The following is a 65,727-nucleotide window of genomic DNA, read 5'->3' on the forward strand; positions in this document are numbered from 1 at the left end:
CTGTAAACATATCTAAACAAGAGAAAGATAAATTAGATGATGGCAGGAATGGTCCACGTGAAAGACCAAGACTGATGGAACTTTAGAAAGAAAGGGACAGGGAGAGAGACTTTTTATACTTTGATACTTTAATGTCACTTGCCATGAGGTCCTTATGACATGGGTGAATGCATCAACATGTTTTTGTTGCATAACAAAGCATTATAATAATGGAATGAATATGGTGAGAGCAAACATTGAAACAAAACAATATTTTTAAAAAGTTCTTTCATTAAAGGAAAAAGGAAATGTAATCAGCCAACAGGCCTCCCAAAACATAATGACTCCGTTCTTTCATCCATCAGTAACTCCATTCCATCAGATCTATCAGAGTAGTGATTTTTGCCTAATCTGCAAAGCTTCTGATATACAGTCTGTCATCAAGTTTATCACCTCAATATCGTTCAGTGCTAACATGCTATAGAGATCTTTTCTTTTTGCAGCATTATATTCATAAATCACACATTTATTTCTCAACTCATGGTAAGATTTACATTCAAACAAGAAATAAATTTCATCAGTCGGAATTACACAAAGGGCTTGGAGAATCTGTTGACGTACTTGGCCAAAACCTTTTCCCCTTCACTGTTGCCGAGTGTGTGTGTGTGTGTGTGTGTGTGTGTGTGTTTGTGTGTGTGTGTGTGTGTGTGTGTGTGTGTGTGTGTGTGTGTTTGTGTGTGTGTGTGAAGTAGTCGGATAAGACAAGGTAGCTTTCTCCAATAATTGTTACATCATCATGTAATGACCTGGCCACTATCGTTAACCACACTTCCATAATGCTTCCAATGATCGGTCCTTTCCTTTCTTTATTGCAGCGTTGTATCCTTCAGTCATTTATTCATTCTTTAAGTTTTCCCGTCTTTGTTTCTCACTGTTTCCAGAGTTGTTTCCTTTAATCTTCTGTTCATTCTTTGTTTTCATTCTTTGTTCATGTCTGTCTTACATCGTTGTTCCTTTATTCTTCTATCCATTCTTTCTGTTTTCCTGTCTTTGTTCACCACTGTCTTGCAGAGTTTTTTTCCTTTTTTCTTCTATTCATTCTTCATGTTTTCCCGTCTTTATCTGTCACTGTTTTGCAGTGTTGTTTTCTTTATTCGTCCATTTATTCTTTCTGTTTTCCTGTCTTTGTTCAACATTGTCTTGCAGTGTTGTTTTCTTTATTCGTCCATTCATTTTTTCTGTTTTCCTGTCTTCGTTCAACACTGTCTTGCAGTGTTGTTTTCTTTATTCGTTCATTCATTCTTTCTGTTTTCCTGTCTTTGTTCACCACTGTCTTGCAGTGTTGTTTCATTTATTTCTCTATTCATTCTCCATGTGTGGTTTCCCGCCTTTATTCATTACTGGCAGCGTTGTTTCCTTTATTCGTCCATTCATTCTTCATGTTTTCCTGTCTTTTATCATTGTGTTGCAGCGATAGACGTGGGGCACTCCTGCTCTGGAGAAAGAAGCGGGAACTGCAGGGTTGGTAGTGCCTGTGACACAGATAAAATATGCCGTGAGTATACAGCAACAACAACAGCAGTATACTACTCAAAAGAGTGAAAGTGACACACATTAAACCGCAGACACTCACAAACATCATAAATATATAAATATATTCACAATTTGATTCCATTCAGACCTCGATTGACTGAACAATTCCATTAACACAGACGGATCTATTGAGTCATCTGGTATGGCAGAGAGCCACATTATCCGGATGTGCCTTTTCAGTGGACTTGGCGTCGCACTGCTCGTTCCGATTCCCAAATGCACAGCAACACCCGGCTTCGGTAGATTTTGACCTTGTAGAAAAAAAGGGACAAGATCAAGCTTGGGAGTTTTCTTGGCCGTTTTCACGGAGCTCTCTCTCTTACAAAATGAAGAATAATGACGTTTTAAACAATAAACAAAAAAGAAAGAAAAGCGGGCTGGGGGTGTTGTTTTTATCCTTTCCCCGTTATTCTTTCTTTTACACCCCTCTCCCCTGCCTCCTCCCTCCCACAAGCACCCTCCCCCGCCCCATCTCCTTTCCCTTACAATCACTGTGGAAGTCAGACGAAATGACCCTTCCCTCTATCTCATATCTACTTCCTCTCACCCCAGTTATGTGCAGTATAGGGGAGCACTGGTTCTGGAAAACCTACAAAAGTATGATGACGATGATCATGATCATGTTGATGGAATCATACTTTCCTTCTTTCCTTCAGGTCTGGATACCGGTCAGAACTGTGCGAATAATACGGAAAATTGTAGAAATGGCACCGTCTGTGACCTTCTCAACAGATGCAGTGAGTACCCACACTCTCTCTCTCTCTAACAATTTTGTAACGACACTCGGACATGTATATACTGAAGTCCAAGAGTTAGAAGGCGGTGGAGAGCCATTGTTCGTGTGCACTGATGAAACATTTGAAGATAATTGTAAACCAGATTTAATTCCGGGATTTTCAATGTATTATAAACTTGCTCTAAAATTTACCGGACAACGGAAGAAATCAGGTGGTATTGTACTTGCATGTTTGTTTAGGAATGAGGGTTGTCCCTTCGTACGGAAATTAAAAAAAAAGAACATGAAAACTTATGTGCATTCTTTGTTGATAAGCAGTTGTTTGCATGCTTGAAAGGTGTTCTCTTTGTATCTACTTATATACCACCGGAAAGTGCTTATTTTGATAATGATTACATGTCTATACTTGTAGATTGACTAATCTGCTTTTAGAAGTTGGTGATGTCTATATAACCCTGTCGTGGTGGTGGATGTTGCTTGGGCCAATGCAGTTGATGTTGCTGCCACAACAGCACCCAGTCACTAGTGTCCCACATATGGGCGAGCCTTCAGAGCCTGGATTGGCCTCATAAGTACCTCCGGACCCACAGCCACTGATCTTCCATCTGATTTTTTTAAGCCATGGCCATCATCGAATCCGTAGGACGAACATCATCATCAACATATAACCCTGTGTGGCGATCTTAACAGCAGAACTCCTGATGTCAATCCTTCACAGTCATCAAATTACAGTATTGAATCTTATATAAAAGTGGCACAATGAATTGTTATCGTAATTCACAGGTTATACACATATACTCATATGGTAAGCGTGTGCACTGCCTTGGGTCTGACAAAATTAAATGGAATATGTATGGCGACCTAAAAGGACATTAAACTTACACAAGTGAAAATGGAAGCAATGTCAATGATTGTTTTGTCAAATCACTTTCATGAACTTGTTCGTGATGTATTGGTGATCGAACTGAATCTGATGCTTGTAGTCCCTTTTTTTTTTTTTTTTTTTTTTTTTTTTTGAACAACGTATAATAGACTGTTATAAACAAGACTGGTCAAGTAAACATTCTGAAAGTGATAGATATTCCATATATCGCTGTTTTAAGTCTTTGTTGCAACCAGAAAAAATACATCTCAGACATTACTATGAATAAGTTTTCGTACTGTCTTTGCTAAATTTAGACTAGGCATAAGTGATATAAACTTCCACAAGCGCTAAACAGAAAAACTCCTGCCATTTCTGTAAGATTGTAGAAGACGAACGCCTTTTTTTCTTTTTCTTTTTCTTTTTTATTAGTATGCCCAATGTATCAGTTATTCAGGGAAAAATACATAGTGAACATTTTCAGAAATATGAATGAACACACAGACTTAGCGTTACTTTTACAAAACGAAAACAGGCTCATTACTCGCTCTGTGGCAATGTTTATATATTGCACCTTAAAGAAGAGAGAAGAAGAAATGACATGATAATACAACTGTTTACACAAGAAAAAAAACGTAATTGCAGGAACTGTTACGAAAATCTTTATTTGTCTACTTTTCAGTTAAGTAATGTTGTGTCCCTTCCCCTTTTTATTTTTGGTATTTTGTATGTCTTAAATGTATGTATGTATCTCCTTTGCAAACAGGCCGGTGGCCTTGCAGTAAAACATTTCTGAGTTCTGAGTTCTCTCCCTTCCCCCTCTCTCTTTGCCTTTCATTAACTCTTTCTTTCTTCCTTTTGTTGTTGTTGTTGTTTTTGTTGTTGTTGTTGTTTTGTGCTTGATTTTGTTTTGTTTTCATATTTCTGTTTATTAACATATAGAAAAGAAAAACAAACAAACAAGCAAACCAACAAATCAGCAACAAGCAAATAAGTGAATAGAAAAAAAGACACATAGCCATATAATCAATGAATGCTCCTCAAAGACTGTGGAACCGTTCGAAAGGATCTGCATAATAAAAAAGTCAACAATTAGATTGATAAATAATCAATACCTCCGGGGTATACTTCCAAAGAATATGTTTGATTTTCAATCAGGGATCATCATTACTTTCAAAATAGATTACCATCTTAATATCTAATGAAATAACTGCTTATTCCGAACCCTCCTACAGGATTGCATTCCATCCTTATAAATATTAATGAGATTCATGTTTCAAAGATACCGGTGTATGGGAACCATTTCCTCGGGAATTCGAGGTTATTCCTTTGAAGATATTTCTTATATTTTTCGACCTTGTACTGTTCATTTATTTTTTTCTGAAACATTTGTATATTTAGTTTTCTTTTGTTTAGTCTGCACTTATATAGAAAACACTTCCCAAGCAGAATAATTAAGTCCAATACTTCATCGTTTGTAACGATTCTGTTTGTACCAAATAGAATCAGATCAATTTCAAACAATAATCTCCTAATATGTGTACATTTTTTTACTTAGAATATATTCTAGTTCTTCCCAGAAGGATCGAGCATAATGACAACTATATAGGTAGTGTCCAATTGCATCTTTCTCATTGTCACAGAAATTGCACCTGTCCTCTGCAATACCCATTTTTTCTTAATATGCTGTTATTCACTAATATTCTGTAACATATTTTTGTTTGAAACCATTTTAATTTTACTTCTTTTATTCTTTCGATTTTTTAAGTACTACTTCTGAGTCCGTCTGTATACCTATTTTTCGATCCCAGTTTACGAACGGTTTTATTTCAAATAGTTTATGCAATCCAAAAAAAAAAAATAAATAAATAAATAAAAATAAATAAATAATAATGTGCATTCATCTTGAATTTGTCGAACAATTCTCCATAAGTTGCTGTCCAACAGATTTTTTTTACTAAAACAATATTGTTGTGCACCCATGGTCTTTGATTGACAACATTCAGATTAATCTTGAATTTATCATTATGAAATATCGGTTCTGCTAATAATTCGTTCATCTCATCTCATCTATCCCTTGACCCGTGGGTGGGTCGTTGGGGCACCATGGATGACTGCCTGGTCAGCTCGCGCCACCTGCCTCGGTCCTCAGCGGCCCTTTGAGTTGTGGCAAATGGCAGGCCCGTCCACTCTTTGGTGTTGTCCTCCCACCGCTTTCTCTGTCTGCCTCTCTTCCTCCTTCCTTGTACGGTACCCTGCAGGATGGTCTTGGCTAGGCCGTCTGATCGTGTGACGTGTCCATACCAGCGGAGCTTGCGTTCCTTCACTGTGGTTAGCAGGTCTTTGAATGGGCCAATGGCGTTTTGGACTCTTCTTTTCACTTCCTCATTTGTGATGTGGTCTTTTTATATAATGTTCAGGATCTTGCGGAAGCATCTCATTTCCAGGGCCTGGATTCTTCTCTGGAGTTCTGCAGTGAGGGTCCAGGATTCGCAAGCGTATAGAAATATTGAGAAGATGAGGGAGCGCATTAGTCTGATTTTGGACGAGAGGGAGATCTTTTTGTCCTTCCATATAGTCTTCAATCGACTCAGTGCGGCAGTAGTCTGCGCGATTCTGGACAGGACCTCTGGTTTCGAACCCTCGTCTGACACAATGGCGCCCAAGTATTTGAAGGAGGAGACTTCTTCCAGTTTTTCACCGTTTACGTGCTAGTTGGACGTTACGCCTTGGCTGTTGTTGGTCATAACCTTGGTCTTCTCGGCACTGATCTCCATGCCGTAGGCTGATGATGTCTTGTCAAGTTTGTGCACGAGTTCTTCGAGTTCTTTCTCTTCTCCTGCCAGGCCATCAATGTCGTCGGCAAAGCGCAGGTTGGTGATGACTCTGCCTCCAATGCTGACAGTTCCCACATGATCTTCCAGGGCGTCAGTCATGATCCTTTCAAGAAAGAGGTTGAAGAGAGTGGGAGAGAGTAGACAGCCCTGTCTGACTCCGACCGTGGTTCTAAACCAGTTACCCGTGCTACCATTGAAGAGGACTGCACTGGTTGCTCTTTCGTATAGGTTCTGTATGGCTTGGATGATGTCTTCACTGATGTTGAATTTGTGCATGGTGGCCCATAAGGCAGCGTGCCATACCCTGTCAAACGCCTTCTTGAAGTCAATGAAGACGTGGTAGAGGTCTCTTTGGTGCTGGAGATATTTCTCGCACAGCAAGCGCAGGTTGAAAATTTGTTCTGTTGTGCTTCTCCCTGCTCTGAAGCCGGCCTGCTCTTCGGCGATGATCATTTCTGCTTGCGGCTTCAGTCGGTTGAGAAGGACCTTTAGCATGACCTTGCTGGGGTGGCTGATTAGGCTGATAGTGCGGTAGTTTTTGCACTGTTGTAGATTGCCCTTCTTGGGGATTGTGATGACCAATGATTGTGTCCATGTGGTTGGCCACTCTCCCGTCTGCAGGATCTTATTACAGATGGTGGTGAGGGCATCAATCACCGCTTCGCCTCCAGCTTGAATCAGTTCGGCGGGAATGTTGTCGACGCCAGCTGACTTCCCTGCTTTCAGTGTCTTCACTGCTGCCTCTACTTCTTCCCGAAGAATTGGCTGGCTGTCGTTGTTGGTTGATGGGGGACAGTTCAGAACTGAAGTGTCACCTTTGGTGTCATGGTTGTACAACTCGGAGCAATATTCAGTCCAGCACTGTAGGATGTCTTTTTCTTCAATGAGGCATTTCCCTGATTTGTCCTGGATGGTGCTGACTCGTCCTTGCTTGGTTGTTGTCAAGTTTTTGACAGTTGCGTACGCTCTTTTTGAGTTGTTCTTTTGCAGGTTGTCTTCAATCTCTGAGCACTGTTGTTCTATCCAGTTTTCTTTTGCTTTTCTCATGCTGGATTTGACCTTGTTGTTGGCGGTCCTGTATTTGTTTGTTCCTTCAGGGGTGCCTTTCTTGTTCTTCAGTGCTCTTCGTTTATCACATAGGTCGAGGATGTCAGGGGTGACCCAGGGCTTCTTCACTGGTCGTTTTGTGCCCAGAACTTCTTTGGCAGCCTCAGTCACTGCAGTGTTAAATGCAGTTGTTTCTCTGTCGATGTTCACCTCTTCGTCCTGCAAGATGGTCAGTGCGGCGAATTTTCCTCCAATCATGGCTTTGAAAGATTCTGCAACCTCTGGGTCTTTCAGTTTCTCGAGGTCGAATCTCATTCGTGTGGTACCTTGCTTTGCGATCTTCTTGAGGCGGAGTCGGAAGGTCATCATGACCAGGTTGTGGTCGCTGCCCACGTCTGCCCCTGGGAAGCTTCTGGTCCTGGCGATGTCCTGCATCAATAATTCGTTACCATTTGTTAAATTGACCTTTTTCCAAATTTTGTATATGCTGACAAAACATCTTTCCAAAATGCATTGAATTTGCTCTTCTCAAACAATTTCGGACCAAATGTATGGATATAATTTACTTCAGGGTTTATATATCGCATAATCTCCATCCACTTTGGGGTCCCTTTAATTGTCTTTCTGTGGTCTTGTTTCCATAAGAACATCAAGAAACAGCTGGTCTGAGATTTCATTTGATTTCATCATTTGATATGTGTTCTAAGTTGCCTCTTTTATTATTATGGCATTATGGCATATTGTTCTAATCGTTTCAATTGATGATTGAGTCTCCCGTCTGACCGACGGATGAGTAGGCAGGCAGGCTTATCTGTCGGTGTGTGTCCTCATATGGGAGAAGAGGCCGATTCTGGACGTGCAGCACTTCCCACAGGTGTTGCAAGGGAAAACGTCTCCAGAAGTTGAGCCCTGCTTCCTTCGCTCACGCTTTTCCTTAATGGTCAGCATTCTCTTGTTTTCAAACGTCTTTATGCCACTAGAGCACAGCATCCTCCAGTGAGAGGGGTCAAGTGCATCAGTTTCCCAGGAAGCGATGTCTATGTCACAGGCTTTGAGGGTTGTCTTCAAGGTGTCCTTGAAGCGCTTGCAGGGTCTTCCAAGTTCGTGATGGTCTTCCTTCAGCTGGCCATACAATAGCATCTTCGGGATCCTGCTGTCTGTCATGCGGACAACGTGTCCTGTCCAGCGTAGCTGGCAGTGGTTCAGCAGGCTTTCGATGCTTGGCAGGCCGCACCTCTCTACGACCTGGAGGTTGGAGACTCTGTCTTGCCACTTTATGCCGAAGATCTTTCGTAGGCATTTCTGACGAAACTGTTCAAGTTGAATGTGACGGCGATACGTCGTCCATGTTTCACAGCAGTACAACAAGGTGGTCAGCACAACAGCTCTGTAGGTTTTGATTTTGGTGCTCAGCCTGATGCCTTTTTGGTTCCACAGCCTGTTGTTGAGTCTACCAAAGGCTGAGCTGGCCTTGGTGATGTGCAGCGTCACTTCTGCATCAAGGTCTCCGTTGCTGCATAGGGTGCTGCCCAGGTAGCAAAACTTGTCGACTGACTTGATCTATGTGTCATCGATCTTGATTGCAGGTGGTGGGGAGGCACTGGCGTTCTGTGAGCTAGCTGGTTGGTACATGGACTCTGTCTTGCTGAGGCTGATGGTGAGTCCAAAGCACCTGCAGGAAGTTGAGATCCTGGCCACAATGAACTTCATGTCCTCATGGGTGTATGCAGCAAGCGCGCAGTCATCAGCGAAGAGGAACTCTCTCAACAGTGCTTCAAACACCTTGAAACTAGCATTTAGTCGCCGCAAGTTGAAAAGTTTGCCATCTGTGCGAAAATGAATGTAGATGCCCTGGCCACAGTCTTGGAATCAGCATGGCAGAGAGAAAAATGGAGAACAGTGTGGGTGTCAGGACGCAGCCCTCCTTCACTTCATTTACCACAAGGAACGGATCCGACATGTCAGTATTCTCCTGTACTCTCACCTGCGTGCCATTGTGGAATGACGCAATCAGCTGGATTAGGCTCTCTGGGCAGAAGAACTTTAGGAGGATCTTCCACAGACAACGGCGTTTCACCATGTCGAAGGCCTTAGTCAGGTCTACAAAGACCATGTTGAGCTCCTTGTTCTGCTCACGGCACTCCTCTTGCGTCTGGCGTATGGCAAACACCATGTCACATGTTCCCCTGCCTGAGCGGAAGCCGCACTGTGCTTCAGGGATGACTGTTTTGGAGACATGGTCAACCAGTCTGTTCAGTATGATGTGGGCGAAGATCTTGCCGGCAATGCAGAGGAAAGAGATTCCACGGTGGTTATCGCAGGATGTTTCGTCTCCCTTCCGTTTGTAGATGTGGACAATTGAAGCTTCCTTGAAATCCTGGGGGCCCTCCCCTCTCTCCCAGATGTTATACCCTTCAAATGATTCGTATCAAAACTTACCCACTTATCGTTTTATTAACTTTATCCACCAGACAACACAATCAACATGATTACATAATACATATTCATTGCTATGTATCATTTCTTTGCGCGTGTGTGTGTGTGTGTGTGTGTGTGTTTAGTGTTGCTTTCACTATTCAATCAGTGCATCATCTCTATGTACAGAACGGACTGCAGGGCTGTCTTGCAGAAGTGATGAGGATTGTGCGGCTGGTTCCTACTGCAGTGATGCTGGTGTCTGCAACTGTACAGAATACGTGACAGAACTTAAAGGAGGTTTATGTGGTAGGTGGTGGTAATAGTGATGCGTGCATTCGTTGTGTGTGTGTGTGTGTGTGTGTGTGTTTGCATTGATGACTCATGTGACATCATTTATGTAAATGACGTATTACATGGTTATGACGTAGACTTTGCAATTTAAAAAAAAATCAAAAAAAAAAAAAAAAAAAAAAACGTCGGCGAAAAAAAGGCCAACGATTATTTCATTTTTAACTCACTTGTGTAAACAGAGTGAGTCTATGTTTGGTGTTCGGTTGTCTGTGTGTGTGTGTCTGTGGTAAACTTTAACATTGACATTTTCTCTGCAAATACTTGGTCAGCTGACACCAAATTTGGCATAAAAATAGGAAAAATTCAGTTCTTTCCAGTCATCTTGTTTAAAACAATACTGCACCTTTGGGATGGGCACAAAAATTTTTTTTTTAAAGACAAATTATATGCAAATTGCATTTACTGTTATATTTATAATTTTTTATTCTCTAAACTTTGCACTTTGATCTGATATTCTGACACGACAACAAGAGCAATCATTTTTATCATTTTTTGTTCAAACAGGAACTTCTATTGCTATGCATGGAAGTTTTATTTATTTTGCAAACGTTTTGGTGCAGATAGTAAAAAAGGGAAATTAATCTGTAATCAATGCTAGGGGACTTAATTTGCTTTAAACTGATCTTTCTCATCTTAAACATTACATTTTGAAATCATACTCAATACATAAAAAGCTTGTGTGTTTTACTCTCAGTGTACAGGGCTTTCACTATGATCATTCGCCCAAGTGGTCTTTTTCGGAAAATACTAAAATCAATACAACGAGTGGACTTTATAGATCTATTGGCTGAGCCCTGAAGGTCATGGGCAAAAATCAATTGCGTACACGTATTTATACACATTCAAAGCGTGTGCTCATATTCTTTGCGAACGCGAACGACGCCATTTTGTTTCAAGTTGTTGACCTGCCCGTTCAATCCTATATTCAATGGACAATACACGATAACATGTGATGGAAAGTTGGAGAAGGAGACCGTTAAATATTTATTCAGGGAAAGATTTGTGAACGCCTCATCACTTACTGCATTATGTCCCAAACTGCCATAAATACATCCACAGAATCAGTCGGAATTCACAGTTAAAAATTGTAAACCATGCGAGTTAATACCCTTGAATTGATGAAATGAAAAAATTTCCAGTCTTGACTTTTCTCAAAATGAAGTCCTTTTCACTTCTTACGACGTTTAGAAGTACTTGTACTTGGCTCTACATGTTATTAGTTTAACAAAATACTAAATTTTCATATCAACTTTAAAACTATAAAACTAGAATGAACATAAAAGAGAAAATGAATCGACCGTGTCATACTACTTTCCCGGCGGGTGTAACTAAACTGGTACATCTATCTAGATCTAGAGAAAACGGCTAAATGTTGCAGTGTGATTGCAGTGATAGCCACGTCTCCTTTTTTTTTTTTTTTTTTTTTTTTTTATTGCTCTTAAAGATTTTTTGAATGCCCAAGATACACCAGAATAATATGATTTAAACAGCGTTCTCACTGCGAATACCGCAATCGATTTATCGCCCTTTAGAAAAGTATGTTCAAATATTAAATTTTAGAACGTCAGTTAAGGAGCCACGATAGTGTAATGGGTAAGACAGTTTCTTTTCACCCGACCACGCGGGGTTCGAATCTGGTTAGGACTTTTCTTTCTTTTTCTTTTTCTTTTTTAACCCGAAGTTTTAGAATAAGAAATACAGAACACATTTTAACGATTAGATTTTTTTTAAGTGTATCACAAGTGAGTCTTGAAGGCCTTGCCTCTCTTGTTCTTGTTAGAAGAGGCTTTCTGTGTAATTTATTTCATGCAGCCAAGGCAACGCAGTCTGATCTATCCTGAGGTTTAATACCAGAACAATACTATCATCATTTATGTTGTGTTTCGTATAGTTTGTATTCTGTTTCTGATAGTAATGCTATTTTAATTGTCTATGTTTAATCTTGGTGTAAAATACTATTGCTGTTATATAATATCCTCCATGCCCCAGTTTCAGTTTCAGTTTCAGTAGCTCAAGGAGGCGTCACTGCGTTCGGACAAATCCATATTCGCTACACCACATCTGCGTAACCCAACACACTTAGTCAGGCCTTGAAAAAATAAAGGTGAAAGGATTAAACATTCTTGAATCTTAATTCTTGTGTGTGTGTGTGTGTGTGTGTGTGTGTGTGTGTGTGTGTGTTAGTGAGTGCGTGTGTGTCTGTGTGTGCGTGTGCGCATGCGTGCGTTCATGTATGTTTACGCGCGTGTGTATGTACGCGTCTGTGTGCATGTGTGTGCAATTTTGTTAGTGTGTGCGTATGTGTGTGTGTTTGCAGAATGGTGTGCATATATATATATATATATATATATATATATATATATATATATATATATGTGATATATATATATGTGTGTGTGTGTGTGTGTGTGTGTGTGTGTGTGTGTGTGTGTATATATAGAGAGAGAGAGAGTGTGTGTGTGTGTGTGTGTGTACAGAAAGAGACAGAGATGAATGGGTCACTCTCCAATGTTGGATGCCAATTCAGGTTCTTTCAAACTGGCTCATATTTCTTGTGCCATAAAGCCTACACATGATAAGATGGGGATGATATGTAATATAGGATGACTGAAAATTAAATCATATAGATTATGGCGAGAAAAAGTAGGGTTTTTTTTTCTCGTCTTCTTTTTTTTTATAAATTATTTTTTTAAATTATAATCTCAATTTATATTCTCAGTTGTGAGGAAAAATGGCAATCAAAAAGTCAAGCCTGACATTCAGACAATACTTTCAATGCGAGTCTGTTTACTTCATGAAGGCATTAATGAAACATGTTTAAAAAAAGAAAAAAGAAAAAAAAAGAGTACTTTTTTTTTTTTTTTTTTTTCCTGAATTTTTTTCATACCCATGAACTATACTAGAGCAGTTTCTTACAGTAGTGATAGTTTGTGAATTTTATAACATGTATCATTGATCATTTTCGTGGAAGTGAAGATGTGTCTTTGTTGCTCGGATTATCAAATATTCATGTTACATGTGACATCTGTGTCACTGTTATTATTGTTATCATTTTCAAAATTTCTTACCCTAAAGATCAAAGATTATAAAGTAATAATAATAATAATAATAATAAATTTTTTAAAAAAACATTGTTCCTGAAATCAAATTTGTTGTTGTTGTTTTAAGGAGAAGGAAAAAAATCACAATCTACTGCTTTGTATGCAAATGCAAATTTGTGTTCAATGTAACAATAAACGTGAAGTTACAAATCTATTATTTGATATTCAGAGCCACAGTCTAATGTGTGTTTTCATCATTATTTGTCTGTTTTGAGCTTGTTAATTCATCACTGTCATAATCTTATTTTTTTGCAGATTGTATGATGCTTTTTGTGAAGTGTTTGTGTTTTTGGTGTCCATATTACTTGAGGTACTTACAGACATACAATACTTTGAGACCTGGTAGTACATAAAACGTCTTCATGCAAAAAAAAAAAAAAAAAAAAAAAAAAAAATCATGCATAGCACTGTACAACAGACATGTACTTTCTTGAAAAAATCCAGAATTTAGTTTTTATTTGCATTTTATCCTTTTACCACTATATCTAATATGGATCCCCCAACCCTCCTTTGGAGACTGCCCATATATAAAAGATTGATTGACGTCGGAAGGGGGAAGGGGGGTGGAGGGGGTGGGGGACGAACGGGCGCATTCACCTCTGGGGTCAAAAAGGTTTTATTTGGCTGATTTCTAGATTGCTGCCACACTAGCGAAAATAGTATTTCGTAAAGTTGCAGTTTCAAATCAGCTAAGCATTCCTGCACATGACTAGAATCTACTACTAAATTGCAGGTCTCTGATTTCAGAGTCTCTGTCACAACAACATGCCACCATATCTTTCATATCTATTTATACCAAGACTGCTAAACTTTCTCGACACCCGTCTGCTGACATTTACTAGTTTTTTTGGGTTTTTTGGGGTTTTTTTTGCTTTTGTTTTTTTTTTAAAGGAGAAATCAGTGGATGCCTAAAAGTTCTGCAAGTGAGCAGGATAGTTTCAGCATCCCTGGAAGTTTGTGTGTGTGTGTGTGTGTGTGTGTGTGTGTGTGTGTGTGTGTTTTGTCTTTCGGTGTTTTTTTTGTGGTTTTTTATATATCTTTTTGTCTCTCTTTTTTTTTTTTTTTTTGTTCCTTCCATCATCATTTTTCTCCTTTCTGTTGTCTTTTCTTTTTTTTCTTTCCTCATGTTTTTAATCTGTCCTCTTCCCAATGGCATGTTTAAACACCTACAAGACCATGCAACATATATTACACATACATGATGGCTTCACACAAAATCATATTGCCTGAAAGAGAAGCATTGTATACATACACACACACACCCTCTCACTTTCTCTGTGTCTCCTGTACTCACTCAATCCCCTCCCTCTCCACAAGCTCTACACCTAAGTACAATAATATGTATGTGCACACTGAATACTACCCTCAGGATTTTTTGTGGGCCTGACTCAGTGTTCTGGTATCTTAACGGATACTGATCATAGGTTACGTAGGCTGAGTTCTGATTCAAAGATAAGGTCAAGATTTTTGCACTTGCCGTATTTAAATTTGGAGATGGACAGTTTTGCTATTAACAATATCGTATTGATTTCCTTTCGTTTTTCATCAGTTGGAGTGTCCATTTTTGTTGTACCAAACAGAGCTACTTTTTCATCCATGGAAATCAGCGTATCGTAACGTGTGAGAATGAGTTGTTTCACATGTTTCCAAAAGGAGGAAAGTTTGGGGCAGGAGTAAAAGGCATGTTCAATGTAATCGGTTTCTTGGCACCAGTTACACCTGTTTGTGTCCGTTACACCCATTTTAGCAAGCAGAATATTCTTGGGTAAATATTGTGTATGAATTTGAAGTGAAGTAACCTCAGTCGTGATTCTTTCGTACATTCGTATGCTAATTTGAAGTAGTCGCATATATTGATGTGTAGCTTACGTTTCCAAAACTGAGCTGCACATATTTCATGGTTTTGTTTTCGGGCGAATGTTTTCCTGATTTGTTTATTTGACAAGGTAAGGAGGTTCCCCTCTTTTGTGGACATCATTAGCTAGATGGAGTTTCCATGTTTGTGGGATTGAGTTTATTATGGCATTGTATTAAAAAAGAAGGCCAGGGTCAGCGCCTAATTTACGCACTATTTCTTCATACGTCATTATATTTCCGTGCTGCCAAAGGTCCTGCACGACACGGATGCCGCCTTTACTCCATTTGGGAAAGTGTAGCGCATTTCCTTTGTATTTTATATTTCTGTTATTCCATAGCGGTTCTGTTTTTATGTTTTCTATCAGTCTGTCTTCGTTAAAGATGGCCACCGTTTTTATTACATCTCTCCAAAAGACTGACTGCACTTTTTCCAGTTTTTTTAATTTCTTTGGGTGAAACGTTACACTTGAAACTGCTATGACTATCTTGAAAGGGGGACATGTTGTGTCTCGCCAGAATGCTCCAGTGAGATTTTGTCTCTTTAAGGAGTCTGGTTGCCCATTTCACCAAGAACATTTGCTGCTGGTGTTCGATGTTGATCATGTTTAAACCACCATCTTCTTTGTCGAGGCTGAGAACGCCTCTTTTTATTTTTTCAAATGCTTTTTTTTATTATTAAACTATTTTTTCCAAAGAAATCTGTACATTAATGTGTTAATGGTGTTCACAACTTTAACTGGTACAGACGCTACCTGTAGGACGTGAGAGAATTGTGACAGTAGAAAAGTTTTTGCCAGAATAACTTTACCATATAGAGGGGGGGTTTCTGCGTTCCCATTGTTTTATCACCTTAGTTATTTTTTCAACTTTGGATTTCCAGTTTTCTTCGATTTCCGAAATTCCATTTCTGCTGAGAAATATATTCCCAGAAGTTTCAGTCTGTCAGATCCCATGGGAATGCCATTTATTTCACCTGTTTCATGTTTTCTTGACCCTAGCCACATGCCCTCAGATTTATTTTTATTTAACTTCAGACCTGAATACTCCTCGAACTGCGTTACAATATCTGTAGCTATTTGAATATCTTGTTCACTTCAAGGGTTAGTGTTGTATTATCTGCAAACTGCTTTATTTTAGAGTTGTTGCTATGGTTGCACATATTGTCGAGCGGAGTTAGGTCAATCCCTTGAATATCTTTATTACTTCTAATTCGAATCGCCAGTATTTCTACTGCAAGTACAAAAAGAAGAGGGCTGAGAGGACATCCCTGTCTGATCCCTCTTTCTGTTAGAAACCAATCAGACAACCATCCACCATTATGAACACAGCTTATTGTCTTGTTCATTATGGTCGAAACACAATTTGTGAATCTTGGGCCAAACTTAAAAATATCTAAGGCTTCGATGATACATTTTTTTGATAATGTATCAAAAGCCTTGGAGAAATCAAGGGCAATGAGAGTCCCTGGTTGATTGTTTGTGTTCAGATATTTTGTGAGATCATCGAAAAATCTCAAATGGACTGCGATGTTTCTACCTTTTATGAAACCTACTTGATCTTCATTTACAACTGTTTTGATTACATTTTGGAGTCTCATGGCCAGCGCTTTCGTAAATATCTTGTAGTCTGTGTTTGTAAGTGTAATTGGTCTATAATTTGCGAGGTTATTTCTGTCCAAGTCATTGCTTTTGTGTATTAAAATTATGATTACTTTTTTCATTGAAGAAGGTAGTTCTCCTTTCTTAAGTCCATCTGTAATACAACGATAGAATGGTATTTTTAATTTGTCCCAGAATGTTTTTGTAGAATGCTGGTGTCAAGCCATTGCTACCGGGTGCAGAGTCTTTGTTTAAATTAGTAAGGGCTAGTGTCAGCTCGTCCAAAGTTATTTCTTTGTCACATTGGTCTTTTTCTTCTTCTGTAAGTACTGGATAATCTTCATTACTCAGGAAATGGTCTTTTATATGTCTTCCTCTTCCTATGGATATGTCCTTCTTGTATAGGTTTGTGTAAAATTTCTCGATCTGGTTCAATATTTTCTGTGAATTGTCTGTCATGTTTTCGTCTATGCGTAGAGATGTTATAATGTTCGCAGCTCTTTGATCTTTTCAAGGCGGAGGAAATATTTTGTGTTTTTTTTCACCATCTTCTATCCATTTGGCTCTTGAGCGGATCTGAGCACTTCTTGCTTCTTTTAATTCTTGTAGTTCTATTTCTTTTTCTTAGTTGTCCAGCTTTCATTAACATATCTTTATCATGAATGTTATTATGTAGTTTTTGTTCTATTTCGTTTAGCATTTTGATTTTGGCGTGTTTATTGGGAGATCGATTTTTGGCGGTTTTTGAATAGCTTATGCAAAGTGACTTGTATCTAACCTTAAACATTTCCCAGGTCTTTTGTGGGTTTCCTTCTTGAGATTGTGAAAAATGCGAATCTATAAATGTGCTTGTTTCTTCTAGAAACCGTTCCTGAGATAGGAGTGAGTTGTTAAATTTCCAATATCCTGGACCTCTTTGAAACTTGTTTGGACTAAATATCGCTTTCACAAGTTTATGGTCTGAGTGAGGGAATAACTCAATGTCTATTTCCTTCACAAGTGTAATGGAGGTAGTGTCGCTGAAAATATAATCAATTCTCCTAGCTGTAAAAGGAGCAGATCTTGACCAAGTGTATTCTTTGGCATCTGGATGGACAGACCTCCACGTATCTTCCAAGTCAAAAGAGGATAACATTTCTAGAAGGGCTTCTTTTTCTCGTCGTGAGTGAGGCTTGCCGGTTATGTTATCTAGAGCATGGATTGTTGTGTTAAAATCACCCAGAACCCACAGGTGGTCGTAATCTTGCTTATGTAACAAGTTGCCGAGTTGGTTAATGAATGATATTTTGTCAACGGTCGTATTGGGTGCGTAGCAATTAGCTATGATAGTTGATTTGTTGTCGTGTAAAATTCTTATTAACAATATTCTCTCTGTTGCTTCGATGAGTTCTGCATGAATCTGTTTATGGCTGGAAATTAGAATTACAAGTCCATTGCTTCTATTAGTACCTACGCTATAGAATACACTTCCAGACAAATGCACATTAATTTGAGGCAATATATCATCTGTCACATATGTTTCCTGCAAACATGCAATGTCTAACTTTTGTTTTTTGAGGAAGTCAAATACTACTTTCCTTTTTAGGTTATTTCTAAGCCCTCGAACATTTAGAGTACCAATGCATATGTCATTATTCATATTTGAAAAGGTGGTATCAATTTTTCAACTTTCTGATGCGGAATTTATAATCGTCAGTCGTTAATCAAAAGTCCGTTAATCAAAGCCAAAGGTCGTGAGTGAGTGGTCAGGCTGGTTGGGAGAGAACACGTATCAAGTGTTACCCCCCTCCTCCGACATGCTTTCCGCTTCTGCCTCTCCGTTGTGTTCTGGCTGCGTCAGGACAGCGGGCCTTTTGTTTTCTGGAAGAAGACTTGTGGTTGGGGGAGACTCGCTCCTTTCCCTCTTTTTTCCGGCGCTGCTCGCTGTGCCATGAGCAGGCTTCGCGTGGCTGGTTTTCTTTGCCGCATCGCTGGCGCGCGCTGGCGGCTGCACACGGTGTGTTGGTGTGGTGCTGCTCTGAGCACTGGGCATTTCCTCACCCACTTCTTTGTATTCGGTTTCTTCAGACTGCTCTGCTGCTGTTCCCTCCTCCTCTGTAGCAGGGGGCACAACAGAGGGGCAGTCACACATTTTGTGTCCCTGTTGCAGACATCCCCTGCACACCACCTCTCCCTCACAGTTTGCTGCCAGATGTCCATCCTGTAAACACTTGCTACATTTGACTAATTTTTGCTTTTGCTCCTTATGATAGAGAGCCGCGGTGAACACACCAAGTTTCAAGACTGGTCGAAGAGGCGTGCTCGGCACAGAGATGAACACAAACCTGCGGCCAGTCTCGAAACGTGTCAGCCGTCCATCGGGGTTCCTTGCTAGCTCATTTCGAAGTGAGGATCTGATCTCCACTCCTAGCTTCTGCAGTGCGGCTTCAATGTCTTTGTTGTCCACACTGAGAGGTACATTGTTTATCCACAGTTTGGTGGTTGGTTTCTCATCAGTCTGGTCTCTGATAACGAAAGGATTTTTGTCTAGGAGAGAGACACGTGCTCCCCTGAACAAGAACTCCTCCAACAAGAGCTTGTCTCTGGTTTCATTTGTTTTCGGATAAATCCGCCACAGACCACGTACACGCTGAGCACCACGGATTGTCTCACGCCCACAAACCGCTTCCGCAGCTACTCACACATCGTAGACTGTAGGCAGCGACTCATAGTCTGGCAGTGCACGCACCGTAACATAAACTGGGGCTACTACATTTACTAGTTTGTACTGTACTATATACCACATTTTTACTCTCTGTGCTATAGTCCAGAATAGTCTAAACAAAAAAGGTAAAAAAACAAAACAAAACAAAACCAACAAAAAACAAGAAAACAAACAAAACAACTGTATGTTGGTTTTGTGGATTTTAAGAAAGCATTTGACTCTGTTCGACATGATAGACTGTTCGAATGTATAAAAAAAAAATAAAAAAAAACCCACCCCAAAACAATGGAATAAATGGAAAGTTTTATACGTTCACTATGTATGATTCTTTAATGTGATGTATAAGGATAAACTATCAGCTCTCAGATTATTTTGCCTGTCCTGTTGGTGTTCGTCAAGGATATGTATGAAGCCCCAACTTATTTTATCCTTTCATAAACCAAATCGCAAAGGCGGATTCTTGGGTAAAAGAGTAAAATGGTTATATGAATGCATACCACTTGAAGTTATGAACGAATATTGTTATCTTGGTTTTAGTTTCACCTCCAAAATCGGTCTTAATTGGGGCACTAATGATTTGGTAACGAAAGGCAGAAAGAGCTATTAAGCTTAAATAGAGCCTTTCAAAAATGTAAAGATATATCGCCCAGTACCTTCTTTAAGATTTTTTATACGAAAATAAGACCAATATTACTTTACTCGTCTGAAATATGACAATGCAACGACTGGATCACATCGAAAAGGTTCATATTATGGCATGACAGAGTTTGTGATAAAGGGCTTTAATTTTCAAAAGAGATTTAAAGACTTAAAACATCCTTGTTTGCAAGCAAGCGCCATGTTGTAACATAGTACACTTGGTGGTAAAGGGCTGTGATTTATTGTTTGGATTTGATTTGGATAAAAGGATTTAAACATTAAATAATGATTTGGATCTATTTTGTGGTGGATCTTTATCCTGTCTGCGACGCCACTTTTATGGCCGTGTTGTGAACCGTGTTCATGGCATGCAGGCGAGAGTACAGGAAAATACTGACGTGTCGGATCCATGCCCTGTGGTAAATGGAGTGAGGCAGGGCTGCGTCCTGGCACCCACACTGTTCTCCATTCTCTTCTCTGCCATGCTGATTGACGCCTTCCAAGACTGTGACCGGGGGATCTACATCCAGTTTCGCACAGATGGCAAACTTTTCAAATTGCGGCGACTCCACGCCAGGTCCAAGGTGTTTGAGGCACTGTTGAGAGAGTTCCTCTTCGCTGATGACTGTGTGCTTTCTGCACACACCCATGAGGACATGAAGTTCATTATGGACAGGTTCTCAACCTCCTGCAGGTGCTTTGGACTCACCATCAGCCTCAGCAAGACCGAGTCCATGTACCAACCAGCTAGCTCACAGAACGCCAGTGTCCCCCCTTCCCCCCCACCCCGCCCCCGCCCCCCGCCCCACCTGCAATCAAGATCGATGACACAGAGTTCAAGTCAGTTGACAAGTTTTGCTACCTGGGCAGCACCCTATTTAGCAACGGAGCTGTTGATGCAGAAGTGAAGCTGTGCATCGCCAAGGCCAGCTCCGCCTTTGGCAGACTCAACAACAGGCTGCGGAACAACAAAGGCATCAGGCTCAGCACCAAAATCAAAACCTACAGAGCTGTTGTGCTGACCACCTTGTTGTCCTGTTGTGAAACATGGACGACGTATCGCCGTCACATTCAACAACTTGAGCAGTTTCATCAGAGATGCCTACAAACGATCCTCAGCATAAAGTGGCAAGACAGAGTCTCCAACCGTCAGGTCGTAGAGAGGAGTGGCCTGCCAAGCATCGAAAACCTGCTGATCCAGTATCAGCTATGCTGGACAGGACACATTGTCCGCATGACAGACAGCTGGATCCCGAAGATGCTCTTGTATGGCCAGCTGAAGGAAGGCCACCACGAACTTGGAAGACCCTGCAAGCGCTTCAAGGACACCTTGAAGACAAACCTCAAAGCCTGTGACATAGAAATCACTTCGTGGGAAACTGATGCCCTTGACTGCTCTCACTGGAGGATGCTATGCTCTAGTGGCATAAAGACGTTTGAAAACAAGAGAACGCTGGCCAGTAAGGAGAAGCATGAGTGAAGGAAGCAGGGCTCAACTTCGGAGACGTTTTCCCTTGCAACACCTGTAGGAAGTGCTGCACATCCAGAATCAGCCTCTTCTCTTATATGAGGACACACACCGACAGATAAGCCTGCCTGCCTACTCGCCCGTCAGTCCGACGGGAGACTCCATTATTATGAACCGTGTGGTATTATTAAAGAAGGGGGACGGTACAAAAGAATCAACGATGATTTACGGTATTAATGGATAGAAAATATCCACATGCAGGCCAGGGGCGTATAGATGGCCAGTCACAAAAGGGTGTTTCTATTGTTTTATTTACAATAATTATAAGAAGAAAAGAAGATAAGGAGACTAAGAGAGAATGGTGCAAGCGATATGGCAATGACGCTAGCCGTTGCAGGAACACACACAACATACACTGCTTGTGACACAGCAAGAGAGAGAGAGAGACTAGGCAGGGAGGCCAGTGACTGGGCAGGTGGAAAAGAGGCCAGTGATCACCCACTCAGTCTATTTATGTAAGTTAAGCGAACTGCAATGACGCTAGCGAATCGGCTCAAATCCACCTAAGTTTGATTAGCATTGTGATTGTTACAAGCTAGTGTGTAATAATAGATTTCTAAAAGATTCCTGAACCGATTGGTCGCGAAAGAAACAGCTCAACGCCTACTTTCTAATGAGTATAAAATGGAGTGTTGATTATTTAAGATGAATTTATAATCTTGATTTAAGTCACCTGAAAAGAGTCAGTTATAGCAAGCTTGTCGCTGAAAATTACAATCTGCATTAAATCAGTTTTACGTAGGAAAACACAAATGGAATAGATTTTAAGAAGGAATTGCGATGATTCTGCCAGTATATAGTACTTGTAGTTTACTGATCCAACGAAAGAGATACCTAATTAAATACACTGTGTCAGAAACACAAGTTTCAGCTTGCCCAATGGCGTCGAGCGACACAATTTGTGGAGTGAATGTCGTTAAGTGTCGACAATGAAGATAGGCTTTGTAATTTCTGAATGCCTTATCTGTTCTCATCCAAACACTATAATGGTGTGTTTTAGTTTCCAGCAGCAGTCACATACAGAATAGTAGACTGTAGCATTGCGTGTGATGAGAAGACAAAATGACGTAAGCGTAGCGTCAGTTGAAATCTTTAGACTGACGAAGGATTAAACTGAAATCAAGTATGCTTCTAAATGATTAAGGTGTGTGTGTAAGCACAAAAAAATATAATATTGCAGCGAATGATACAGATGCTTGATTTAATTGATGTTTAGAGAATAGGTTTAGAATGGGCTTTGCATTTGAACCAGGAATGGCGTCACACATTCTGCGCCAGTCGTTAGAGACCTGCGGTTAGTTGCGAAAAAGGCGTCTGCTACAGCTCAGCTTTCAGCTTGTGCTGTGAGTTGATCCACGGTCATCTGTAGTCAGCTGAGCGTTTGGCTACAATGGCATGCAAAAGAGTTTTTAAGGGTTCCTGTGCATACTCCCAACAATGGTGTATGGCGAACTGGGACGTTATCCATTGTACGTGAACTCGTGCATAAACTGCCTTCGGTGCTGGTTTAAACTTCTGGAAATGGATCAGCAACGGTTACCACGAAAAGCTTACGACATGTTACGGTATTTAGATGAAAAAGGAAGTAACTGCTGGGTTACACAAATAAGATACATTTTATGCCAGACTGCTTTCAGTATTGTATGGCTACAACAAGGGATTGGGGATATTATATTATTCCTAATTAAACATTTAAACAACATCTGGTCGACATATTTATTCAGGAATGGTCTGGGGCTATTCAAAATAAAGAGACATATTCACATTATCGATTCGGTTGTCTTTGAGAGAGAAAAATACACACTGGATGCTGGTATTTTACTGCTTTACAGTTGTTCTCTCTCAGATCAGACTTGGTATACTTCCTCTCAATAATAATATTCATCGTTATAGCAATTCGAAGCAGAAAATATGCTGCCCCTTTTGAAAATCAAAAACCGAAAACGAATTGCATTTTCTGTTTGAATGCCCAGTGTATGTAGATCTAAGAATAAAATTTCTAAAGGATTCAAAGACGGTTCCCTTTAGCATATTGCTCCAAGCAGACTATGACCCACATAGGCGAAATCTGTCTCAAGATATATATTTCATGGTATCAAGAAAAGGTCTCATATCATTAATGGCGATTACTGGACAGATGTTTCTATATGAATTTCATACATTATATATGTTTGTGACGTTGGTGAATGTGTAAGATTAAAATGACATTAAAAACATGATGTTAAGATGCTAAGAAATGTCAAACGTACATTATAAGCACGTTTATTATTATGATTATTATTATTATTATTATTATTATTTGCATCATCATCAATGTTTCTTTGTGTGTGTGTGTGTGTGTGTGTGTGTGTGTGTGTGTGTGTGTGCCAGCTGAACGCCAAACAGTGATAACCAAAACATCCCCTTCAGCTTTTTATCAGCTTGTCTGATTCTGTTGAGATTTGCTAGCACGCGAGTTCATATCATAACAATGATCTTGCTATTGATATGTCTATTATCCAGATTGTACCCCTCCCTCCGACTTCCCTCTCGCCCCCCCTTGCCCCCCACACCCCCTCCCCCGACCCGCGACCGCACCAGACCCTGTCCCTCAACCCCCCGCCCACCCCCACCCCCTTCCCATGTGTTTGTTCAATGGCCTGAGGCCGATGTACAAGAAACTATTTGCCTTGTCTCTCTCTCTCTCTCTCTCTCTGTTTATGTGTGTGTGGCTGGGGGGGGGGGGGGGGGGGGGGGGGGGGGGGGGGTAATTGGTTAACATATGGATTTTCTCTGGAAATACTTTGTCAGCATTAAATTTGGCTTGATAATATCGGTTCTACTCACTCACTCCTATGTCAATGCACTTTCGGGACGGGCATAAACCATTGTAAAGAAACCAAACATACTTCAGTAGCCATGTTACTGTTACATTATTCTTTCGTCTTCACAAGAGATAGCACTTCTACCTGGCATATTGATACATTGGTTAATAGCAACATATTAACCATTTTATCAAAAAGAGGAAAAAAACCCAACCCTGCTTAGTTTGGAAGCTACATAGATGCATTCATCTGCCAACAGCAGCAAAATTGTGCCATGTAATGCCATGTGTAGTAATCATTTTCCGAAACATTAACTCATAACATCACCAACAGCTCTTCTCCCTCAGTCACAATTCACTTGAAAACACGCCTACCAAAAACATCTTCTGCCCCAAACCGATTTGGCTCACAACCACACTGATACTGGAGAAATGTCTTCGTGAAAGAAACCCCACAAGGTTTCCTGAAATAGGCGTGTTTTGCATCCGATGTGGCCAAGACTGTCCAACACAAGCTAGCACACTGTTTCAACACTTAGTATGCTACATGTTACAGCAGAAAAAGTTCATGTGCCAATTACTGAATTAGTTTTGGGTCATAGCACATTTTGTCACAGGCTGACTTCACTAATGGTTGTGAACCAAATTGGTTTGGAGAGGAGACCTGTAGCAGACATGTTTTCAAGTGGATTGTAAATTACGGAATGGCGTGGTTTGTGACGTTATGAGTTATGTTTTGGATGGTGAGATTTGTATAAAAAAAGAATCTTATAGCATATTCAGACTGACGTACCATTCCAAGTTTCAACTTTAAGTAAAGAAATGATAAAAGCACATCTAGTAGGCTGACGAATGTATCAATATGGCAAAGGGAAATACTAAGTATTATGAAAAAAAAAGATATTAAAATGTAACTGGAAAGTGACCGTGGCAACATGTTTGCCCACCTTTTTTTCTTACTTTTTTTATGTACAATTTTTTCACCCTTCCCAAATTGCATTGTCATGTGATTAAAAGGGAGGGAAAGGGGGTTCTTCTCTTGTTGTTTTTTCCAATGTTAAGCCACATTTGGTGTCGAAAGACAAAATATTTCCAGAGAAAATGAATTTGTTGTAAGGTTTAACACACACACACACACACACACATACACATTGCCGACCAAAACGCTTGGTTATTACACAGACTCACCTTGTGTATAAACAATCACGTCAACCAAAAATCCATGTCTGTGTCATGTTCACAGAAAATAACTATTAAACAAAGCAAAAAAAAAAAAAAAAAAAAAGTAGTGTGTGTGTGTGTGTGTGTGGGGGGGGGGGGGGGGCAACTGTGAACTAGGCACAAAGTTCGTTCACTAAAATTAATGTCATTTTGTCACACCCGCCACCAATACACACACGTACGCGAACGCGCGTGTACACACACACACAAGGAAGAGATGAAGGGATGAAGAAATGAAGAGCGAGCAGATGGCGACTTCACCACCACCAAAACTCACACATGAACACACACACACACACACACACACACACACATATGTACACACACACACACACACACACACACTCCTTTCCATTCCTTTATACCTAATGATAATAATAACTGATAATGTACCGACGTCCAAATGAGAGAAAGGGGCCACACGCGCAATAGTCCAAAGCATATCATTACCGAAAGATTTCGCTCCGAGATCTAAATGGCAAATTTTGAAATGTTCGTGGTGTGGTTCCTTCGATTACTTTCCCAAACGACACCTTGGCAATGAATGTTGTGTTCTGATAATATTTTTTCGTAGACTGTCTACATTTCTGTTGATAAAAAATAGTAATGTGTGCAGCAGTTCATGGCTTTTGCTGAATGAGCACAGGAGTGCTTTGTTGTTCGTGTTGTTTTTCTTCCATCAAACGCAAGTCAGTACAAAAATGTTGTTACATCTGGTAGCAAAAGATGTCGGTTTGGATCCAACTCATCATGGCCTGGCTTCGCTGACGAAGATCTAGGAAGGGCGTTGTCCACGTCTGATGCAGGCACGCTCATGGCTGACAAGGCCAATGCGGGAAAAGCAGAGTCGGCCGCAGCGGTTGCAAGGGAAGGTCTGGTCTGGGTTCGCGGCTGCAGCGTCGTGGTTCTTCCTCCTTCTGCGTTTGTCCTCAAGGCTGGCCCTGCGGTTGTTTTCGAAGGAGGAGACAGCTTGGTGGATGGTGCGTCGCCAGGTCTCTCGATCAGCGGCTACTGCGGACCACTGGCGATGGTCAATGTGACAGGCACCGAGAGCTTTCTTCAAGGAGTCTTTGTATCTCTTCTTGGGTGCTCCTCTGTCACGGTGGCCAGTGGACAGTTCGCCATACAGCGCGATCTTGGGCAGGCGGTGGTCCTCCATCCTGGACACGTGCCCTGCCCAACGTAGCTGGGTCTTTAGCAGCACTGCCTCGATGCTGATAGTCTTTGCCTGCTCCAGGACCTCGACATTTGTGATGTAGTCACTCCAGTGGATGCTGAGGATGGTGCGAAGGCAGCGCTGGTGAAAGCGATCAAGCAGTCGTATGTGGTGCCGGTAGGTGACCCAGGTTTCGGAGCCATACAACAGGGTGGGCAGTACAACAGCTCTGTACACGCTGATCTTTGTGTCTTTCTTCAGGTGTTTGTTGTTCCACACTCTCTTGTACAGCCTGCCGATCTGTTGTCGATCTCCTTGTCAATCTTGGCGTCAGACGAGATGGTGCAGCCTAGGTAGCTGAACTGGTGGACCGACTTCAGCTCTGTCTCACCGACGTTGATGTGAGGAGCGTGGAATTGTTCCCGTGGGGCAGGCTGGTGGAGAACTTCCGTCTTTTTCAGACTGACTTCTAGGCCGAAGAGCTGCGCAGCCTCTGCGAAGCAGGACGTTATACGCTGCAGGGCCGCTTCTGTATGGGCGACGAGGGCAGCATCGTCGGCAAACAGAAGCTCTCTGATGAGTTGCTCCAGTGTCTTGGTGTGGGCCTGTAGCCGCCTCAGGTTGAATAGGCTGCCATCAGTGCGGTATCTGATGAAGATACCGTCGTCGTCGCCAAGATCTTCAGTGGCCTGTTGGAGCATCATGCTGAAGAAGATCGTGAAGAGGGTTGGCGCGAGGACACAACCTTGTTTCACTCCATTTCCAATTGGGAAGGGCTCCGAAAGGTCGTTGCTGTGTCTGACCTGTCCACGCTGTTCCTCATGTAGTTGGATGACCATGCTGAGGAATTTGGGGGGGGCATCCTAGACGTTTCATGATCTCCCACAGACCTTTTCTGCTCACGGTGTCGAAAGCTTTCGTGAGATCGACGAATGTTGCATACAGTCCTTTGTTCTGTTCCCGACATTTTTCTTGTAGCTGTCTGAGAACGAAGGCCATGTCAGTGGTGCCTCTGTTGGCTCTAAAGCCACACTGACTCTCTGGGAGATGTTCTTCGGCGATAGTAGGCACCAGCCGATTTAGGAGGACTCTGGCGAGGATCTTGCCTGCGATGGAGAGCAGAGTTATCCCCCTGTAGTTGGAGCAGTCCGACTTTTCTCCCTTGTTTTTATACAGGGTGATGATGACTGCGTCACGGAGGTCCTGTGGTAGTTTGCCTTGCTCCCAGCAGCAGACAAAGAGGTTGTGGAGTTTGGAGTGTAGTGCTGGGCCTCCATTCTTCCACGCCTCCGGCGGAATTCCGTCAACCCCTGCTGCCTTGCCACATTTCAGCTGTTCAATGGCCTTGACAGTCTCTTCTAGGGTTGGTAGCTCGTCCAGTTGTAATTTCACTGGCTGTTGTGGGATGCGGAGAATTGCCGAGTCTTGAACCGTGCGGTTGGCGCTGAAGAGGGCCTGGAAGTGTTCCGACCACCTGTTCAGGATCGACGTCTTGTCTGTGAAGAGCGCCTGGCCGTCTGCGCTGCGCAAAGGACTCTGGACCTGGTATGAGGGACCGTACACCGCCTTCAAGGCTTCGTATAAGCCCCGGTAGTCACCAGTGTCTGCACAAAGCTGAGCCCTCTCTGCCAGGTTGGTCCACCACCCATTTTGAATCTCACGAAGCTTGCGCTGGAGGTTGCTGCATATGAGCCGGAATGTTGCTTTCTTCACCGGACAAGACGGTTGTGCAAGGTGAGCCTGGTGGGCTGATCTCTTCTTCGCCAGCAATTCTTGGATCTCCTGGTTGTTTTCGTCAAACCAGTCCTTGTTCTTTTTCGACGAGAACCCTAGGACTTCTTCAGAGGACTGCAGGATGGCTGATTTCAGCTGTGCCCATAGTGCTTCTGGAGAGGGGTCTGTGGGGCAACTGGGGTCTTCAAGTTTGTCCTGAAGCTTCGCCTGGAATTCAGCTTTCACTTCAGCTGACTGAAAGTTGCCGACCTGGAATTTCTTCCTAGGAGCTCCTCCTTTCTTTGGTTTGGGCTTGAAGTGGAGCCTGAGCTTGCTGCGGACGAGGCGGTGGTCAGTATGACACTCCGCGCTGGGCATCACTCGGGTGTGTAGGACGTCTCGTACGTCTCTCTGGCGCATCAGGATGTAATCAATGAGGTGCCAATGTTTGGACCGAGGATGCATCCACGTTGTCTTCAGGCTGTCCTTCTGCTGGAAAATGGTGTTGGTGATGGTAAACTGCTGCTCTGCACAGAACTCGAGAAGAAGGCGCCCATTGTCGTTGCAATTACCAACGCCATGCTTTCCAAGGACTCTTTTCCAGGCTTCTGAATCTTGGCCAACTCTGGCATTGAAGTCGCCAAGGATGATGACCTTGTCGTCAGCAGGGGTGTTCTGAACGAGGTTGCGCAGATCAGTGTAAAACTTGACCTTTTCTGTGGGATCCGCTTGGAGGGTTGGAGCGTACACGCTGAACAGAGTGGCATGCTGTTTGTTCCGTAGTGGGAGGCGCATGGACATAATTCGGTCTGAGTGTCCTGTTGGCAGGTTTTCAAGCTTGGAGGCAATGGTGCTCCTGACCATAAAGCCTACGCCATAAAGGCGTCTCTCGGTCTCTGGCTTGCCTGACCAGTAGAGGGTGTACCCAGCGCCGTGTTCCTGGAGGCTGCCTTCCCCTGCAAAGCGGACTTCGCTGACGGCAGCAATGTCAATGCTCAGTCTCTGAAGTTCGTGTGCGACTAGAGCGGAATGCCTTTCTGGGTGGTTGCTGTCTGCAGAGTCACGCATGGTTCGGATGTTCCAGCATGCTACCTTTAGTCCTTTTGCACCTAATTGTGAGGCAGGTGCCGGCCTTTTCTTCTCTATTGTTGTTCGACCGCGTTTGGAGATGCCCGTTGACCGCGGTTAGCCAACTGGGGGGTATGGAAATGAGCATTTGTTTGGACCACCTTTTCTAGGCCCCTCTCCGTGTGGAGCAAGCAGTGCTGTCCCTAGAAAAGGCTGCTTGGTCGTTCAGGGTGCTGCCGAGTGATGCTGTCACCTCCGGGTCAACAATCAGGCGACCAATATCCTGAACCGCCTGCATGCAGGATTGGAACTGTGGCTTCCAGTGACATCTTCCACCTGCCGTTTTCGCCCCTTTCCCATCGCTACAGGGCTTGGAATAGTTGGTGGCGCGGACGTGGACGTGTCCTTCAAGCCTGCGCAATGGAATTTTTAGGTGGAGTGCAGTGTGCGCAGTACTGGCCCCACCCTTTACACCCGTGGTTCATCTGCCATAGCCTAGCAAGCTGGGACGGTGACAGTGAGGTCCTCAGGTCGTAGGTTTTATATCAGACTGTCCTTGTCCTAGCCTCTGGCTCAAAAACCTTCCTCGGAGGCACGGGGGCGCGGCTACTGAAAGTCGGGACATGGCCATGGACCCAGGGTCAATGCATGTTGAGACTGTCCTGCATTCCTTAGCACTTCATGGGTTTTACTTTAGACTTTTCCTTGTCTTAGATGGACTGCCTTCCCAGGCTATCGAGCACCATCTGCCCACATGTGACAGGTAGCACAGGGTTACATGGTACCTGTGGCAGGTAGAGACCTGACCTGACAGGCATATGCTGCGTGTATATGCTGAACCTGTCTGAATTTGAACAAATGACATAATGATTATTAACACACTCCCCCCTCTCCATCTGAGCTTATCTTCCACACTCCCCCTTCATAAACTGAGCTTGTGAGCACTTTACTGCATGTCTTATTGCTGTGCCTGAGTTTGGAACATAGACGTTGGCATGCTGTTTATATCTAAATCTCTGCATCTCGTTCTATTCCCCGCAAAGTCCCGTTGGATGGTGTTGTTGGAGGCAAGTGTGACGGGGACGACTGTAAGGACCCTAATGCTGTCTGCAATGAAGACAGCGGAAAGTGTGAATGCAAGGAAGGTTACGCAGGGGACCAATTGAGTTTGGCTTGTGGTAAGTTGACCTGTGTCAGACCTGTCTTTTTACTCGCGTGTGTGAAGAATGCGAATGTGTTTTGTTCTTCATGTGTGTGTGTGTGTGTGTGTGTGTGAGTGTGATGAAGCCAGACTGGATAAGTGTTCCTTTTGATTGGGGAGTGAGCGTGCAATCGCCATGCTCCACTATTATGCTCGCATGTCACTTTAGACCTTTTTTTTTTTCTCCACAGGAACCAAACTGATATCAGGTCCATTACAATTGTTTGTATAACTTGGCACCATCATCGGCATCCGTCAGTATCGAGATACCATCGATTCTCGCTCTGGGTGGTGATTGATACAGCATCGGGTGTGGCTGGACAGGCCACTACGAGAGTGATAGTCACCCACACACTGTGCATAGGTCTGACACTGGTCTGTCTGGAGTTCTCCGCAGTCTGTTTGCCCAATAATGCAGGCCAAGTGTCTCTTTGAACTTGGAGAGAGACCTTTCTGCACTGACGGCTTCCCAAGTGTTTACGTCGACGTTCAAGGCAGTCAGATCTGTCTTGCAAACGTCTTCATAGAGCGGTTTGAGTGTGCTTTATAGCGCACTTGGAGTGTGCATGTGGGATGTTTTCTCTGTTCCAGTTCTCCATGCATGATGTACATAGGGATCTTGCCATCGTCCATTTTCACCACACGACCAAAACAGTGAATGCATCTCTGTTTCTTCAGGGAGTGCATGCTGGATTGCAGCTCTCCGCATGATGATGTTGTTTAGAACTCTGTCCTGCCATGTGATGCTCACCATGTGTTGGAGGCAGCACACGTGGAAGTCATTTATTTTTTGTTCTGATCTGTGATAAGAAAATCAAGGGAGAGCTGGACAGTACAAGGTCTTCAGAGAAGAAGCTTCCCTGTGTCAGGTGTTTCGGCCCATAACTCCTTACTCTTTAGGGGGGCTGGGCCGCACCCAGGTCATGCCTCCTGGATGCTGGTGTGGTCACCACCTCAGGACTGTCACCTTTTCTGGCAGACGTTTTAACCACTGAGCCATCCTACGCCTCGCTGAGTAGGGAAATTTAATCCAGATCCAGCTGGAACATTTTTCTGCTGCTTCTGCCATTGCCTTGAGAGCCCTTGACCTATCTCTGCCAGAAATTGACAACTGTTTCATGAGGCTGTAAGCAGATGTGCTCACAATCCCTCTTGCACCAATCTTTGATTTGGAAGCCAGATTCTCTCAGGCTGCTGGCTAGCATACTTCTCGGTCTTGTAGATGTGGGCTTCCTCCATTCTGCTTTCATATGGCACAGTGAGCTCAGTCAGAATCGCTTGTTTTGTTGCCTTGGAGTGGAGAACGACATCAGGTCTCATGCCGCTTTTGCTGTTGATTTCCGGGTGTTTCTTACCCTCTGGTAGGTCAGCTCCCCAATCTTTGGCACCATCAAGCATCCCATGTTTCCGTGCTTTGAAAGTTACAGCTGTTCCTGGCCAGACTTTATTGCCTTCTGCAGAGAGGAACTTCTGGCTTCTTGGACAATGCTCACCACGTGTGCAGTTTCTTTTAGCGTTGTGCCTCCATGTGTGCCTTCTTTGGCTCAGTGCCGCTTTGCATGGGCTGAGGACATGTACCACTATTTGCTTGTATGGCAGTGTCCAGAATTCACTGTCAAACAGCAGGGTACAGTAACAGGAGCCTGGTAAACCTTAAAAGGCCTCGCTGAAGTGGCTCAAGAGCTGTTGAAGGTTTTCAGCTGAGTGTGCTGTACTGTTGCATCGTCTGTGAAGAGGTAGTCTGTTAAGCATTTCAGATGAACTTTGGTCTAAGCTGTTTGTGTGGAGTGGCTGACAGCTTTCTGTGTGACCTGGTCCAGGGATGGATGCATTCTATGATAGATACAAAGGCGTGCTTCAGCAAAACAGCAAAGAAGGCCTCAAACAGGATGGGTGTGATGGTGCAGCCTTGTTATACTCCACATTGGATGTCAGAGGTGTGTAATGTTGAGCCGTCAAAGACTACAGTACATTTTATGTTTTTGTAGTATAAAAAAGGATAATAAGGAGCCGGCATGGCATCCGATCTTGTGGAGGATCTCAAAGAGGTCGTCACTGCTGTACAGACCAAAGGTCATTGTGAGATGTAAGGGGGCTATGAACAGTTGCTGCTTTGTTCCCTGCATTTTTCCTGCAGCTGTCTGAGGGTAAAGGCCATAACGATGTTGGACCTGTTGGCTCGGAAATCACTCTGTGATTCTGAGTAGACTTTCTCTGAAAGTTCCTGGAACCTCTAGTGCTCTAGTGTGACTCGAGGAAAGTGCTACGTTTTGTAGCACTCCACTTTCTCTCCAGCAGAGGCAAAGTATTTCATGCAGCTCAGTGATGAAGGTTCCTTCACTGCACTTCAAAATTTTAGCTTTCCCAGGTGCTTTGCAAGAAGCAAGATAGTCCAGAGCCTACGGCACACTATGGCATTCAAGGCGTCTTCAGTGGCGTCTTACAGCTGGGAGCTGTGTTCTGCCCATTAATGTACCTGGTCATGCATTTTCTTGTCTGTGGCAGAATTCTTTGGGGCAGTTTTCCTTGAAGTCAAACACAGGGCGTGCTTGATTTTATTGAACACCCGTTTGATGTTGCTCTTGTCAGCTGTCACATGTATTTATGAGGAGAACTGGGACCAATTGTCACTGGCTGATCACATGGCATTCTGCAGATTTTTGCTGTAGGGTGCCCGGAGGACTGGCATGTTCTGTTCACTATTTCAGACTTTTTGAGCAGCCACATCAAGGCATCAATAGCCATAATTAGTAGCCCAGACGTCCTAGCCTCTCTATGTGTGTTGGGAGGAGGGAGGGGAGGCTGTGCTATAGTAGGCCACTGGAGAGTATTTGATATGAGCAAGCATCAGGATAAAAGATGTATTTGTTTTAACGTTTTTTTGCGAAGTTGTTATTTTGTTTCTTTGTTTTCGTACTGGTTGTTTTTTTTTTGTTTTTTGTTTGTTTGTTGTTGTTGTTGTTGATTGTTGTTTTTTTTTGTTTTTTTTAAGGGGGGGGGGGGGTGTTTCTTTTTTTTTTTTTTCGTTTGATTAGATTATTGAGAGAAATCAAACTTCACATAAAGAACCGTCATTGTCAACTAAGTACAACTTTTTGCGCAATGTAATTCACTGAGAGACACACATCTCCACCCCCCACCCCCCCATTTCCCCCACCTCTCCCCTTTCCCTTTTTCTTGATGGGTAATAGTGCATGACTGATAGAACTATGTGTCATCAGCAAGGCATTTGTACATGATAAACAAGACAGTTTTCAACACAGGCGATACCTTGATTGCAAAAAAACAACAACAAAAAACCCAACAAACCTTGGCCAGTTGTGTCAAATGCGGCTGACAAAAGAGAATGAACAGAAATAAGTTTAATCATCAAGTGATTTGTGGAAAGCGTATGGAGCTCTTAAGAGAGTAATTCCTGTGTTGTGACCTTCTCTATCAGCAGATAAATATTGGTGAAGGAGGTTATATTTCTGTACAGCAAAAGCTTCAGGCTAATACTGTTACTATATCACTCATTTTTTTACCTTAACAACTTATAGATGGATAGGTCGTTCTTAAGACAGCCATTTTGGCTTATCACCATTTTGAGGGATCTCTCCCTTCTTACTTATCTTTTGTCCTTAATACTTACACCTCCTTTCCGTTTTCTCAGGTCTTGTGCTGAAAAGCTGCTTTGAGTCCCCCATACCACTTCAAAGGGCCTTTCAGTATCAAGAACCTTCTGTCTGGGTTTCTCTTCCTGTGGATCTCCATCACTATCGACGCTGTCCTCTTTCAAAACAAACTTGAAAAGCGACCTGTTCAAACAGGCCACCCCACTTTACCATCTATTCTTCCATAACAAAGAGCTGACAAAAACTGATTTGTGACTACCTGGAAAAGCACAACCAGAAAGAGAGTAATAAACAGTATGGAATTATTTGCTGTGACCAATAGATAACTCTTATCAATGTTTATATGTCAAAGGAAGGTCTCAGTAGGGTTATTTTCCTTTCCGGGACAGGATCTGTTGCCAGTCAGCCTTGCACGGAAGACGCCCAGTGTGTCACTGGACTCATTTGTGATCCTACAACCTCCACATGTCGTAAGTCTGAGGAATATCAGTGTGTGTGTGTGTGTGTGTGTGTGTGTGTGTGTGTGTGTGTTTCTCTCTCTCTCTCTCTCTCTCTCTCTCTCTCTCTCTCTCTCTCGCGGAGTGATGGGGGGTGAACAGAGGTTTCGAACCAGTAAGTTGCATCGAAGCAGCTCCACAAAACTTTTCGTCTTTGTGACGGACAGCGGTACTATTTTTATGTGAAGGACCATGCCATCAGATGCCTTAGCTTCCAGGGCCAGGTATAGCTGCTGTCTGCCAGTTTCCCTGGGTTTCATGGCCAAGAGAACAAAAGAGAAAGCAGCAATGAAGCTGGCCATGTTGACACCGCGCTGTCGTGTAGACGGTGTAGTGCTGGGTTTGCCCTTCACTCTGATGTTCTGGGGCGGTATACTTTTGAGGTGTGGAGACATGGAGCAGAACCCCGGCCCTGGACCTGCGAAGACGGACTCTCTGCGGCAACCCAGACTGACCAGCGGTGGACAGAGGGCCAGTGTGAACAGGTCAGGCACTTCTTTGGACAGTGGACAGTCCTCCTCCACCTTCTTCGCAGTATTCACTCACAAACTACCATTACTGTAAGAAACTGCTCTAGTCTAGTTGATGGGTATTAAAAAAATAAAATAAAATGATAAAATAATTATAAAAAAACAAAACAAAACAACAACAACAAAAAAAAACCCAACTGAAACATACTTTTTATTTATTTATTTATTTATTTTTAACAGTCATCAGCTGCTATGCCCCAATGATGACCAACCATGATGACATCAAAGAAGCTTTCTACAATGAGCTCAGCCGCACCATTTCAGCGGTAGACAGAAAGGACAGGCTGATCATCCTTGGGGATTTCAATGCCCGCGTCGGCGTGGACTTCTCCTCATGGCCAAAAGTCTTTGGACAGCACAGCACCGGCAAGTGCAACTCCAACGGACTGCTTTTGCTCTCGCTCTGTGCGCAGCATGGACTGACCATCACAAACACCCTCTTCCAACAAGTACAAGAACACATGGATGCACCCCCGCTCCAAGCAATGGCACATGCTTGACTATGTGATTGTCCAGCAGAGGGACAGAGGTAATGTTTCCACTACACGCTGCATGAGAGGAGCAGTCTGTTGGTCGGACCATCGCCTGGTACCCAGCAAGATGAACATCAGACTTACACGCAAGCTCCAACCAGCCAGGCAGAAACCCCCAAGGAAGCTGAACATCCACCGCCTTCGCCATCTCTGAAGGTATCAGTAAGCATTGCAGAGAACATGAGGCTGAACAGCGTTGGAGCCAGGACGCAGCCTTGCTTGACACCATTTGTGACAGCAAAAGGAGCAGATGTTTCGCCATTGTCCTGGACTCGAGCCTGCATGCCTTCATGGAATTGGCTGACCAAGGAAATAAATTTCCGAGGGCATCCGTACTTGGCCATGATCTTCCACAGTCCCTCTCTACTCACGGTGTCGAAGGCCTTAGTGAGGTCGACATAGGTGGAGAACAGATCAGCATTTTGCTCCTGACATTTCTCTTGCAGCTGCCTTGCAGCAGACACCATGTCCGTGGTTCCGCGCTCTTTCCGGAATCCACATTGGCTCTCAGGCAAATGACCTTGGTCAAGGTGTGCTGTGAGGCGGTTTAGTAGGATTCTGGCAAGTATCTTGCCTGCGATGGAGAGCAAGGAAATGCCCCGATGGTTATCACAGGCTTGCTGGTTCCCCTTTCGCTTGTACAAGTGAATGATAGATGCATCTTTGAAATCCTGGGGGATCATCTCTTCTTTCCACATGAGTGAGTACAGCTGATGGAGCTTCTCAGTCAGCACAGTGCCTCCATCCTTGTAGACCTCTGCTGGTATGGAGTCTGAGCCAGGTGCTTTGCCACTGGATAGCAGACGGATTGCTTTCTGGGTCTCAAGAAGTGTTGGCGGATCGTCCAGTACTTCGTTGATGGGGACTTGTGGGAGACAGTCTATGGCTTCATCATTTATGGAGGAAGGGCGATTTAAGACACTGCTGAAGTGCTCAGCCGAGCATTCGAGAATTTTCTCCTTCTCAGTGATCAAGGTATTCCCATCTGCACTGAGGAGGGGGGATGATCCTGAGGATGTGGGACCGTAGACTTCTTATAAGACATCATAGAACCTCTTCATATCGTGCCTGTCAGCGTATCCCTGGATCTCATCGGCTTTGTCGCTCAGCCACTTATCCTGCATCTGGCGTAACTTTTCATCAAACCAGTCTTTGTGCTTTCTGGTCATGGGTCCCAGGGTCTCTGAAGCTGTACTATAGATAAGCTCGCACAGGGTCCTCCAGTCAGACTCCACATTCTGGTTGTCCAGAGATGCGGATTCCAAACGATCTTCCAGCAGCTCCACAAAGGACTGTTTGATGGTGATGTTTTTCAGCTTAGCGATGTTAAGCCGTTTTGGAGCCTTCTGGCCTTGGGGGCGTCTCTTGGGCTGGATTCGAATATTCAGCTTCGAGACTACAAGGCGATGGTCTGTCCAACACTCGGCGCCGCACATGGTCTTTGTTACACGTACATCTTGCCTATCCCTTTTCCTGACGATGACATAATCGATGAGATGCCAATGCTTTGAGCGAGGGTGCATCCATGACGTCCTGTTACGGGTAGGGAGGCAGAAAACTGTGTTGGTTATCAGCAGTTCGTGCTCTGCACAGGTCTGAAGCAAAAGCAATCCATTTGGGTTGCAGTGGCCCACACCGTGCTTTCCAATCACTCCATCCCAGGAGATGTAGTCAGAGCCAACTCTAGCATTGAAGTCCCCAAGAATGATGAGCTTATCTGCTTTAGGGATAGCAGCAATGACAGAGTGAAGGTCCTCGTAGAACTTCGCCTTTACTTCATCCGGGTTGGTCATGGTTGGGGCGTAGGCACTGACAATGGTGAGGTGCTTCTGGCCAGATGCCAGTGGGAGTTTCATGGTCATAAGCCTATCGTTGACTCCCTTTGGGATTCCAGCTAGCTTGCTGACAAGTGCTGTTTTTACTGCAAAACCAACGCCAGCCTCACGTCGCTCTTCACTTCCTCGTCCACTCCAGAAGAAGGTGTAACCAGATCCCCGTTCACAGAGCTCGCCTTCGCCTGCAAGCCGAGTCTCACTCAAGGCTGCGATGTCAATGTTGTATCTGGCGAGTTCGGATGCAACTAGTGCCGTTCTCCTTTGGGGTCTGTCCGCGTTATCTCTGTCCAGGAGAGTCCTTATGTTCAAGCACCAATGGTGAGAGGAACGATCCTTGTTTTTTTCTTTTCTTTCTTGTTTCGACCGCTGATGTAGGGTCCCCGCCAGCCGCGGTATGCTGGCCAGGGTGATATGGAGCAGGCAATTTTTAGGGCACCTTTTCTAGCCCCTTCCTCATGCCAGGGAGGTGAGCAGTGCATTCCTAAAGAGGGCTGCTCAGACGCTCAGACGGCTGCCGAGTTCCATCGCTGCTCCTGTCGACGAAGAACGACCCTATGGCCTGAGCCGCCTGCGTGCAGGTCTGCGGCTGCGACTGCCAGTGTACCCACACCTGTCGTTTCGTCGCTCGCCTGTCGCCACAGGACTTGGGGGTGATGAAGTGATGAAGGATGAAAGGTCATTTTGGATGACTGATGACTTGCGCGATGAGTTTGTTTAAAGTGAAGAGGAGTTGCGCAACGTCGACCTCACTCTCTCGTCCGGTTCCACCAATTTCCAGTGGCAAGACTAAGTCGAGACGACTGGAGGATGAGCACGGATGCAGTGGATGACCAAGATATCCTTTCGGTGTCTCATCTTGTTCTCTGCACTCCACAGTGCGTTGCACACAGCACAGTGGAGCTAGATGGCCGTCGGTGGCTCTCCTGAGCCAACGCCCTTTTATGGATCTCCATAAGGGTGTCTAGCCACCCGCCTCACCAGTCCTGGAAGGGAGCGGTGGAAGTGCCGGTTTAGTCGCCGGCAACCCGACCCTGAACAGGTTGTACTGGATTACAGGTTACCAGTAGCAGATCTAATGACCTGACCTGACCATTCGACAGTACCTAACTATTTAAGCAACCACTCAACTTGTTTGTTCCTTGATCCAAAGTCACATTGACTACTGCAGTTCACTACTTGCTGGACTGCCTTCTGATTTGTTGTCACGCCTTCAGATAATCTTGAACAATGCTGGAAGAATCTTTTTTCAGAAAGTAAATAAAAATCACATTTCCCCACCCATACTCAGCTTTATAGGTTTTTCAGAATCTATTACAAAATTGCCATAACTTTATTAGCTTATCGTCACTTATCTCTCCCATCTTACTCATCCTCCGTCTTTTATATTTAACACAACTTCTTTTCTCTTAGTTCTTCAGCTGAAAAGCTCCTTCAAGTCCCTAAAACCTCTTCAAAGACATTTGACCAAAGGGCATATCAGTATCAAGGAACTTCCGTCTCAGATTCTCTTCCTCTGGATCCCCGTCACTTACCAACGCTATCCCCTTTCAAAACAAACCTGAAAACCTACCTGCTCAAACAGGCGTTTGGGTGTGATGAAGCATTCTTCCCCCCCCCCCCCTCCCTACCCACTCTAGTTAACTCTCTACTGAAATCATGTAGTGTGTATCTGTAGGGGGGGGGGGATGTTTGTGCGTGTGTGAGCGTGTGTGTGTGCGCGCGCAAGCGTGTATGTGCGATTGTGTGCATGTGTAGGGCATTATTTTGTCATGTGTGTGTGTGTGAGTGTGTGCATTTTTTATTATCGTCTTGGCCTATAGATACACATGTATGTTATGCACTATTGTATATGTATTGTTCCATGTGTAGTGCTTAGAGCCAATTATATGGTTTTTGCTTCAAAGAAGTCAAATCAGTTATCATTATTATTATTGTAAGTAATATTATCATGATGTTCTTGTTGTTGTTCTACAGTGTTTCCGTTATTTATGCTTTCAGTTGGATATTTTCAATAGCTGCTTTTTGATTACCTCTCTCCGAATGTTGATTGCACTTTAAAAAAAACAAAAAAAAAAAAAAAACACCTGAGGTAGACATTACAATTGGAAACGCAGTGACTGACCTGAAAGGCCTGAAAGGGAGACATATTATTTCTTGTCAGAAAGCTCAAGTATGCTTTTTTTCCATTCGAGTGATCTGGCTGTCCATTTGTCCAGTAACATTTGCTGGTGGTGTTCAATGTCGATCATGCTACAGCAACCATTTTCTTTGCTAAGGCCGAGGATGCCTCTTTGATGTTTTTCAATACTTTTTATTATATCGTTTGTTGTATTGGTGTCACAGACTTCATCAGGAACAGACGCAGCCTGCAGGACGTAAGAGAACTGTGACAGTAAAACAACAACAACAACAAATAATTATTTTTAGAAAAGAGAAAAGTTTGCCATATCGTGACGTGGTTCTGCCTTTCCATCCTTTCATTGACTCATTTGTGGAGTCTATGTTATAACCCAGTGTTTGGTTGTGTGTTTGTGTGTGTATGTGGGTGGGGGGTGTGGGGGTAAACTTTGAAATATTTTGTCTGCCAGTACCAAATTTGGCTTAAACATAGTATGGAAAAAATCTTCACAGTCATACCAACAACAGTCTATTTTGTTGAGATTCGTTCCGAAATCCGAAAATTCTAAAAACCGCTTCCCTCTGAGTTGCTAGAAGGTAGGTTGTGTTTGTTAAGAAGTCGACATGACCTCGATTTTTTGTTCACAATTAAAAGGAAAGAAATACGAATTCAAGACAGAACACATACAGTGGTACTAACTACATCATCGACGTGTTTCCTGCATATAAATATTCTAAAGTGGACACTGGATTAACTGGAATGAACATAAAAGAAAAGCTGAATGGATCCCTTCGTCCAGCCCCTTGTAGACTGGTTCGTGCAGATCTAGAGATCTACCATGCGTTGCGATGTACTTGAAGGGATGGCAACGTCTCCTTTACCACCGAAATAAAAGAATAATCAAGATGTAATCAAACACACAAAAAACATGATTTAAACGGTGTTACCGTCCAATACAATCACACCTATTTATCGCACGAAGAAGAAAACAACAACATTGCTTTAAATAATAGATTTAGTCTAATGACGTCAGATGTGCTGCAGCAGTTGGGATTATTCTGCTTACTTCGGAACTGAGCATGCATGTTCGATCCCGCTTGCATGCCTTTTTCTTTTTTCGCCCAAGCTTATTCAATATGCATTTTAACGATTTTTTATCTCTTTTTTTTCTCTCCTCATGATTCCTTTACTGAATAAAGTGCAAAACACAATTGAGTCTTGAAGGCTTTGCCTCTTGTTCTGGATTTCCAGTTTCCTTCAATTTCCGAGATTCTCATTTCTGCTGAGAAATATATCCCAGAAGTTTCAGTCTGCCAGATTTCATGGAAATGTCATTTACGTCACATGTTTCTTTTTTTTTCTTGACCCTAACCACATGGCCTCTATTTTGATTGTAGGCCTGAATGTTCATCAAACTAAGTTACAATATCTGCATCTATTGCATCATGTAGGTTCAGGTCAATTCTTTGAATACCTGTATTACTTCCAATTCAAATCGCCAGTACTACTGTTGCAAGTACAAAAAGAAGAGGACCGATGGGCATCCCTGTTTTATTCATCTTTGTGTCCAAAACCAATCAGATAACCATGCGCCACTTTGAACACAACTTTGTGTGTTATAGTAATATTTCAAGCAAATTTTTAAACCTTGGGCCAAAGTTGAAAATATCAAATGGTTAGATGATACAACTCTTTGATAGTGTGTCAAAAGCCTTTGAGAAATCTAGGGCAGTGAGTGCACCTTTGACTGGTTGTGTACAAATACTTGGTGTGATCATTGAAAAATCTCAGGACTGCTTTAAATCTTCATTTCATGAGACTTTGCCTTCATTTACAACTGTTTCGATGACATTTTGAAGCCACATGGTCAGCACTTGTATAACTATATTTTTGTCCGTAAGAGTAATTGGTCTATAATTTGTGAGATTATTGATGTCCAGGTTCTTGCTGTTATGAATTCAATTCACAATTCCTTTTTTCCTGCGTTCGGGCTCGGAACACAATAACCAAGAGTTGACGTAATGAAAAGAAGGTGGCAGAATCCTTAATACGTTTATCTGCCAATGCTGTGTGTATGGGTATGGCTTCAATTCCCGTTCTCGCGCTTCCTCCAGAGTTTGACTGGAAAATCAAACTGAGCATCCAGTCAGTCGAATGAGATGATGAACCGAGGTCTAGTGTGCATCGCTCTCTTGAAGAACCCATGGCGACAAAAGTGTTGTTCTCTGGCAAAATCATGTAGAAGAAATCAATTCCGATAGACACACAAACACACACACACACACACACACACACACACACACACACACACACACACACACACACGCACAAATAAGGCGCGCGCGCGCGTGCATGTGTGTGTGTAGTGTGTGTGTGTGTGCGCATGCCCTCAAGGCCTGACTAGCGTGTTTGGGAAATGATGCTGTCATGTATCTGCTTAGCAGATGTGGTGTAGCATATGACGAACGCAGTGACGACCCTTGAGAAACTGAAACTGAAGCTTTCTTTTTCATTGAAAAGGGTAATTTTCTTTCCTGAAGGGTTTCTGTAATACAAAGAAGGAATGCCATTTTTACTTTGTCCTGGACCGTTATTTAAAATGGCGGTGTAAGTCGCAGGGTCCTTGTATAAATTAGAGAAAGCTTGTGTCATGTCGACCAGTTATTTTTTTGTCTGAGCAGTCATTTTTCTTCTTGTGTAAGTACCGGATAAACTTCATTGCTCAGAAAATGGTCTTTCATATTTCTTGCTTTTTTCTGAGGAAATGTCGTTATATAGTTTTGTGTAAAATTTATTGATCTGGTTTAATAGTGTCTGTGGATTGTCTGGCTTGATTTGGTCCTCGTGCTTGATTTCAACAGGTTGACCCGCTTGCCTCGCCCTTCTCGGCAGCAGGAGACACAGCAGAAGGGCAGTCAATCCTTTTATGCCCCTCTTGCAAGGAGCCCCTACACACCACCTCCCTATTACAATTCGCCACCACAGTTCAGTCTTGTAGGCATTTACTGCATCTTATCTTCAGTTATGTGTCTGTTCCTTGTGGTACAATGCCATGGTGAACATGCTAACTTTCAAAACTGGTCGCAGAGGTGTCTTTGGCACAGAGATAAAAGCAAACCTTGTGTCCGTCTGGAAATGTGTGGGCCGTCCATCAAGGTTACTCGCCAGCTGATGACGTAGCAAGGACCTCGTCTCCCCCCACTTTCTGCAGTGCGGCTTCAGTGTCAAAGTGTCTTTTGTTGTTCCTAGGATAAGTCTGAAAGCTTCATTTTGAATCATTTCTTAATTTAGGGGGACGCTTTAAGAGAGTGTTGCTAGGCCAGTTCATATTCTTTCACACTGGACCGAGTGACTGATTTAGCCAGAAGAGGTTGTGTTGTTCGATGCCTGTGCAGGAATAAACTCAGACTGATCAGAATGTTTGCTCCCCTCATGTCTCATTGTATATTGTATTCGTTTGTTTCATTGTGTCCTGTCCTGACCTGTCCTGCAATATGCCGATATTTCAGAACTAGACCTGAAAGGAAACTGCAGTGACCCCAACAGAATCTTCTGCAGGAGTGGTACTTTCTGCGACTTTCTGGATCAGTGCAGTAAGTGGGTCATAAAGACTGTCTCTGACTCTCTATGTCTGACCCCACATCCCAACCCTTCACTCTGTCTCTGTCTCTCTCCACTATTGTAATGGCAAATCATCTATCTCGCCCACTCACTGCCGTGCTTTTCTCTATCCACACGTGTGTGTTAACATTGCTAATAATAATAATAATGGTATTTATATAGCGCTGAATCTTGTGCAGAGACATATCAAAGCGCTTTCAAACCAGCCATTCACACGCATGCATAACTCTAAACATGAGAAACTGAAGACAAGGAAGAGGCAGGGGAAGAAGGCTATCTTGGAAAAAGGTGGGTTTTAAGGCTAGACTTGAAAGAGCTGAGTGCGGAGATCTGACAAAGCGAAAGAGCGAATTCATTCCAAAAGCAACGTCCATAGACAGAGAAAGAACGGCGACCGACAGTGGAGTGTTTGAATCTTGGTATGCGTAAACAGAGTGGGTCTGAAGCTGATGGTAGAGAGCGAGATGGGCAGCCACAGAGATAGGAAGGGGCAGATAATTATAACATAGAGTGCTGATCTTGTACCTTATTATGTGTGAGACAGGGATCCAGTGGAGACGTTGCAAAAGATGAGTGATGTGCTGAGATCTTTTCTTTCTGAGGACAAGTCGGGCAGCAGAGTTGTGTATGCGCTGGATGGACTAAATGGATGAAGCAGGCAAACCAGACAATAGAGAGTTACAGTAGTCAAGGTGAGAGACAATGAGAGAAACGACAAGTCTAGATGCTGCGTCAGTTGACAGACATTTCCGAATGGAACTGATGCGCCGCAATTGACAGTAGCAGGATTGACATGTCTGACTGATAAATGTGTGCATGGTCAGTGTGTTGTCAAGGACAATGCCAATGTTTTTGACTGAGCTGGAAAGAGGGATTGATGTACTGCCAAGTTTGATTGTGTCAGTTGTGATGGAAGAGTTTTTGTTTAGTTCCAATGATGATTGCTTCAATCTTGTCTGCGTTCAATTGCAATGTATTTACAGTCATCTAATTCGAATGTCTAGGAAGCAGTCGGATGTTGCTTGCAAGAGCGAGGACAAACTTTCAGGGGTATCACTTTTCTGAAGTTGAGTGTCTTAAGCATAAAAATGATGACTGACATTGTGGTGGTTGATAATTTCAGCAAGAGGAGCAGTGTATAGTGTGAAGAGCACAGCGCCTAAAACAGATCCCTGTGGAATGTTAAGCAAGAACTGTTCAAAAGGGTTAGTAGCAGGTATCTGTGAAAATGATTGTCAGGATGTCAGGTTTAAAGATAGGGTCTTGGGGCATTCTTGGTTGAACAAGGGGGTTGGGGGGTGGGGGGCAATGAAGTTGATGGTCGTGGATCACTTTTCTCCTTTGGGGTGACACTGAGGGTACGTCTCTGGACTATGAGGACGTTCCATCTTTTCTCGTATAAGGGGAGTGGAAGGGGTGTGGGATACATCCATCAATCCACAGTATGAAGGAGGAATTCTTTGATCCTGTTGATCTTGCGGGTGAGGTTGTTTTTCATGTGGTGGCTGTGTGTCAATGGCGGGTCGACTGGCAACTGCATCAGATGGTGCCATTTCCAAAGTCGCTTGATGACTTGCATCCTACGTGGAAGATGTCCCACTGTGGTTTGAGGTGTGTTTGATGTTGGGCTGTGGGGGAGGGGGGAGAGGAGAGATAAAACCATCACCTGGAGAAATTTTCTCCAGGGTGACGTGCACTGGAGAAATAGAACTATGGCCGGACATGCTTTTGTTAGAGTGCTCACTGTTCATTGGGGTCACTGTCATTACTGGGCACTCTCGGTGTACCACACCAGTCACACAGCTCATAATGGTCACTGGGGCTTTCAGGGGAGGTCTAGGTTAGAGATGTCACATTACTGCTCACCATGTATGTTTTCACAATCTGGTTGATGACCTCACACTCGTCTGTGTCCCATCGAACGCAGTCCTTGCCCTGGCACAGGAGGGTGCCGGCCCCTACAATGGACTTGAAGAACAAGGTCAAGATCACACGTTTGGAAGTGGGGTGGCACGGGAATCACTGTTTTTGCCGGCGTTGACTGTGCTTCAGTTATCCACAAGGAAGAAGAGGGCAGAGGGTGCTCTTGATCATCATAATCCGCGGATTCAATCTTTGTCAAATCATTTGTAATTGTGGAGTATCGATAGAGGACTGCATTACGCCAGATAACAAGTTCTTTCTCACCACACCAAAATATCTTTTGAATGCGGTCAAAACTGAGTTTTAGTTTCTTGGCTGTTTCGGCGTCATGGGCCTGTGGTTGGATGACATTCATAATTACACGAGATTTTCCGATTCATCTGTCACACCAGGTGAAAACAACTCATACACACTGTTGTTGCAGGACTGGTCAAGGTGAAGAGACGTTTACATTGTCCAGAGGCGGCCGACCTTTGAAATTTGGATTCTTTTTATGACTGATACAGGCAGTTCTATGTTTCCATTGTCAAATGTTAAACGCCGGTCACGTCAATTTTCAGAAAGGAATATTTTATACCCGTGATGATCGAAATAGTGTTATCAAATTATGACACATTTACAGTTATATCGGTAATTCTACGCACATATTTCGTTTCAGGAAACAATCGCAGATTCACAAATCAAGATGATATAACTGTTACAGTCTTCTGCGTGGCGTAATTTGATAATTTTCAACAGAAGGTAATCAGCTGTTCAACAGCCACCTTGAGTTCGACCGTGTGTGTGTGTGTGTGTGTGTGTGTTGTGCAGGTCGCGGTGTTGGTGATAAGTGTAACAGTAACCAAACAAACGACGAATGCATTGCAGGGGGCTTGTGTGAGGAATATGTTTGTACCTGTGATTTGGAGATCTCAACTCCCGCTGGCGCAATATGTGGTATCTCTCTGTCTGTCTCTTACCCCCTCCCTGCCTCTCTCTCTTTCTCTCTCTCTGTCTGTCTCTCTGTACACAAACGCACTCACAAACACATGTGCACACACACACACATACTCACACACACACACACACACACACACACGAATAAGCCTGCGTGCATATGCAAACAGTTACACACACAGACACAAACACACACACACACACACACACACACACACACACACACACACACACACACACACGTGTCCCTGCACACATAACAGACGCACACAACTTAAAGAACGCACAGACGATTGAGACAAAATATGCATATATGATATGCCCCACAGCAATAAACCCGCTACTAAAACAAAACAAACCGAGAAAAAAAAACAGAAAAAAAAAACCGCCTTCGCGCCTTCAGCAACAGATACGAACATGCAGTTTAGTATTTTCCACCAGTGACTTACACACGGAAAAATCCTCTCAGACTGTATAATTATACACTCACCTACATGCAACCATCCGTCCGTCCACCTACTCCACCCCATTTATCCATCCATCCATTCATCTATCCTATTCTACTTTCCGTATTTTGTGGACGTCTGATATAATACCATGAATGCAGTTTCCAGGGGATGTTTTTAAGGGTAGGCGAGAGGTACTTGCAAGAACTTTTGTCGAAAGATGTATATCAGTGTGTGTGTGTGTGTAGGTGTGTGTGTGTGTGAGAGAGAGAGAGAGAAAGATGATCATGATCATGACCATGGTCGTGATGATTATGATGAAGAAATAACAGTTGATGTTGTGCTTGTCAACAGAACCCATCAAAGGAAGGTACGGGGGAAGTTGTGACCTGGCGTGTGACGTGGAGTACAGCGAGTGTGTTGACGGCACCTGTGAGTGTGTTGAACACTACACACCTGATCGACGGTTTGCGTGTGGTAAGATTTTATTTGGTATTTTTTTGACTGTACTGTTGAATTTGAAGTCCGTGTAGTATACGTGAAAAATGTCATCTGCAGACAAGAGCAAGAAAACTTCACTCAAACCTGGGAGGAGCTGGGTGCCGTGGTTCCCATTTTCTTGTACACAGTCCGCCACTTCGATCACGAAAAAAGAAAAGAAGAAATTCAAAGGACCTATCAGGTGTCCTTGTCTTAGCCCCTGCGTATGAGTGAACAATTCGGACAGTTGAGTACCCCACATGTTGCAAGTTTTGACTGTTGAATCCATGTTGTTGTTGTTTTTTTTTGTTTTTTGACTGATTAACATTTTAGTTGATTTTTTTGTCTCAGTATATATCAGATAGCATTTCCATGAAGAGAGCCCGTTTATACTTAATGTTGTTGTTGTTGCTGTTGTTGTTGTTGTTGTTCATCTTCTTCTTCTGTCTGATTCTTTTCCTTCTTTTCCTTCTTTTTCTTCTTCTTTTCATTATTATTATTATTATTATTATTATTATTATTATCATTTTCGACTACTACTACTACTACAACCACTACTGCTACTACCACTACTTTCTGGTCTATGAAACTGAAGCAGGTTTTTCCTCGTTGCCTGCTGTTAGATCATCATTTGGTGACTTAGATGATGTGAAAATACGATATATTGTCCACAACTCTCTTTGAAAACCTGTTTGTTATATCCTGAGATTGCCTTCATTTTATGTTCATAATAATGATATGTACGTAACGTACTTACATATGTACGTTTGTATGTATGTATATAATGTACATTTCGATCGATGGCTTTCAGCACTATGTGCCTCTTTGGCAAATTCTGGAGGCAGCCTTCTGGTGTTCAGAAAATTCCTCCATCAACTTCTATATGAGGGATTTCCGATTGACCAGGACCGATTATTCCATAGGGGTTTCCTTTGTTGCTTTTGGGAGAGAGAGAGGTACACTCACTCAAGCTTGATTTTACATGCGTGGTTTGCTGTACACTTGAAAAAAAAAACCCAACTATAATCATATATATGTATGTATGCATGTATGTATATATCTCTCTCTATATATATATAATATGTATATATATATATATGTGTGTGTGTGTGTGTGTGTGTGTGTGTGTGTGTGTGTGTGTGTGTGTAATACCTGTCTCTTACTCTGGTTCATGGATATGCAATGACAATGCACACTTGTTCTGTCATAGCGGGTAGTGCCCCGTCAAAAGCCTCAGAGACCGATTCAGGTGAGGTGTTTATTCTTCTCTGTCGGTCTGTCTGTTCATATATATATATATATGTGTGTGTGTGTGTGTGTGTGTGTGTGTGTGTGTGTGTGTGTGTGTGTCGCTGTTTGTTTGTCATGTAAGTCATGCATAAAGAAAAAAAAAGTAGAATAGATTCAATGAAAAATAGAAAATATATATACAGAAGCACACCTGTTTCATACAATGACGTGTCCATCTATCCCTCACAACACACACACACACACACACACACACACACACACACACACGTTCACAATTAATAGGAAAGAAATACAAATTCTGGACAGAACACACACACACACACACACACACACACACACACACACAAAGTATCTACACCATTGACGTGTTTACCGCATATGAATATTCTAAAGTGGACACTGAATTAACTGGAATGAACATAAAAGAAAAATGGAATCATCATTTCTTTCAGCTCGTTGTAGGCCTTGACTGGTTCTTGCAGATCTAGAGATCTTACCACGTGTTGTGGTGTGCTTGAAGGGATGGCAAAGTCTCCTTTACCACGGAAATAAAAGAATAATCGAGATGTAATAAAACGCACACACACCATAAAAAACAAACAAACAAAAAAACCGTGATTTAAACGGCGTTATTACGTCCACTACGACCATATTTATGTATCACACGGAGAAAAACACGTCAACATTGCTTTAAGCATTAGATTTAGTCAAATGACGTCAGATGCGCGGCAGCAAATGGGAACTGAACATACTTGGATCAATCCTGCTCACATGTTCTTTTTTCTTTTTTTTTCTTAATAATTATTTTATTTATTTTTCTTTTTTTTTTAAATCTCCCAAGCTTATTTTATATATCATATTTAATATAAAGCACTTTTCCCATGATTTCCTGCTCACATGTTGTTGTTGTTTTTGTTTGTTTGTTTGTTTGGGTTTTATTGTTTTGTTTTGTTTTTTTTAATTAATTTTTTTTTAAATATCCCAAGCTTATTTCATATATCATATTTAATACAAAGCACTTTTCTTTTTTACCCCCATGATTCCTTTCTGTATAAACAGGAAGCACAAGTGAGTCTTGAAGGCTTTGCCTTTTTTTTCTTCTTTTTTTTTTAAGAATGGTTTTAAATCGGAAGAGGGCAAAAGGACTACTGCGTCCTGTCCACCCACTTAAAACTACCCCTTCATAAAACATTTTTCTTCAGACAGAACACACTGCCTTGGTTCTCACTCTGAAACTGGTTCATGAATCTCATTTTAAACAAAAAGTTCTGATCTTCTCTGATCCACTCTTTGCTTTCCAGGCTATCGCTGGTTGGATTTCACAAATTGTGGACATCTGTTAAGGCAAAGGTTGTGACTTGGCCTGGATTTCTAATCTTGTGGGTATTCGAGGCAACAAAAGTCTCTATCAGCTCGCCAAGATTGTCGTAAATCAGGAACTGTATCGCGCAGCAATGCCGTTTGTAGACCTGAAACCCAGGGTGAAACACTCAGGCAAGATGAATTGTATTGTCATTTATGCCCACATTTTTTTTTCACAAAACATATGCCAAACCATTGGTTTTTGTTAACTTTGAACATATGTAGCATTTATTTTGACATAAGTAGCCATGTTATTTTGAGCATAAAATGTTTGTCCCTTTTGAGGGAAGCGGGATCAACTGGCAAGGGATTTTTCAATGTCATCACACAGAACACAGAAGCATTTTCATTCGCAGTTTGTCTTTGATTGATATGAAATGAACTTAAATTACATCAGTTACAAACAACAGTTCAAAAGGTTAACTTGTTGAAATGTTCATATCCCTTCCCCTCCCCTCCCACCTCCATACGCACATTCTCCCCCGTTCCATCAAACGAGCACAAAACTCATAAAAATAAATCTTACAGCCTGTTTACAGCAAGATTCAAAGCAAGACTTGAATAATATACAGGGATATATCACGTTCTGGACATTAGAAATGATAGAAAGAAAGAAAGAAAAGGAAAAGTGTTTCAGCGTTTCCTCCAGTATAGTAGTATAAAAAAAAGTGAACTTTGAAAATAGTGTTATTATCCTGTGTGACAATAGTTTCAATTCCCAAAATGTTCCCTCTGATTTAAGAAATGTCACTCATGTCTAGGAAAAAGGTCTAAAGCACATGGAAACAGCATCGTCCGGCTCCTTCAGAGTGTGAGCAACTGCATAAGTGTATAGGGCGTGTGAAAAAAGTCAAAGCACGTGTCATGCACTCCAGCTTTGCATTTCTTGCATTTGCGGTACACTTTCTTTCAACAGCAGCCACATCTCCGTTGAGTTTTCCAGGACAGAATGATGTACTCAATCCTGTCATAGCGTACTCCGAGGGCACATGTTTACTTACAGCCAATGTGGGTACTCTTTGGCGGCCACCAGAAGATGCCTGTGACGCTCTCACAAGGTGGAAAGTGGCTATGGTATGCCAGATGTCCAGTAGATCTGGGGGCTTGTTCTCAGCTGCTGATGTTGCCCTGTACAGATGCTACGTCTGCTGGACACTGACAACACTGAAGCCAAACAGTGACCACCACCACTTCTTGGAACGGATGGAGATACGGTACTTGTCTACATTTTGGTCCATCTGATCCACACCAACCATCGACTAGTTGTAGTGTTTTACCAAGAACGACTGTGTGATGTTCACTCGCTGTCCTTCACCTCTGGACCAGCGTTTGGCTGTTTGGACGGCTTGAACTCCAACCTTGTTTGAGATGATGTTGACTACGTTGTTGTCATGGCAGCAAACAACAATCAAGGCTGCGTTGACATCTGTGGTTTGGTCAAAAGACCCTCGTCTGGTCTTTTTCATTTTTTTCACTGATTTCAAAGGCAATCTCTGATTCTGTTGGAGCGGATAGTTCCTGTACAGACAGTGTTTTTCTTGGTGAGGTAATATATCAGGTTGAGGCTTGTGAATAGATTATCGAAAATCAGATAGAAGGAACGACCTATTTGCTGCAGCTTAATCTACAACGACTGACCCTCCCATGCCAAAACCGGGAACTTGAGCTTACCGCCCTCTGGCACCTTGGTAGGGCTCTGTCTGCCACAGGTAGCCAAGTGGTGTCAGTGACCACAACTTGTACCCAAACCGAATTGGCTTGCCCCAGATGAATTTGTTCACCCCATGTCGTCCGGAATAATGAATCATTGACCTGTCAGTGCTTTAAGTTTTGTGTCTGCAGCACTTGACTGAGGCTGTCACACTGAGTTCTTCCCATTGTAACTCTCCCTAAGTGGCAGCAAGGAAGGATTCAGAATGGTTAAGTCGCTTATATGTCAATATAGTGTCTGTGAGGGTCTGGGTTCGAATCCCGGTCTCACCCTTTCTCCCAAGTCTGACTGTAAAATCAATCTGAGCGTCAGGTCATTCAGATGAGGTGATGAACCTAGGTCCCGTGTGCAGCAGGCCTTTGGCCAGCTGATGAAGAATCCATGGCATCAAAAGTGTCGTCCTCTGGCAAAATCTTGTTGATAAATCATCTCACGAGGGATGCACAAATATATATCTGCATACACTTTAGGCCTGACTAGAGCGTTGGGTTATGCTGCTGGTCAGGCATAGCCGAGCAGATGTGGTGTAGTGTGTACATACGGATTTATCCGAACGCAGTGACGCCTTCTTAAGAAACTGAAGCTGAAAACTAAGCGGCGGTGGCTAACTCAGCAACAGCCCCAGACTCAGCAGCACAAGCCTCTTCCCATTCGAATACTTCACCCTGCAGAAAGCCAGGCCAAAAAATAGTACCACTGCCTCCCCAATTCAGCACCTCAAATCGCACAATCCCTGTGAAATGGGTCTCGACGTGTACACTCATCAGTGGCACAACATGGGAATCGGCGCCTGAAATGTTATGTTGCTAGAATCAGGGTTCGTGCTGCCATGAGCGAAGGACAGTCCTCTAAGACCCTGTCCTCGTCCTTATGTGCTCAGAAGGGAACTCGTGGTCCTGCTTATTCATCCTTATCATCCATAGCAAACACACACACAAGACATCGATATGACGTGTTCCGATGGCAGCAGCCAGTAAGCGCCGATGCCGAAACAAACACCTAGTCAGTGCAAGGTCTCGACAGGACCCAACACACACACACACACACACACACACACACACACACACACACACACATATATATATATGTGTGTGTGTGTGTGTGTGTGTGTGTGTGTGTGTGTGTGTATACACGCACACACACAATGATGTTCATCCTTCGGATTCGAAGATAACCGTGGCTTCGAGAATCAGATGGAAGATCGGTGGCTGTGGGTCTGGAGGTGGCTGATGAGTCCAATCCAGAACCTGAAAGCTCGCCCACATGTAGGACACAAGTGAGTGGATGCTGTCGTGGCAGTGGATGCTGCTCGGGCCTTGCACACAGCATGCTTTCGTTGCACCTTGGTGATGCGCCTGGCTTCAGTTGCACGGCCTCCTGTGGTGATCTTGCTGCACAAAGCTGGATGGTCCAGAGCAGACGTCCCAGGTGTTGATGTCAACGCCCAGGTCTTTGAAGGAGGCTTTGCGTCTTTTTAGCGTTTCTTCAGCCCTCAGTGCAGCAGTCTGACCATAATTATGTCCAGCCTACCTAGCTTAGGCTGTCTGCATGAGGGTACAGACGTTGCAGATGCCAGCTCTTTCCAGGACTTCTGTGTTAGGGACTTTGTCCTGCCACATGATGTTGAGGAGTCTGCGGAGACAGCTCAGCTGGATGCGATTGGGCCGTTTGGCGTGTCTGCTGTAGACAGTCCATGGCTGTGACTGTAGACAGTCTCACTGGCTTGAAGGAGGGTGGTAAGGACCACTGCACAGTAGACCTTCAGTTTGGTGGTAGCGCTGAGTCCTCTCCACTCCCAGACATTCTCACGGAGAGTTTTCCAAAGGTGGAGCTGGCTTTGGCGATCCTGTTGTTGAGTTCGTTGGGTCGTAGGCAGTGGTGATGGCGTGGGAAGGTGGAGGGTCCAGGACTGTCCCAAGTTCCCTCCTTGGTTGACGCCTGCGTAGCCCAGCGGTTTGGCCTCCCTCAAGCATCCCGGAAACAAGCCTCCACACACAAAATAGTATGGCCTCCATACACAAAATCCGTTCCCTGTTCAACCGCCCGTCTTCATTCGACCAAAAGGAAAACACACAAAATCATTAGCCACTGGGAACCTGAAAAGAAAGATAACTGAAAAAAATCAACAACTAGGGTTTGGAGGAGTAACCTCCTTGCTCTGGAATTGCCACAACTGAAAAGAAAAGGGGGATGACAAGCATTCTCACGCATACACACAACTTCCACCGGCTGAAAAGGAAGCCGAACAATTCCCCGGCGCGGCATGGTCGAAAAGAAGCTGGCTCTAATAAACGCAAAAGCGTTTAAATCAGAAGAAGCTAACGCTTGCCCACTAACTGGATATACACATACACTATTTGTCAAGGAACAATAACAATTAAAGTAGGATCCCCTTCTGTCACCCTGAGTAAATGTTACAATCCTATATGGAAGCAAAACCGTCTCAGAGATAATGATAACCTAGTGGTAGATACCCGCACGTACCACTGGCATAAAACATAGCTGAGAGGAAAACATACTATCAAGAGTTCTAACCACAAACGGCGATCATTAGAACACAAATTCAAGAAGTTATTTACTATCAATCATGTCACTGGCACATCTCAATGAAACCGAAACATGAAAACTAATTTAGAACGAAAAGGAAGGGGGGTGGGGCTGAAAAGGGAATGGTTCCGAAACAATTGTAATTAATTAAATAAATCCGAAGGATGGCCGGGGACCATATATTTGCCATAACTTGGCCCCTTGTCCAAGGGACGCTTGGACACTGGTCAGCATATGTGTGACCACAGTGATGCAGCACGAGATGTTGCCAGAATACGGGAACGAACCCGTTACCAGAGTTTCTCCTCTCTCAGTGACAGGACAGAAAACTCCATCCAGCTTCACTAACACGTCAAGTTTGCCAACCGTCCAATCACAACCTTTGCTGCGCACTCATTGCACGTGCAATGCACAGCAAAATTAAATGGAAAGAGAAATGTTGTACCAACAACTGGTTGACCCTTTCTCTCCTGTCAGCACCAGGTTTCACCGGGTAGCAGCTTGTCAGGTGAGACAGTCCATTTCACACTGTATCTTCTGCTCTGTGCTGTAACAGCCTGCAGGTGCCTGAGATTGAACAATATGCCGTCAGTCCTGTAGCTGACGTGGATTCCTTCTTCTCAGTCACAGAAGGCATCTGTCAACAAGGCAGAGAATATCATTCTGAACAGAGTCGGGGCGTGAACGCAGCCTTGTTTAAGGCTGTTTGTCACTGGGACGGCCTCTGACACATCTCCGTCACTCAGAACTTTCACCATCATGCCAGTGTGCAACTGCTGGACAGACACACACACTCTCTCTCTCTGTGTCTCTGTCACACACACACACACACACACACACACTCTCTCTATCTCACACACACACACACACACACATCCTCTCACACATGAGCTTATGCACACATACTAGAGCACGCGCTTATTAACAGAGAGAGAGAGAGAGAGAGGGGGGGACACAAAAAACACACAATGACAAAGAATTGTGCACGAGTGAGATTTTATTCGACCATTACAAAACGTAAAGAACGAAATGAAATAGTATTAGCAGAAAAAAGGACATGACACATAGGTATCAACTGTTGAGGAATCACATGTGGGCCACGAAGATTGTCCGTCTTTTTTGGTTACAGCACCTTTCTTGGTCGGCATTCTGTTGGGCTGTTTACTTCTCCTCCTGCTTGCCTTGGTCTTGTTCGCTGTGCTCAGGCGCCGAAAATATCGTGGTAAGTGTATGTGTGTGTGTGTGTGTGTCTGTGTGTGTGTGTGTGTGTGTGTGTGTGTCTGCGCGCGCGCACTTGATTGCGTGTGTGCCCGTATGCTGCATGCTTGATGCAATTGTGCGTGAAGATGCATGTTTGGTGTAATCGTGCTTGTTCAATCATAATAATTACGATAATTACAATGATTATAGTAGTAATAATGATTTGCTCCGTGGTACTCAATGTATGTGTGTGTGTGTGTGTGTGTCTGTGTCTGTGTGTCTGTATATGCGTGTGTGTGTGCGCATGTGTGTATGCATGCTTCATGTAATTGTGCTTGTATAATTATGTTTCAGAACGGACTGTACTTGTGTCGGAAGGGTAACTCTCTCTCTCTCTCTCTTTCCAAATAATTATATGTCTATTTGTCTCTCAGTCAGTCTCTCTGTCAGCCTGCCTGTCTGCATATCCTGCTTACTGTTTGTCTTGCCCTGTTTCTCTAGGTCTATCTCTCTGCCTGTCTGTCTCTTTGGTTGTCTCTGTGCCTGTATGCCTGTCTGTCTGTCTGTATCAGTCTCTCCCTGTCTGTATCTACCTGCCTGCCGGCCTTTCTGTATGTCTCTGTCTCTCTCTGTCTACCTGTCTGACTGTCCGTCTGTATCTGCCTACCTACCCGCATGTCTCTCTGCCTGCTCAACTGCCCTCCTGTCCGTCTGCCTGTCTGTCTCTCAGTCTGTCAGTTCGTCTGTCTGTCTGTATCTATCTGCCTGCCCGCATGTCTGTTTGCCTCTGGCTCACGACAAGAGTTATATGTAGGAACGTGAGTGATTCTTCTCCTTCTTCTTCTTCTTGGTTTTTGACTGACTTGTGTAAATGAAGTGAGTCTATGTTATAGCACGGTGTTCAGTTCTCTCTCTCTCTCTCTCTCTCTCTCTCTCTGTGTGTGTGTGTGTGTGTGTGTGTGTGTGTGTGTGTGTGTGTGACCATGGTAAACTTTTACATTGCCTTTTTTTTCTGGAAATACTTTGTCTGCCAATGCCAACTTTAACTCAAACATAGTATGAAAAAAAATCTTCAGTCATACCAATAACAGGTTATAAGTCTCCCAAATTAAGCTGTATTTCCGAATCATTAACGGTTTATTTCGTTGAGATTCGTTCTGAAATCGGGAGATTCTAACAACCGCTTCCCACTGAGTCACTGGAAGGTAGGTTGTGTTTGAAGATAACATGACCTCGTTTTTTCTTCTTCACACCTACAGTGATACTTACTACACCATCGACGTGTTTACTGCATATGAATATTCTAAAGTGGACGCTTAATCAACTGGAATGAACATAAAAGAAAAATTGAATTGATCGTTTCTTTCAGCCCCTTGTAGACTGGTTCGTGCACAATCACTTTTTTTTCTTTTCAATTTTACTTTTTTGACTCACTAGTGTAAACAAAGTGAGTCTATGTTTTAACCCGGTGTTCGGTTGTCTGTGTGTGTGTGTGTGTGTGTCTGTGTCTGTGTGTCCATGGTAAACTTTAACATTGACATTTTCTCTGCAAATACTTTGTCAGTTGACACCAAATTAGGAATAAAAATAGGAAAAATTCAGTTCTTTCCAGTCATCTTGTTTAAAACAATATTGCACCTCTGGGATGGGCACAAATTTTTTTTTTTTTAAATGAAGCCTAATTATATGCAAACTGCATTTATTTATATTTATATTTTTTGTATTCTCTAAACTTTGCACTTTGATCCGATATTCTGACACAACAACAAGAGCAGTCATTATTATCATTTTTTTGTTCAAACAGGAACTTCTTTTGCTAAGCATGGAAGTTTTATTTATTTTGCAAACGTTTTGGTGCAGATAGTAAAAAAGGGAAATTACTCTGTAATTAATGCTAGGGGACTTAATTTGCTTTAAACTGATCTTTCTCATCTTAAACATTACATTTTGAAATTATACTCAGTACATAAAAAGCTTGTGTGTTTTACTCTCAGTGTACAGGGCTTTCACTATGTTCATTCGCCCAAGTGGTCTTTTTCGGAAAATACTAAAATCAATACGACGAGTGGACTTTACAGATCTGTTGGCTGAGCCCTGAAGGTCATGGGCAAAAATCAATTGCGTACACATATTTATACATATTCAAAGTGTGTGCTCATATTCTTCGCGAACGCGAACGACGACATTTTGTTTCCAGTTGTTGACCTGCCCGTTCAATCCTATACTCAATGGACAATACACGATAACATGTGATGGAAAGCTGGAGAAGGAGACCGTTAAATATTTATTCAGAGAAAGATTTGTGAACGCCTCATCACTTACTGGATTATGCCCCAAACTGCCATAAAAATATCCAAAGAATCAGTCGGAATTCACAGTTAAAAATTGTAAACCATGCGAGTTAATACCCTTGAACTGATCACGATAAAACGAAAAAAAATCCAGTCTTGACTTTTCTCAAAATGAAGTCCTTTTCACTTCTTACGACGTTTAGAAGTACTTGTACTTGGCTCTACATGTTATTAGTTTAACAAAATACTAAATTTTCATATCAACTTTAAAACTATAAAACTAGAATGAACATAAAAGAGAAAATGAATCGACGGTGTCGTACTACATTCCCAGCGGGTGTAACTAAACTGGTACATCTATCTAGATCTAGTGAAAACGGCTAAATGTTTCAGTGTGATTGCGGCGATAGCCATTAAAAAGAATTTTTTATTGCCCTTAAAGATTTTTTTAATGCCCAAGATACACCAGAATAATATGATTTAAACAGCGTTCTCACTGCGAATACCGCAATTGATTTATCGCCCTTTAAAAACGTATGTTCAAATGTCTCTGTATGTTCAAATGTCTCTTCTTTTTTAGGGCCAAAACAATGCAACAACTGGAGATGCTCAAGACGTCAGTCAACAATCTGGTGGAAGAAGAAGAGAACGCGCCAGAATCTGATGGAGAGTCCTCTGTTGCTGAACTCTCATCATCTAGTGCTGAACTCTCATTTGGTGCTGAAGAGCCAGCTGCTGCTGAACCCTCGCCTGGTGATGAACCCTCGCCTGGTGATGAACCTTCGCATGGTGATGAACCTTCGCCTGGTGATGAAGTAAAGACAAATGATGATGCCTCATAATGATGATGATAACAGTGTCGCATCCCTCTGGCTGTCTCTGTCCATGGCTTTCTGTCACCTCTCCCTTTACCTCTCTGGAAACCCGAGCCGATCGGTAAAAATACTATGTATTCTCCTCTGACCAATAAACATGTGTGTTGGAATTTAGAATTTATACTAATGATGATAATAATAATGATACTACTACTACTGCTACTATTATATTTTTGTGTTAGCCTTTCAATCTGCTATTCTTTATATTCGAACTGGGTATTGTGACCATGGTTGCAGTACCTGAATCTCTCAGATATTTGACAGTTGTCAACATCGAGTTCCGCCAGTCTGGAAAGGGGGGTGGGGGTTATAATGTTTTAATGTCACCTAGTTCACACAAACCATAAGTTGGAAATAAACTTCGATTACTGCAGCAACCTTTGTGTCATTGTTAGTTCAAGTGCTTGCGTTTGTCAGCGTATTGTACAGCAGCGTTTGTGTCCCGCTTCCCCGGGAAGAGGTGGATGAGAGATTGGGTCAAGTGGAGAATGCACAAGTAGGTTGACTCGCCAGGATGATTCAAAGCAACTGAAGCCATGTTTTTCCATGTTGCATCTGTGCTTTGATGTCTCTAAATTTCTTACCCAAACGGATTTCAGAGCATTAAAGTAAGCGTTGATACTTGAACAAATTTCGGAGAATTAATGTTCGTCTTAATACCAGATTTGTTTCCGATCATTAATGCTAGTCTTAATACTATTTGAATTTCAGATAATTGATGTAAGAATTAATGCCAGATCAGTTTTAGAGAATACGCGATCAATTTCAGAGCATCAGTGTTAGTTTCAATACCAGATCAATGTCAGAGCATTAATGCAGAAGAATTTCAGATCATTTATGTTAGAATTAATGCCTTATCAGTTTCAGAGCATTAATGTAAGTCCTAGTACTAGATCAAATTTCAGAGCATTAATGTTCGTCTTATTACCAGATGAATATCAGAGCATCAATGCAACTCTCAATACCAGTTGAATTTCAGATCATTAGTGTAAGAATCAATGCCAGATCACTTTCAGAGCATAAATATAAATCTTAATACCAGATGACTGTCAGAGCATTAATGTTAGTCTTAATACCAGATCAGTGTCAGAGTCTTAATATTAGTCTTAATACCCGATCAATGTCAGAGCTTTAGTGTTAGTCTTAATACCAGATCAATGCCAGAGCATTGGTGTCAGTCTTAATACCAGATCAATTTCGGAGCTTGGACGAAAGTCTTGATAACTGGTACCCCAAGTCGTGCCTCATCAATACTTTTCACACAATTGTTTCTTCTGCTAATTCTATATTGTTTCATGTTCCATGCAGACTTAAAAGATGATTTTCTGATTCATACCAATGATGCTGTCAGGCGGATTAGATAAAAACATACAGACATTGATCTGGGACAAAGTCAGATGTTTTCACATGATGCAATGGATGTTCATTAAAGATGTCCCTGACCTACCTCCCATGGACTGAGAGGAACGAAATTTGGCACAGTTATTAGTCTTTCTATTCATCTCCCATCACTTTATGCAGCTGTGAACACCTTGCCTGTAGAAGTCTGCAGGTTGCGTGAAAAGCCACAAAATAAGCGTTTCATCGTCTGGGAAGTGCTTACCCTTCAAAAATAACCTCATGGTTGGAAAGAGATGGAAGTCAGATTGTGCGAGGTCTGGAGAGTAAGCACTGAAGAAAAGTCTTTTTTAGTAACACAGAGTTTAGGCAACTGCCATCAAAACATCTTTCATTTCGCCATATTCTCATAAACAAGAGGGGGCTCAACTCTGGCTCAGCTTGCTGCAATCGAGACAGAATATGTCATGCAGACGCAAATGTTCGCTGCTGAAGGGGCAGTGTTTGTCAGGCACCTCAGAGCGTGACACTCTGTAAATATAATTGTTACTATCGGCAGCCAACTTTGTGTGATAAGGATTACATCACGAAGAGAGAACAGAACAGAATTTTAATCAGAAAGGCCAAAGCCCCATTAAAAGGGGTGTGAACATGAATCATATTTCGAAAAGCATAACATGCATGACACAATATCCCACATGAAAAACAACAACAAATACGACAACATATCAGCATCAAATGATCCACCGTCACCGTCACCGTCACCGATCCCTCAGATTCCGAATCCTTTGGGGCGCCTTCGAAGCTTTGTCAACCACCTTTCTCCAGTCCTCGCGTCTCTCGGCCGCTCTCAGGGTGTCTCTCAGCTCCATACCTGTCCACTCTCGAATGTTGTCCTCCCATCTCTTCCTTTGTCTGCCTCGTCTTCTTCCTCCCCTCACTGTGCCTTGTAAGATTGTTTTAGCAAGACCAGAGGAGCCTGTGACATGACCAAACCACTTCAGTTTTCGTTGTCTGGCGAGTGTTTGACCTTCAAATGATCCACATGTCCAGCTAATTAAGAAATGAATGTAAGAAAATTTTCCAATCTTTACTTCACAGGCACATCATATTTAGTCTAGGAAGATTTCAAAAAAATCTACCTCCTGTGCCAACAAATTCCTTTAAAATAAATGTCGCCTGTTTTGTGTTCTACAGACATCCCTTGGTCAGATCACATAAAGTTGACCAAAATTGACATGTGCTATTTTTGAAGCTGTTGAAAAATGCGAAAAAGCGCACAATAACGCAAATCTGAAAACGTTCCGTCAGCTACTTCCTATCACTGTAGTATGTAGGTTTTGTCATGTTTCACTTGACAGTCACACAGAAATAGCAAAAACAGGCTAAATGGGCCCTACTGCATACATTTTGCAAAAATTAATGCCTCAAAAGCATAAATCCAACATTTTGTATGTAGCGTTTGACGTATTTGTCAGTAGACAATGCCTCATCAACACAGTTTCACTGACCCATCAGTTTTGCAGAAATCGTATCAGTATGCATAAACATACTAAAACTTTACATACAAAACATACAAAATCACTGTTGGCTAAGAAGAATTACTGTGTCTCTACTTACAGTCAGTCTTCATCATCTGATGATACCTCGCCAATATAGGCAGTCTTGTTCACAGTGTTGGCGCAGCTCTCTCCTCGGCATTCTCCACAACCAGACGTACACACAAGTCCATGTTTTCTGCATGAGCATCTTGCTGTTTGACATTCTGTCTTGCAGTTACATCGAATAACACTGAGGAGCTCATCAGGAGCAGCAGCAATGTCGGTGAGGACAGGTACCATAAGACCTTGTATAATCTCCCACCCCCAGTCCTTTGGATCCAGGTCAAATGATTGTTGCTCCAAGTGCATCCATTCTTGCACTTGGTAGTACGTTCTCAATGAATGGAACTTGGCTGCTGCTGATGTAGGTGGGAGCTTGCAGGGCTGAAAAGATGATGTGCAGGTGGAGACTTTCTGCATGTACTTGATGTACCGGAGGCTGTTCAGACAGTCTCTATCTTTGCCACCATAAAGCTCTACAAACGCTTTTTCTCCAGCTGCAATCAACTTTTCTGAGTCCCTGTCAGAAGTGGCACCGAACACATCTGCCTGCTGCTGGAAGATGGGCGAATCCATCAATTTCTTCAAAAGAATGGATTTTCCAATACCATATAGACTGCTGTTTGCATCGCAGCCTCCAAAGGCGTGCGCAAAGAGAATTCGTCTGCACACTTCAGTTCCCAGCTCAGTCTTAACAGCTTGGATGTTCCACACCTTTGCTGCCGATTTTGCTGTAGAGGATCTCACTGATGTGAAGAATATGGGATTGTGCTGTGTGGTGAGGTGGTACAGGAGGAGTATCAGCAAATCAGTGTCCTCACCCACTAGAACCACGTTTGCCGCCCTTGCCATGTCTAGCGCTGTCTTCACAATCAGCCTGTCAGCATCACCAGTTGCATGTGCGGTGTCAAACCCGTGTTGAGACAAACAGCAACTGAGAAGGTTGATGAACCGCTGTTTGTTGTTCTCATTTGCCAGAAAACGTTCTTTGGGTTCACAAAGCAACATGTCACCATCAAAAGAAATGTCACATGCCACATCACCTCTGCTGCTTCTTCGCAAATGGGCTGCATCCTTTGTGTTTGGTCCACAGCTGTACCCATCAAAAACAACAGTTCCTTTGCCGAACAGTCGAATTAGAAAGTCTGTGTAGCTCTGAACAATCTGGTTATACGTTGAGCCACGACACCAGGTCAGAAGGTGCAGCAGGAAGCCACCATCAATAACATAGGAGACCTCATCTGGAAGAACAGCATTGACTTGTTTTGTGGTGGTCCAGATGTAACTTGCAAGTGCAGCCTTCTTTGCTTGTCTGGGCAGACCATCCGAATTGAAAAGTGATGCTGGTACACTGCACATTTCATAAGCAAAGGCCTCCTCTAGACAGTTGGGGGTGTTTTCAACAAATTATGCAGATCAGATCTGGAAACTCTGCAAACTCCTGCAAGACAAACGGAAACAACACTGAACTGGCAAAGAGATAAATAGATATGCAGATGAATGGAGAGAGAGAGAGAGGAAGAGAGGAGAGAGAGAGAGAGAGAGGGAGAGACAGACAGACAGACAGACAGACAGATAGCACACACATACACAGAGAGAGAGACAGACAGACAGACAGACAGCACAGAGGCTGCAACTGTTGCAGGACAATACCTGTACATACTTAATGTAAATTGTGATGGTTTTTGAGAAAATAATGAGTGAAAGCAAAAACAACAAACAAACAACAAAACAGAAAAAAACAAAAAACAAAAAAAAAACTCAACCAACCAACCAACCAAACAAACAAAAAAGCCATTTTGCAGAGTGAAACTGGGTAAAAGCAAAACCAGTAAATAAACAACAAAACTAGAAACAGAAACAAAAATGCCATTTTGCACAATACACAGACTGCACAACTGACTGAGCTTACCGAAAAATGGGTACTTCTACCATCACTACAAATTTGTTTAATTAATTAATTATTTAATTAGTGCACGCCTTTTTTCTGTTAAGATGACACCACCACCCCTCCCCCCCAAAAAAAAACAAAAAACAAAACAAAAAAAACACACAAACAAACAAACAAGCAAGCAAACTTTATACTTGATGCAACAGGTATAACCCACGTTGTTTTCAAGGGACCAAGTTTCACAGGGAACGGACATTGACTAGACATGTTGAACTCACAACTCGCTGCCGAAGCAATGTGTGCGGTAAAATAAAAATCTAGCGTATGCAAGTGCATGTAACTAATAAGCACTGTATCTAGAAAGACATTAATTTGATCTCATTCCTATAAAGCAGCAACAGAGTTACAGCGGTATACCCGTCTCCATGCATTTATTTGCCGCGGGACGTTTAACTAATTTTAATCATCAGTGGTAACAAATTCGCGATGATATAAGACTAGCGTCCACAAATAATACGTGATTAATAAAAGTACATGACTTTTTATGTACACTGCAGAGGGGAAAAAAAAAAAAAAAAAGAACAATAGAGATCAGGTTCTTACCTCTGATGTGCTTGGGCCTGGCGCATTACACGCTGTGCTATCGGCGTCAGCCATGTTGTTGTTGCGTGATGAAGGGTAAACATCGGGTGGCCTGAGAAAAACTGTCTCCCCAAACCCATAAACAAAAAGGCCGTTTTTTCGGGCTTATAGCATGATGCTTTCTAGATCAACTTTATTACATTTATGCAGTCACTATCTGAAGTGTCAAATGCACTTAACATGAATTTTAAAGGAATTATTTTGCACAGAGTTCAAACGCTTCCCAGACTAATTCGAAAACTGTCAACTGAAAACATAGTGTTATAATAATGCAATCTATCTTTTCTTAAGAGCCTTATAAATCACGAAGAGAGAACGGGGGAGAGAGAGATGGAAAAAAAACAAACGTTTGCTCAAAATTACAAAATAAAAACAGACAGCTCAAGCGTCTATTTGGTTTGCTTTTATGAACGATAATAATTGAAATAAAAATACATCAAGCAATGAAACGTGACAGGGGGATCACAATTTGCAAAATGAGCGGTTTTCTTTACGAGGAAAACGTCTTTTGTCTTGTTTGTTTCAAAGAACGCCGAGCAGCTCTTTTTATAACATTGAAACACACTTCTAAGCAGGTCAGAGCCTGTGACTTTCATTTTCTGAAAAAAAAGAAGAAAAAAGGTAGGATAAACAGTGTGGTTCATTTTTCAATTGGCGGGGTGCCAAAGGCCCAAATATCAGGTGAATACTGCAAAGTGGAGTAAAAACATGGTCTGTTGTACACATGTACTGTGACTCTGTCGGAGCATATTTAGGTACAAAGACATATTGAGATTTTCCTCGTTCCGATTTTAATAGCTATGAAATTAGGTCACTCTTCACGCACTGGCCGCGTCACTGTCATTGCAGATCTAAATGTTGTATTTCCTTTAAAAATTACGCATGATTTTTTTGTTTGTTATATGATGTAATTTATTCGTTTCAGACACTTTGCTCCATGGAACTATCATTGGTCACAGTAAAACCAGATGATCTTGACAGGTAAACTCGTTACTTAAATGGTTTGAAGGTACTCATTAAATTTGTAGCCAGAGACAATTGAATGAAAAATAAGGTGTTGCATACATGTATCATGCTATCTGAGCATATTTTGGCACATAGACCTGTTAGCACTTTCTTCAATTGGCTAGTTTAGTCATGCAGTTAGGTCACTGTACACGCAGTGATTAAATTACAGTGACTGCTGTTCCATACAGTGTGTTTGTTTATCACACTATGACCATTCAATCAAATACTGTGATACACTAGATCTGTATTAGCTATGTTCATAAGCAGTCTGATTACCTGGAATCTCATTGAATTCGTGTTATTTAAAGTATCAACCGCACGTCAGATGATTAATCAAAACTGTAATAAGGTCACAGCAAGATGTGGTGGCCTGGACCAGCAACTTCATTATCAGGCCTGGAAGGTATCTCTATTGTTTGAACAAGATATATTTGATTAGCTCATGGTAACTGGGTATAATCATGATAGTGTAATTACCGAAACAGATATTTTATAATGTAAGAAATCCAGTGAGACAGTTCACAGTTCTCCCCATGTCAAATTATATTTGCTATGATAGCCTACTAAAAAGCATAAAACTAAATGCCTGACTCACAGTTCCCAGGACTTTGACAACATATAAATCAGCTTTCATTCATCAACCACGGCGCTCTTCTTTCTTCCAGACAGTGCTCAAGTAACTGATTCGGCCTGTAAACGACTGACCCAACAACGTACTTCCATGTTCAGAAATATGACTGGCTGGCGCAATCTCATAACAAAAGTTACAAAAGTGACCATTCCATTTACATCACAGCACCAAAAAAGTAACAGCATGCTCGCATCTGTCATTAGGACACCAGGCCACATCACAGGACTTGTAAAGGAGGGCAGAAGCAGGGACATGTGGTTCTGAATCAGTGTTAAGGTGGGGTAATTGAGGGTTAGATTGTTCATCACTCTCACGAGACATCAAAGGGCAATGGAAAAGGAAGGATGTAGGCTAGGGGGATTGGGGGTAGGGGTGGGGGACGGGTTCATTAGATGAAAAGTAGGCCTATGCACTTTGCAGACAATGTTTGGAC

The 65,727-nt window shown here is 42.7% G+C and overlaps 1 protein-coding gene and 1 long non-coding RNA gene across 2 annotated transcripts in view; both read left to right on the forward strand.

Moving 5' to 3' along the window:
* The window catches only part of LOC143278142 (uncharacterized), a 3,289-nt gene extending 1,782 nt beyond the window's left edge, over positions 1–1,507 (forward strand). The window contains exon 3 of the long non-coding RNA XR_013053846.1: positions 1,451–1,507. This is a non-coding gene — a long non-coding RNA (uncharacterized LOC143278142). The remainder of the gene's footprint in view (positions 1–1,450) is intronic.
* A 30,920-nt stretch (positions 1,508–32,427) lies between these two features.
* On the forward strand, positions 32,428–58,150 carry LOC143277778 (uncharacterized). The gene is made up of 9 exons (XM_076582679.1): positions 32,428–32,491; positions 34,726–35,008; positions 42,402–42,454; positions 43,050–43,133; positions 46,821–46,943; positions 48,157–48,195; positions 54,947–55,039; positions 55,372–55,396; positions 57,889–58,150. The coding sequence occupies exons 1-9, from the start codon at positions 32,428–32,430 to the stop codon at positions 58,148–58,150; spliced, it is 1,026 nt and encodes a 341-aa protein (XP_076438794.1).
* The last annotated feature ends 7,577 nt before the right edge of the window (positions 58,151–65,727 follow it).

Source organism: Babylonia areolata, chromosome 35 (genome assembly GCF_041734735.1).
Source record: "Babylonia areolata isolate BAREFJ2019XMU chromosome 35, ASM4173473v1, whole genome shotgun sequence".
NCBI lineage: Eukaryota > Metazoa > Mollusca > Gastropoda > Neogastropoda > Buccinidae > Babylonia > Babylonia areolata.

Bases quoted from the DNA above. Each gene is read 5' to 3' on its own strand.
- LOC143277778 (XM_076582679.1), top strand. From the start codon at position 32,428: ATGGCATCCGATCTTGTGGAGGATCTCAAAGAGGTCGTCACTGCTGTA. The intron at 35,009-42,401 runs GTCAGGCACTTC...TGATTTCAACAG, and splicing joins CAGAGGGCCAGTGTGAACAG to GTTGACCCGCTTGCCTCGCC. The intron at 55,397-57,888 runs GTAACTCTCTCT...CTTCTTTTTTAG, and splicing joins ACTGTACTTGTGTCGGAAGG to GGCCAAAACAATGCAACAAC.